This window comes from Lactuca serriola, chromosome 9, assembly GCF_051521515.1.
Source record: "Lactuca serriola cultivar US96UC23 chromosome 9, Lser_US96UC23_V15, whole genome shotgun sequence".
NCBI classification, from domain to species: Eukaryota; Viridiplantae; Streptophyta; class Magnoliopsida; order Asterales; family Asteraceae; genus Lactuca; species Lactuca serriola.
The window spans coordinates 132,486,241-132,558,329 of record NC_136416.1 but is presented as its reverse complement, the minus strand read 5'-3'; the positions used below and the strand labels follow the sequence as shown (position 1 = coordinate 132,558,329).

Genomic DNA, 72,089 nt, shown 5'->3' with positions numbered 1-72,089 from the left:
TACTACACTTTTAACTGTTTTACTCAGTATACTACTTCAAAATGATTTCTCAAAACGTACTTATATACTATATCTTTCCTTTCAAACTCTGTTATAACTACGTTTCAAACAAAGATTTTCATGTACTTCAGGCTGTGTTTCAAACAAAGGATTTATTATACTTTAAATTGTTCTTATCAAGCAAATTGCTTTTAAATCGTTTTATAAACGGACATCAAGTCATCAATCCTAATTTATTAAACGTTTCAAAGGTTTTACAAAACTTCTTTTATACTTTTATATTGTCAAATGTATGCCTTTATATGTATAGTTATATAAGTAATGTTTAAAGGACTTAGGACTGCTAGCTCGCTTTAATTTCTTTTCCTTGTTTGGATGTGGCCTTAGGGTATTGGTTATTTGTCTGAATGTCGTCTAAATATTATTTATATTATATTTTATATATATATATATATATATATATATATATATATATATATATATATATAGACATCAAAGTTCTGTCAGTCAATTCAGTACCTTTGGGTAGCAAAGGCATACTTTTGGTTATACACGTACATTACTAGTAACTATAATAGGTATAGTTAGGAGATACTACTTACTATTCCTAGTACAAGGAATCACACAAGAGTCAGTTCATTCATGAGTCGATACTAATACATATTATGAAGAGATACTAATACATACTATATGAAGAGATACTATTACATACTATATGAAGAGATACTATTACATACTATAGGAAGAGATACTATTACATACGATAGGAAGAGATACTATTACATACTATATGAATAGATACTTCTACATACGATTCGGGACATACCATTCTACACCCGGCTGTTAGCTACAATGGGAAAATGCACATCGATGGATGTCTACGGTTGTTCGGTTCGACAAGTTGCCACGCCGTGTTTATCCTAGTACAAAAGGATACGATTTCAATAATTATATTATTTTCCTTATTACCTTTATTTTGTGACACATTCACATAATCGATGAGGTAGATTAGATTTTAATAATAATAGTTGTACAAGGGATTCATTTTTGTAGAGGTTCAAACCTTCAAAACAGTCGAGTCTTGGTAGAAGACTACATTTTATACTAGTAGGAAATATAGGATTTTCTAGGGTTTCATACTTATACAAACTCATTCTTCAAACATTTACAAGTCTTTTCTTTAAGTTTTACTAATCAATGAGACTAAAATACTGCCCATTCCTAACCACTTTCGAAAAGGTTCGCTCATGCTGGAGGGAATTCACCAGCTTAAATGCTGATCTACGCTTTCAAAATAACTTGTATTCTCAGGTCACCAGTAGACAGGTACGATAACCAGGTTTTAAGAAGACGGAGCAGTCAAGACTCGTCTTATATTTTGATTACTTATTTTCATGTCTTATTCTATGAAAGAACACACTTGTATTACAATTATACTATTAATGCAATGGATGATGTTGTTGCTTGTTTACTACTTTACACTGTTGTGATACTTTACATGACGTCCTCCACCCCAGAACATTTCCGCCGTTCTTGGTTTTGGGGTGTGACAGATTGGTATCGGAGCATTGTTTATAGATAATTGAGTATATCAACCCATAAAAGATATACATACTATAAGTACAATGGGATTAAAAATACTAGACCAAGAGTTTATACTTTTAAATAATAAAATATTTAACTAAGTATACATACTTGCATTCATACTAAAATCAGTGTCACACTGACAAAAACAAAAGTATTACGATTGTTGAATATCACAAGTAAGCTCGGGGATGTATGGTCAGTCCTGGGAATGGCATAGCCTGATCAACTATGCTGGTCCGAGGAGTGATTAGCATATGCCCAAGAATGGTTGTGATGTGGCAACAAGTCTAAAAACTTACCAACATTACTACAATGAAGACATTAGGAGTATCATGTGTTACTATAATTACTTAGTTTAGAACTAAAAAGATCTTCATTTAGAGATCAATAGTTGCTAAGTGGATACACTAAGGTTATATGTAACTAGGATGACATAGACTTAGAATCAGTGAATTTTTGCTTTACCCCTGTTCCTTGTGAATTTGGAATTAAGGTCACTTATTCGAAGGCCTATCCTGTTTTGATTACATATAACTGGTATGCATTTTACAAATAGTGATGTAACTAATGAAGATTATCTTATAATCATCTAGTTAGTTCGTCTAATAATTATTTCCTTACCCCAATTCTCGCGTAGATAACATGACTGGACTCCATCCCCACGGTGACCTGTACCTTCCGAACGAAGGCAATGCTGGATGGTTCTGAGAAGAACCAGAGGACGATCATCCGATCCCTTTGGATGATCACCATACTGAAGACTTTTCGGATGGTGCTAACTTCGAGCCTGAGGTTGAGAACCTACCCCCAGTAGGCCCCATTCGAAATCCTAACCCTCATCCGGCTTTTCATGGCCTGACGCCTCCTTGGGTAGAATTTTTGGAGACATGGAGCGAAGAGTAAGATCAACCTATGTCGTTTAATGGAGACCGAAGCTTCTACAACATAAGCGAAGGAGGCTCGGCAGACAGAGTTCTGCCAATCCTGGTCCGTAGAGTTTCCTGAAACAAAATTCAGGGCAGGACGGCTCTCCAGCGTATCGCATAGGTTGATGCCAATGCAGGAATGCATACCATCCGCACCAATCGCCTTGAAAATGCTCGTGAGAGATCTGAGAGAGACCATGATGCCCTGCTGCAAGTACTAGATGAAACACGAGCCGAAGTCACATAGCTCCAAGTACGCCAGAGGGTGTACGAAAGACACATGCTTGATATGGAATGTCAACTGGCTGAACTAAGGGTTCACCAGAGGGATGACCATCACCAGTAGGAGATGCTTTACTTTCCTTCCTTGTTTTAAGGAATCGTTTTCCTGTCTATGTCCTATGTAACTACCTTGTACTATAAGTACTTTTAGTTAGGCCTTTATGTTGTCAGAACTTTTCTACTCCAGATATGATGTAAGACCTACTACAAGGTCAACTTTTCCCAAACTTATTACATCACAAATATCAATGATATTGACAGTCGGCAAATTTATGTATCACTCTTTGATTCAAATACGTTCATCATACTATCGTTGGAGTCTATCCGAAACTCACTCTAGTCAAGTTATTGGGCTATGGTAATTTAACTCAGGGATCACTTCCCATTTCTTGTCGAAAGATGGATAGCAATCGTCTTTTAACCATTCTATGAACTTACTTCTACCCTTTACTACGACTACATCATTGGGATGTAGGTCAAACCCTTAAGAACTTACTTCTACTCCTTTCATGAATGATCGTAATACATCTAGGTTCAACCATAATCGCTCACGAACTCATTTTCTTATCGTGTATCAGAATCATGCCGTAAAAGAAAAGTAAACAACCCATCAACAAAACACCAACTCTTCAGATAGATGCAGCTACCTTTCAAGTTGTAGTCTCAGCTGTCGTGACAGCTGTCATGACTCACCTAAACGCTAACAATGCAAATGTTAGCGAGATGGTTATCAATAATTCCAATCAAAGTATCAACCAAGTACATCAACAAGTATCAAACTAGCACGACACCTCGAACCTCAAACCCAAGGGTAATAAACGAAAGTTCTGGGATAGATTTAAAGGCAAGTCACCCCAAGAGACGAACAAGAGACAACAACCTGTGGCAGCCTTTGTGGCCACGACATCTGTAACTCCTACTACCATCCCAACTAGTATCTCGGTTATCCCTAACCCATCCAGACAGTATCTTGGAAACCTACCGAAGTGCAATAGGTGCAGCTTCCATCATCTAGGTAGTTTTCGTCTGTTACACTGCAATAACTACAACAAGGACGGACACACTACCCGCTTCTGCAGGACAAGGATCCAACACATTACTTCAACCACCAATGTCAAAATTTCTCGGGTATGCCATTTATGTGGCGTAATGGGACACTTCAAAAGGGATTGCCCAACAGAGAAGAGTGACGAGGGAACAGGAGGAGTTTGACCCCAGAACAACAAAAGGCAACAAAGGACCCTACTATAATATAGGTACACTTCCAATCGGCATTATTTAAGGATACTTTCAAACTGTTAAACACTAGTGCAACTAGAGTCTTATCTTTTTCGAGATTCAGCCAGTCAAGGGTCCCTCATGCTGTGTATACTTGCTTTTTGTAGTATACCTTATTCGCAGCAGTAGTCTTGTAGTTAATCTAAAGTACTTAAACTCTATTAAAAGTTGCATTGTTGTGTTTTATCTATAACGTCTTTATGATCTAGTCTAATGCCTTTATTTCCAAGTGAGTCCGATACTATCAGATAACTTGAGTCAATTCGATCCTCACAATACCAGTTTCATGCACACATCTCTTTCTCCGTAATCGCCTTTCTAGCAAAACCGTCATTCCAAATCTCCGAGATACTCATGTGTGGGATATCTATATTTCATAACCTTCCTGAAGAAAACTCAGCAAACCTCCCCAGAATACCACTCGTACAGTACGTCAAGTTCAATCCAAAGACCCTTACGGTTGATCTATCGATGAAGCATGTATAGACAAGGGTAGTATATAATCAACGTTCTACGGGTTTAGAATTGATAATTCCACTTTAACTTCTTTTCCTTGCTTGGATGTGAGCTTAAAGAAGAATCATTTATTCGACTACCTTTTCAATCTTAATTATATACGACTCGTATACACGAGACTGTGATCGATAAACCATGTAGGACTTCTAATATGAACTTCAGGACGGAGACTGCTCAAGACTACGAGTGATCGTACCGACATGCGAACAAACTTAGAATCCAATCAAATGTTACCCCTATAACTAAATCGACCTATAGTCTAGCCCCTACAGAGATGCAAGAACTGTCTGGTCAACTTAACGAATAGCTCAACAATGGATTAATAAGACCGAGTTTCTCACCCTGGAGAACTCCAGTCTGGTTCGTCAAGAAGAAAGACGGAATAGTTAGTATGCGCATCGACTAATGGAGACCTCGACAATATTACCATTAGAAAGCATTACCCTCTGCCTCGCATAGATGAATTGGTTGACCAACCGCAAGGAACTATTTACCTTTCAGAGATGGACCTGAGATCCGAATATCACCAGTTACGAGTGTTAGAGGAGGATGTCCCGAGGACAGCCTTCCAAACTCCATACCGATGCTACGAACACGTAGTGATACCTCTCGGATAAGACAAATGCACCCGTAGTGTTCAAGAACTTAATGTATAGGGTATGCCGCCCTTACTTGGATCAGTTTGTCGTTGTCCTTATAAATGACCTACTTATCTACTCTTGTAGTAAGAAAGAGCATAGAAGCATCCACGACTCAGCTTACCCCGCGAACTCAGTAACGTACATTCTACCTTCCACGTCTCGAACTTGAAAAAGTGTCAGTCCGACGAGACTCTTGTAATCCAACTCGACGAGATCGAGATCAACGAGAGCCTCGCCTTTGTGGAAGAACCGTAGTGACCATGGACCGAGAGGTCAAGCAGACGAAGCAAAGCCGCATCCCATTAGTGAAGGTTCGCTGGAACCCCAAGCGAGGACCTTAACTCACTTCGGAGTATGAATATTAATCGAAACTGAATTATCCTCATCTCTTTACTTGATTATTTGTGCCTACTCCTTTACCTGAACTCTAATTTCAGGAAAAAAATCTCTCTAACGGGGGGATGATGTGACAACCCAAAAATTTCTATCCTATACAGTCAAACACTTCATTGAAAGTCAAACTCATTCCTACTATCATTTAGCACAATTTAGAGTCTGTATGAGCGTTCTGAGCCTTATACGCATAAGGGATAAGTGTTGGGGTTTATCTGTTGAGGCTATAGTACAAAGGTCAGGCCTAAAACACCATGACCATGAGTTCACGGCCACCACACTGGAGTTTACGGCCGTAAACTCCATGTGGGGCGTAAACTCACCTGATATGAGCAAGTCTTGGCCATTTATCTCATTCTTTCCATTTCTTGGCTGATTTTACTTCAAAACCTCTCAACTATCATCCCGATCTTCTCCATAGATCTTCAAAACTAGTAAGTATTCTTCCTTAATTAGTTGATACACCTCTTAATCTAGCATTCTCTCATGATTTCATCCATGAAAATCATGTTTTCATAGATCTTCAAGAAACACCAAGAACACACACTAGTGTTCTTGGCCAAAACCGACCATTTAAAGCTCCTATATCGTAATTACTCTTGTTCTAACTTGTTATGTACTATATTAACCATGTTTAGGTCTTAGAAACATCAAGATTTGAGGGTTGGATGAGAGTTTACGGCCAAGGATCTCCCAAGGCCGTAAACTCCCTTTTATGGTGCAAAGTTGCCCTAATTTCCTTCCTTATGCTTAGAACTTGGATTAGAACCCTCCACCAATGAACTAGGTACATTAAAGTTCGAGTTGGCACATAATACCATGAGCTTACGGTCACAAACTCATGGAGGAATGGTCCCTATGCCGTAAACTCATGGTAAGGTCAATTCTTGGACCTTAAACTCATATAGACCCTTGTTTAACCTTGGAACACTTAAACACTTGTGACTCCATACCTTTAAGCCTCTAAATATGACCCTTTAGAGAGTTTACGTCCAGGAGTAAACACCCATGGGCCGTAAACTCCATTGAGTGTGGTCCTTGGGCCATAGACTCAATAGCAATGCCCTACACTCCTTAGATGCAACCCTAATGTATTCCAAGCACTTGAATCAAAGTGTTATATATGTTTTAGGGTGTCTGTAATTGATTAATTAGTTGTTAATTGACTAATTGGATACATATATATGTCAATATATGTTAATTAGGATCTGTGTGTGTGCTCATGTCTTCACTTAACACCTAGCACTTGTCTGACACTTCCATACGTCCACTCACTACAGGTGAGTTCATACCCCTTAATTAACCTTTTAAATGTTTTAAATGCTTTTATGGGGGGAATACAAGTTGAATCATACTAGTTATTGTATCAATCACATGTGATTAATAACTAGCATACAAATGGATTTACTACACTTTTAGCTGTTTTACTCAGTATACTACTTCAAAATGATTTCTCAAAACGTACTTACATACTATATCTTTCCTTTCAAACTCTGTTATAACTACGTTTCAAACAAAGGTTTTCATGTACTTCAAGTAGTGTTTCAAACAAATGATTTCTTATACTTTAAATTGTTCTTATCAAAGAAACTGCTTTTAAATCATTTTATAAACGGCCATCAAGTCATCAATCCTTATTTATTAAACTTTTAAATGGTTTAACAAAACTTCTTTTATACTTTTATATTGTCAAATGCATGCCTTTGTATGTATAGTTATATAAGTAATGTTTAAAGAACTTACGACTGCTAGCTCGCTTTAATTCCTTTTCCTTGTTTGGATGTGGCCTTAGGGTATCGGTTATTTGTCCGAATGTCATCTAAATATATATATATATATATATATATATATATATATATATATATGTAGGGCTGAAGTTTTATTTAATGTTGCGTCTTTTGGGCTCGTTTGTATTAGCCTTGTATTCTCCGGTTTGGGCCTGTCCAACCGAGAGCCTTTTATGTATAGTATTTAAGTTAATGCTTGCATGCATATTAGGTTAAGATTCTAGAGAGATTATCAAAATAGCGATTGATCAAGAGTAAAATATTTTTCTGTAATCGTTCTTGTAATCTTCTAATCCTTTACAGTTGATGTTCTTAATCGAGCTCTTCTAAGGATTTTATTTAATCATTCGACACGTTTGATTCAAGCTGTTTGTTCTTATTATTGCGTTTTTACTGTTTCATATTCATATACTTGTTCAAGATCTAATCGATCTTCATAGATTAAAAGTTGTTTTAATCCCATCATTTGGTATCAGAGCAGGAGGCTGTGTAATCGATACACATCTTTTCTGTGAAAAAGATTTTCATTAGGGTTTTTCCACAATCATCGATATTTATTGAGCCGTCATCTTAATTGACGTATCTTAGTATTTATTGTTTTGCCCTAATCTGCTTTATTACAAGTCTGATCTTTGAACAGGTTTTTACGATCATAATGGACGCGACGCAATCAAACCCTATTAATATATCCAACAGCATCGGTTCGACGACAAAGATTCCAATCTTATACACCCATGACTATGAAGTATGGGCGCATCATTTTGAAGATTACGTGATTGGATCGGAGGACAATGGTTATCTCATCTGGGAAGCCATCATCAATGGACCGTTTTCACATTCTGCAACATCCAGAATCATTAAGACGCAAAAAGAGTACAACGATCTGCTTAAGGACGTGACGGATATTGCGCAAGATGAAAAAGACAAATTCTAGTGCAATATTAAGGCGCTAAGGTTGATCAGATTCGCCCTTCAGTCCGACACATTCAGACTGGTCAGCTCATGCACTACGGCGAAGGAAGTGTGGGATAGACTTCGCGAACTGTATTCCACAGACGAAGATCTTGAACATTCTATCCAAACCTTGCTTCTATCTGAATTTGGAGAATTCAAGCAAGGGGCCGAAGAAACAGTGACCCAGACGTTTGATCGCTTCAATCATCTTCTCAGCAAGATGATCAAACACGACATTGAAAGGAAGCTCATCGAACAAAAGGTTACTTTCTTGAACGGACTGAGATCTGAATGGAGAGCAGTTGTTTCCACAGTCAAAGCCCATGAACAGTTTAAATCATACTCTTTGGCGAAACTGGTGGGTATTCTAAAGTTGCAAGAGAAGATTGTGGTTCAAGAGAAGAATGTTGTCTCTAGTCTGGGTTCGTTGGCCCTCCTATCTAAAAGTAAAGCTGTGATGGAGGATGAAGAGCTCAACTTGGAAGAATATGACCTCACAACTGAGGATTATGCCATGATGGTATCCAATCCTAAGAGGTTCATAAAGAAGAGATTCCCCAGCAACAAAAACCGAAACTGGCAGGGGAGTTACAGCTCGGAAAAAGCGAACAATGAACCGAAAGCTGAGGAGCCCAAGAAGGAACCGAAAGCAGATGGCGATTCCGGAGTAAGCTGTTTCTATTGTGGTGGCAAGAACCACTATGCTAAGGACCGTGTTCTTAAGAAGATGGCTGAAAAGGACGATGGAAATGATGAGGAAGTTGTGCTGCAGAAGAGATTGGATGAGTTGAGAAAGAAGAAGTCTACCGCTAATCCTTCTATTAATGCTCTTATTGTGCAGGGTTCGGTTAATGATGATGAGTTCGGTAGCACAAAAGTTTGGTCTACTGACTCAGAAGACGAAGAAGTGAGGAAGCCTACTCATGGAAAGGCTTATGTGGCTAAGGAGGAAAGCAGTGGTGGAAAATGCTTCATGGTGACTGACGTATCTCAAATGAGGGGATACAATACCGATGGAGGAAGCAATGGACCGAAGGTGCAGGAGGATATGTGCTTTACGGCCAAACCACTCAGCCAGCAGTTCAATGAGCTCGATGAACTGATAAAGAAGGTACAATCTGTTTTTATTTCATCTAAAGTACCACCATCCTCATACGAGAAAGAACTAAAAAATATAAATACAAGAAGTCGGAGATATAACAAGTCCTTAGCAGAGCTCGATGAAGAACTCTTGCTGTAAAGGATACTTCTCTGTAAAAACCTTAGTAGAGCTCGATGAAAAACTTTTGTAAAAAAGCTACCTTCATAATTTTCCCACAAGCTTTATCAAAAATCTTCAACTTTGAAAAGTCACAAATCCAATTTCGAATGGCCATACCAAATTCTCCCCCGATTTATAATCAAAAACATGATTATAAAGCCTTCAAAAGGTCATGAGAATGATCTTGAATGGATAAAAATTTACTATGCTCCCCCGCGATAAAAAGATATAAAAAAATCCGAAAAAATCGTGAAAACTTGACGTTAAAAAAAAACGACTTTCCGAACCGCCAAGACTTGATGGAATCTTTATTTTTCTGTTCACAAAAAAAAATATGAGCGTTGAAAAACCAAAACTGTTCACCGGCCCTCAATGTAGTAATTTTTCTGAATATTGGGCCGAAACTGTCACTTTCTGAAAGACAGGGGCTGGAATGGTAATTCAGCATCAACAAACCCTTTTATATGTAACAAAATCTGCAAATGGTCCAAAACTGCCAAGGCATGAAAAGTATAGGGACCAGATCGTTAAATTCTTGAAGTGGCAGGGACTGTAGGGTTTCAAAGCACTCCATGGATGATGGCAATGGGCCCCTTTGATGAATTCTAGGTTAAAAGCCCAAGACTTGTCTTTTCCCTATAAATAGTCATGTATTATTCATTATTAGGGTTAAGAGTGAGGCAAAATGTAGCCGCCACGTGAGGTTTCTTGTAGAGTTAGATTCTTATTTCTTAAGTGTAATTCGTTCCTCACAATTCAATAAATCGATTGATCATTCGACATAATCTTCATTATTTGTGTTTGTTCTTATTTTCCGCATCTTGTTCATCAAATCACAATTAGGGTTTTAATCCCAACAAGTGGTATCAGAGCGGGTCTTTGAAAATCTATTGATTTTTGAAGTATCGGTTCTTGATTTGGTGATTTTCTACATATATTGAAGATTATTGGTGTTTTGGCGGTATGAAATCAATATTTTGTTCAAGCTACTGCTCATGGAAATTCATGCTGTTCATCACTGTTCATCTGATTTTTTTTATTCGTTCTTCTGTTCATCTTAGATCTGGTGATTGCTTAATCCAAAAATCAGTTGATTTCAATCATTTGTTTTGACCCATTTGGATCCATTCGTGTTTTATCTTGATCTGGCCCAATCCCTTGGCCGATTCACTGTTCATGATCCATTCGCTTAGTGTCGATCCAAGTTTCTTTGGCTTTAATATTGCATCCGAGTCTCCAATTGCATCTTCATTCAGTGTTCAATTTGATTCTCCCTTGCCTGTCAAAATTAACAAATCGATGATTGACCGATGCTATCGTTTGTAAGCGTTTGAATATCGATTGGCTTAATCGACCCATCTGGAAAAGACGCATCTTGAATTCGTTATTCCTTTATTCTTTATTCATCGTTTTTTTTTGGTTCTTACTGATTGACTCGATTTCATTTGTTTCTTCAAATTACTAATGATTCATAGATGAAATCGATCTGTGGTGTATTGACTTGGTGTTGGTTGAATGCAATTTTTGTAGTCATATGATACACTGCGTTGAATCTCAATTTGAATTGTCAAACAGAAAAGTCAAAATTGAGTTAAATGGTCGAGGGTAGTTGGTGCGATGCTATGAAGATAGTCGGAACATAGGCTGTCGGAGCGCTGGTATCTTAATTGGTTGTTCTTGATGGTCAAAATTGAAAAGGTCAAAATTGGAATTATTGATCTGTGAAGGGTGTAATCGCATTTGAAGTACAGGTATCGGAAGCGCATCTTTCATCTGTCATTGGAATCGGATTCATGGTTAAAATTGTGAGCTTTCCTACGAATGTTTGTTGTTCGCGACTCACAGCGAACTTGTGTTCAAATTCGTTTCAACAACCTATGAATGAAATCGGGACTCAATCGGGAAGAACTTAAGTCAAATGAAAGTCAAAATTAAACTATTGGATCTTGAGTTCGCTTTTGTATCATGGGACTTGGTATGTACCTGGAACGAACTTGAGTTCGGTTGGTAGCACTTGGAACGAAAGGGGGGAGATTCGCGTTAGCAGCTCATGGAACGAACCTCGATCTTGGGTTCGCGTGTTTATGCTGGGACTGAAATAGGAGATGAACCGAAAGCGAACCTGTGATTCGGTTTGGCTAAGGTTTCGCTCCTTATTCTAATTGGGATGCTCGGTTTTGCTTTTGAAACTGGGTTCGGTTGTTAATGGTTGGAGCGAACGAAAGATGAACCGAAAGCGAAAGGAGTTTCGCCTGATGAAGCTTGATTTGGAATAAGAAACGAACCGAACGTTCGGTTATGTTCGCGTGAATAGATGGCGATCTTGAAACGAACCTTGGTTCGATTGGTTGTGCTTGAAACGAAAGTGTGATCTGCGTGTTTTAAATTTTGGGGTCGAGCATCTCTTCCAGTCGTGTTCTTTAAATTGGGGAAGATGACTTAATGTTTCATACTTGGTCCCTGTTGGGATTAAAACCCTAATTGTGATTTGATGAACAAGATGCGGAAAATAAGAACAAACACAAATAATGAAGATTATGTCGAATGATCAATCGATTTATTGAATTGTGAGGAACGAATTACACTTAAGAAATAAGAATCTAACTCTACAAGAAACCTCACATGGCGGCTACATTTTGCCTCACTCTTAACCCTAATAATGAATAATACATGACTATTTATAGGGAAAAGACAAGTCTTGGGCTTTTAACCTAGAATTCATCAAAGGGGCCCATTGCCATCATCCATGGAGTGCTTTGAAACCCTACAATCTCCCCCTCAAAGTATGGAATGGATGACAATGCTTTAACTTCCAAAACAAGCATCTAGCAAATAAAAAGATCTGCAACGAGGAATATATGAAGCAATCCACGAATCTTGATTCTTCAATGGTCTTCAAACACGGGCTCTAGGATATATAAATCAAGCACTGAAGTAATGTCTTTAAACTTCATTTTCGAATGTAATCCCAAAGAATCTTCATGAAAACCAAACCCGCCATAAAACCCATCTCAGAACAAAGAAACTGAATCACTTCTTGTCTTTGAAGAGCTCCCCCTCCAAGTCACAACGATCTTCAAATAAGCTAATGATATAAGCCATCAAAAAATATCATGTAACAACCCAAACTTTAAGATTTGTAACGCCACTTGATCGAGAAAATACAAGAAGTCGGAGATATAACAAGTCCTTAGCAGAGCTGGATGAAGAACTCTTGCTGTAAAGGATACTTCTCTGTAAAAACCTTAGTAGAGCTCGATGAAACACCACCTGTCACCGAAACCCCTCCAGTAACTGAACCTCCTCAAACCGAAACACAACAACCACCCGAAACTAACCCCCCACCCACTCAACCTGAACCAACCAAACCCATAACACCCCCAGCTTCACCACCACCTCAATCTCCAGAAGACGCCTCCGATGGCGGTGATCAATACCTTGGTGGAGATCACATGAATTTTGATTCGGTCTACTATAGTCCGTTTCAAGTTCAGAGTGATGAGGAGGATGATGCTCCAGTGACACGGAAGCATCTTCACGAGCTTAACGAGAAGGTTGATCAACTTCTCGCCTCCTCTTCCAACCAGCAGTCATCTTTGTCTGAAGCTGCCCTTCAGAAGATCGTTGACGCCTTCTCCAGGGCTCAACATGATTCTGTCGCCTCAGCAACTGCTGCCATAGACGCCTCCACCCGAGCCTGTGAGGCTGCGACCGCAAAAGTCGATAAACTATTCACCGACGCATCTGTCCTGCTTCAGTCCTTGCAGGAGAGCGCCGAAGCCACTAAGACATCTATGGAACCAGTTGTTCAACAATTGGCCAAGTTTGTCTCAACGGAGCTGTCTTCGTTCGCTACTCTCAGACAACATCTCAGCGACGACAACTCGGCACTCCGTGCCTCCATCGATGCCCGCCTGGCAAAGCTACAAGAGGATCTTGCAGCAGAAAATTCACTGATGGACGTCTTGGCAAGTAAGACTACCGCCCTTAAGGTCAAGAGCACGCAACTTTCCAACTCTCAAGACCAACTGGAAGCTCTTCGATCCGAACGGGAGGTAATCAAATCATGTGTTTCGGATGTCCACACAACATTATCAAACATCCTGGAAGCACATGATCCCATCCTGAACCATTCGGTGAGGCGTACCCTCGCTGAAAAGCTCTCCCCAGCCATGGACCTTTTAAGCAAAATTGAAGGCCTACCGAGTTTCGTGTCCATTCCGAAACAAGGGGGAGATGAGAAGAAAGGATCGAAACCACCTCCTTCCTCCAAAGCGACTCACACAACCGAACCACCCCCAACTGGTCATGCCTCGGGTTCGGGTGTGAAGAACAAGGGCAAAAATATAGCTGAGGGAGGAGATGAAGATGAAGATGAAGACAGGGAGACTATTGCGGACATGTTAAAAAGAAAGAACAGTCGCAATGCTGAAGACGATGCCAGTCGTGTGGCGCGTGAGGCTGAAGAAGCCGAACGAAAGCAAAAAGAAGCCGAACGAAAGCAAAAAGAAGCCCACGATCTCCTTGAGAGCCGAAAGTTGCTCTTCCCTGCCTGGACCAGGGATCGCATGATAAAAGAGGCCATAGAGACTCCAAGCATACTATGGCTCGAGCCGGTGATATCATTTGACTGCAACAACTCTATCGATTCGCAGTTTGATATGCCGCTGACTCGAAAGGCGTTCATCTTCCACGCCTTCTCTAACATTTTTGAAGTCCCGCATCCGAACGATGAGCTTGACAGGGAGCTTATTGACTTCTACCTGGAGGCCGCTCGCCCTCAATACCTTACATGGAGCGCCCAGAAGATTGTTAATGTTCGGGTGCTGAAGCCTTTTGCCGTGGGGAGATTCACGAATGTAAAGTTCAAGCTTATTCGTGGATCTGCAAGAACTGCTCACATCATCACCCTGGCGGATCTACCGAATCTGAATCCTCATGACTGGATAGTCCTGTACAATATCCTGCTGACAAATGAATCTGAATATGGTCCCATTATAGACCATGTCAAAAGGATGTTGGCCTGCTACATCATGGAGGTTGCCCAAATGGATCAGGAGGTCGCCACTGTTTTCAAAAAGAAACCGAAAGTAGCACCAGTGGGATCGGCCAGTGATCTAAACACAATGCAAATGGGTAAGATAGATCCAAGGCGAAACTCAGTGATGTTCAACAGAGCCGAAGGACAGAAGTGTCTCTTCGCTTTAGCTGACAAGCACCTTTACACCACAGCTTGCTTGGAACACGTCTTGTCAATCATCAAGCGGTGTAAGGACAATTCGGCTGATGACATCAAGTACTTCAATGATATGATCAATTGGTACATCCGGTTTAGACAGACCATTCTCTCCATAACTAAGTGTCTGTTTAGTACCGTGAAGAAGAAGGTACCAGCTTCAGCTGCCGGCCCAAGTAAGAAGTGAAGGTCTCGCTCCAAATTGACGCAAAGGGGGAGATTGTAGGGCTGAAGTTTTATTTAATTTTGCGTCTTTTGGGCTCGTTTGTATTAGCCTTGTATTCTCCGGTTTGGGCCTGTCCAACCGAGAGCCTTTTATGTATAGTATTTAAGTTAATGCTTGCATGCATATTAGGTTAAGATTCTAGAGAGATTATCAAAATAGCGATTGATCAAGATAAAATATTTTTTTGTAATCGTTCTTGTAATCTTCTAATCCTTTACAGTTGATGTTCTTAATCGAGCTCTTCTAAGGATTTTATTTAATCATTCGACACGTTTGATTCAAGCTGTTTGTTCTTATTATTGCGTTTTTACTGTTTCATATTCATATACTTGTTCAAGATCTAATCGATCTTCATAGATTAAAAGTTGTTTTAATCCCATCAATATATATATATATATATATATATAGACATAAAAGTTATGTCAGTCAATTCAGTACCTTTGGGTAGCAAAGGCATACTTTCGATTATACACGTACATTACTAGTAACTATAATAGGTATAGTTAGGGGATACTACTTACTATTCCTAGTACAAGGAAATACACAAGAGTCAGTTCATTCATGAGTCGATACTAATACATACTATGAAGAGATACTAATACATACTATATGAAGAGATATTATTACATACTATATGAAGAGATACTATTACATACTATAGGAAGAGATACTATTACATACGATAGGAAGAGATACTATTATATACCATATGAAGAGATACTATTACACACTATATGAATAGATACGTCTACATACGATTCAGGACTTACCATTCTACACCCGGCTGTTAGCAACAATGGGAAAATGCACATCGACGGATGTCTACGGTTGTTCGGTTCGGCAAGTTGCCACGCCGTGTTTATCCTAGTACAAAAGGATACGATTTCAATAATTATATTATGTTCCTTATTACTTTTATTTTGTGACACATTCACATAATTGATGAGGTAGATTAGATTTTAATAATAATAGTTGTACAAGGGAAAAACTTTCATTTTTGCAGAGGTTCAAACCTTCAAAACAGTCGAGTCTTGGTAGAAGACTACATTTTATACTAGTAGGAAATATGGGATTTTCTAGGGCTTCATACGTATACAAACTCATTCTTCAAACAATTACAATTCTTTTCTTTACAGTTTTACTAATCAATGAGACTAAAATACTTATGAATTCACCAGCTTAAATGCTGATCTACGCTTTCAAAATAACTTGTATTCTCAAGTCACCAGTAGACAGGTACGATGACCAGGTTTTGAGAAGACGGAGCAGTCAAGACTCGTCTTATATTTTGATTACTTATTTTCATGTCTTATTCTATGATAGAACACACTTGTATTACAATTATACTATTAATGCAATGGATGATGTTGTTGCTTGTTTACTACTTTACACTGTTGTGATACTTTACATGATGTCCTCCTCCCCAGAACGTTTCCACCGTTCTTGGTTTTGGGGTGTGACATTCCATAACTTGTCCTCAAGTTATGGAACTTGAAGAGTTTTTTTATTAAAACTACTTAAACACATAAGTTATGGAATTAATTAGTTTTGAATATTTTCAAAACTTGCCCTCCAGTTTTGGAATTTGAAAAGTTTTCTCTTCTGAATACTTTAATTCCAAGTTAAGCCCTTAGAATTTTAAAATTTAAAATTCAACCCTTATGCTTCATAATGTTATAAGTTAATAATATATATATATATATATATATATATATATATATATATATATATATATATATATATGTATAAGAGCAAGTCAGTCTTACCATTAATAGGCCTCAGTCACGAAGTCGGTCTATAAGGGGGGTATAAGGTTACTGCCTATAAAATGGCAGTTTAATGGGTGTCCACTCTCACCCACCGCTTCCTTGACTGGTGGAGAATCGTTAGCCGAACGGGTAGGACAAGGACTATAATTCTCCCGTCATTAAAAGTATTAATGATAAATACTAAGTAACTAAACTCTTATAAATTCTCAATCTTGGTTACTTAGGAAAATGTGAATTTGGTGCTAATCCATGAAATTACACTTTGCACTTTGCTTAAGTCGTTAGTGGAGCATGTGTGGTTAACCGGCACACTAACCTGGATTTAACAAGGTAGGCAAAGGGTAACTTCATTTTTATCATAGTATCGGTGGAGCGCGTGTGGTTAACCAGCACATGAATTGAGGGGTAAATATTAAGGGTACCAAGTATATTTGCATGGTTATTCACACCTTGTTTTGTGATCCTCGGCATCCCAGTCACAAAACCTGAAGGGCACACTCGAGATTTAAACATGCCATTGAAAAGTTCAATGAATCTCAAAAGATCTAGGAGTTTCAAATCCAATTAAAACCTAATATTACATTTCGTTTATCTTGGTGGAAATTGGTGAATCGTCATTCACCTACCTTCAAATATTTTATAGCTTGGATTACGCCATCCCTCTTCTAAGTTATAAAATAGTTTGTTGGGTCCTAGCCTTAACATTTTATATTGGGTGTCATATTAAGGACTTTAGATCAACTATCTTGAATCTCCCAAAAGATGTCTAAGTTCAGACATCTATGGTCTTTCCAAATCTCTTGGAACTTCACCTCCTCCAATTATTCTCCCTAACCCACAAGTTCAAGGTCACTCAATCCCTATTGGCAAGCAAAGGTCTATGTGTGATCACATCTTGGAGATGTAGTCACATACTGACAAGCCGGGAGAGTTGGGTGTCAAAGTCTAGAGGAAGTTGATGATCAATCACTTTCTATGTCACATAGTGAGTTCCTTTGGGACACCTATGAAATAGACTATGACAATACCCTTAATGATCTTCTATATTTGCTTGGTGCTGCTAAATCAACAATGATTTGGAACACTGGTAAAGCAAATGTGATTGGAAGATCGACTTCCCAAACATTATGGACATTGACAATGGTGACACTGGAAATCCAGAAAAAGCATTCTCTTCCCAATGGAAAGGGATCAGCTATAGTCAACTCGGTTGACCAAATGGTAAAGAGAAAAGCTAAGTCTGTGATAGTCCCATGTACCATTACCAAAGGGTCCATTTGTTAAAATTGCCAAAGGAAGGGGCACTGTTTGCGAAGGTGCCAAATTTACCTAAGGATGTTAAAGTCAATAAGTTTGACTCTACTTCAGGTAAAGTCCATTGGCTAACTCTGTTAAGCTCCTATTTGGAGATTCTTATTACATAATGTGACTGAGTCACATGGTGATGTTATAAGAATCAAAGAAAAGAGAGAAAGCTTAAAGGAAGTATATGTTGCTTCTGATCACGAAGATGGACTTCGATCACATCAGAATTTTGAAGCTGTTACTTAGGAGTTATGACACATTGCTTAGGAATATATAACAACAAGGTTTTCATATGGATTGTAAGGATAAGTTTTTCTGCAAAGTTTTTAAAATAAAAGGAAATTTTTAATTTTATTTATTTTAAGTTTTTCTGAAAAAAAAAATTGTTGTTTATATGATTCCATTGCTAGTAATATAGGAAAATGGTTTTGATTCTTTCATTTTTGGTAGTGTCGAAATTTACCAAATAAGGAAAATTTCTCATCACCCAAGTTTCAATTGGACCGAAACTTGGAATCATGCAAGTTTTATAGTATGATGAATGAGAACTTTCAAGCATTGAAAAATTAAGACTAATTACTTGTTCACATGGATGTGTGAGTCAAGTAAAGGACTAAAGGATTGAGTACACATTCTTGTGCACTGATCAAGCCCACCACAAATAATTGTTAGGACTATTCGTTATGATTTACTACAGTTTAGTAACTATGGTTATACTTACAGGCTTAAGTGTGATTCTGATACATTGGAAAATTTTCGATGTATGGCAGAACGAACGAGAAGAATCAAATTAGGTAGAAGGATAAAAGTTTCTCAAATCTGAAAAGATGGGAGAGCACTTTAGTATCATGTTTTAAGACCATCTTAATGATTTTGAGACCTTATCACAATTCATCCTCTAAGTGCATTCTGATAGTTAAGAAGAGGAGTTATGAATTGTTAAAGTGGTTAAATCAAGAAGATGATTCATACTTCGTTCCAAAAACAATTCTTAGAGTTATACTCTAAGATTGTAACTTAAGTGACATGTCGTAAAGAAGGTTTAAAACACTTGTCAAATGTAAGAGTAAAAGTCTTCTACTCTTGTACATTGGAAATTGGTAACTTGTGATGTTTTGGATAAAACAAAGAGCAACTAAGGCCAATTGTGTGAAGTGTTTGTCTTGATTAGAATCCACAATATCTCTTGAATATTTGACAAGAGAGTCTTATATGTCAAGCGGACAGTGGGAGTCTTAAAGGTCTTGAAAGTTTCAAGAACTAATCAAGAATAAAACCTGAAGTTCTTCACTAGCACACGACTTGAGGTTTATAACCTATCATGTTGACATATTTTGTGCCCATTCCAATTAAATATGGCTTTTCATATGATTTCTTAGAGTTCTCAATTGGTTGCACAGCAACTTGGAAGCAATGGCAGGCCCTTGAGCTGCCAGGTGGCAAGAATTTAAGATTGCACAACTTCAATCCATATGAGTTAGGATTTGTCACTAACCTAGTCTTGTGATTATGGTTTGACAAACTCACATGGATAAGAACACATACACCATAAAATCTAAGTGTCATAAGGTTTCTCTCCGATTCATGAAAATGACGGTGAGGAAACACTTTCACAAAGTAGATTTTAGCTAGATAGCAATTGTGATATTTGCATTCTCAAATTCGTTAGTGGAGCGTGTGTGGTTAACCGACACACTAACATGGACTTGTGAGAAGTGGCAAAGGTCTAAACAATCAAGACTATGATTACGGCATCCCTTTTCATTGTTCTTAAAATTGTTTAGACACACCTGTGAGCTATCTAAGATAAGGTGTATGATATTCATAAAGTTTTATCAAAGCAATCTAGTATCAGAAATCTGAACTTTGGTAAGAAAGTCAATAAAGTATGACAATTATGAATACATGTCAAAGCTAGTGGTAGCATAAGTGTTATGCTAATAATTTTCATGTTAGTGGGAGCATGATAATTATGATAAGTATTGCGAGTTAGCAATGTTAATTATAGAAAACAAAAGGTTTCAATTGAGAAAAAGTTGTTTTGCTATAATTAAGGGAGAGAAAATTATACTTCATCTCAAATCTAAAGGCTTAGATTGAGGTTTTAATCGTATTTAGTCAATGATATATATATATATATATATATATGAATTTAATGTTGGAATGGCTCAACATAAGGAAATTCTATATATGGGTCTATTATTTGCGTTCTAAAATTCGATTATGATTACGGCATCCCTTTTCGTAATCTGAAATTATGAGAACTTGGCAAATAGAAATATTGTAGCAAAAGGACTAGTCTAGTATCATGTCTTTATGTGAGACATCATGAATCGTGTCCCATATGTTTCGGATATAGGATCGATTGCATGTGCTATAATATTCATCCTTTCTAAAATTTTCCAAATGCATGGGGCATTAAGAAGGGAAAAGGTCTAGAATTGGATATGACTAAAAGGATTAAGCAATTGTCGAGGACAATCTAAGATTTACCAAGGAATTGTTGCTCAAGGACAGTTGGAAGTATAGTGTTAATTTTTGGAGGACCATATTGTCATATTCAGAAAAGAGGAAACTCTTGTTCAGAAGTGATAGTCAAAAGGGGAATATGGAAATGATCCCATAGGTGGAAGCTGTTCAATAAATCTGCGTAAGATTAGGAAACTTAATGCAAGAAGGATGTTTCCAAGGAGTTGATCTCCTTTAGAATGCTCTGTAATATTTGTTGACAAGTCTTTGTGACTTTGTGCATAATTATTATAAGAGGATCAATGCATATAAGTTTAAAATCTAACTGATTTCGGTAAATGATACGAATTTGGAATTCTTACATTTTCGATAAGGATTTGGGAGTGTGAAAAGAGAATCATTGAATTTATGTTCAATCGATCTAGTTCACAAAGTAAAGATCATAGACAAACTTAGTATGCATACTTGGTGTATGGAAACTTAGTATGCATACTTGGTGTATGGCATGACTATTATTTAGAAGAACATAGTGTACATGCTTGGAGAATGGGACAACTAGTGTTTTTAATTCAAGTAAAAAGTTGATAAAACCGAAACAATGAATAATGAGTAATCAATATGGTGATAAATAAAAAGTGTTCTATTTTTATTCAAATGTTTTGATACCATACTAGATTCAATTATTCTTGTGTTTCATTTTGCATGTTTTGACTTACAGAATAACTAGGTCGTTCTTCCTGAATGGCTAAGTTATTCAAACCATCTACAGTCGTCATAAATCGGAAATCATGAAACAACAAATGGACAGAGAGAATGATTATAATCCATGTCTCAGTCCATATGATATCTAGAATGGAGGAATATATGATCCCTTATCTAATGGACAAGTCATTGACAAAGGTCAGAGATCATCGCCAAGGTCAGAGTTCGATAGAAGCTTTTGAGAGCTACGATTGCCAGTCGATTCTTGAAGTCATACTTGCAACAATAGTTTTAGACTTATCCAAGTGGGAGACTGTTGGATTAATGTCTAAGTCCATAACTATAATTGGTAAGACTTGACCCGACCCGGCATGGTCCATTTGGGTTGCATGGCATCATGCATTTGGATAGACTAAAATGAGAGAAATAACACTTAAGGTTTGTTAATATATTATAAGTTCTGATATATTAATAAGATTATTTAATTAGTATTGATCAAGAATTAATCTAGAATTAATTAAGTGATCAAAAGAAGACTAATTAAATATATGGGTTGATTGTGTAAATCATCCATACTTGTATAGTGGGCTAAGACTCCATGGATTATCAAGTTGGGCTAAAACCCATAGGATACTCCATGGTGTATTTGAACCCATGGATCCAAGGAAATGGAAAGCCATGACAATTAGGGTTTACCCTAATTATGACACTATATAAAGATCTTATTGTTGACAAAATTGGCACTGGAGAATATGTGAAAGGGCTAGCCGATTTTCATGAAGTGTGGATTTCTCTCTATTCTATTCCAAGTGTATTTGGTGTTGTGTGAACCATTTGAGGTGTCACACTTGGGGCACCAGGCACTCAAGCTTAATGAAGACATTCTACATCAATGAGGTATGTAATTCTAACTTGATATATTCATATGAATCAATGTTATTATGCTAGTTAGGATGAATACCTTGGAAAGTTCATATTTGCATGTATAATATAGAAAATATAGATCCAAGGTATTTAGGGTTGCATGTACACTTAGGAGTGTTAGAATGCTCAAAACCCAACAGTTGACACCCCACACCTTTGATGTTTGCTACAGCTAGACCGGTCAGTCTAAGGTGACAAATGTCTTAAACAAAACCGACACTTGAAGAACGTTAGAGCAGGCACTCTGTCATATTAGTATGGTTATAACGACTCACTAAGAATATAACAGTATGTGTTTAGAAAATTACTCAAGTTACACCTTTCGATTTTAGACAACGATTGTTTTAAGTAATATAAACAAAGCTTTTATCACACCAGTCTTAGGGTTTCAGACCACCATCTTATACATCGGAAAATATAGGATTTTATGAAGAAAACAATTTTATACGATTTCGAAAAACGATAAACTAAAACACACATGCAACTATACCTGATTAGAAGCAAAACTTACAACCATCTGATAAGAAAATATGGGATTTTTTGGTTACCAACTACCATAGATTTTTTTATACAAAATGCTTATGAACTCACCAACATATTTTATGTTGGCGCTTTTCAAACGACTTGTATTCTCAGGAAATCAATAGGCAAGTCAGTGACGTGGGAATTCAAGATTATTTTGTCGTAATTTGGAATTTGTTTAATGTTGCCTCTTTTGTGTATTTTCAAGAATATGAACAATATGTAAAAACAATGTAAGTTTGTGATATTGATATATGATGTTTGGATTTGTTATGTTTCATTTATATTCAATTGTTATGATACTGCACAATGAAGTCAACCGCCTCTGGATGTTTCCGTCGTTCTGGTCTGGGGGTGTGACATTAAATGTCGTCCATCTTAAGCAAAAAAAGTTCACATATTTTGAGTCACTGACTCCAAAGTTACAATTTAAGTTCTTGAAGTATTGAGCTCTTGCTACAGTTGGATGACATAATTCTATACAAATCATATAAAAAAATTGTTAGAATAACTAATTATTTTCAGATCTATAAGATATTTATTTTTTCCTTTCATGAAAAGATAATAACTTTTACGATCCTACAACCCTAAGTATGAAAAACAATTTGGATCGTATATGGATTGTATTCGGGGTAGGATCACAGGTAAGATTGTAGGATCGGGATCCGATCCTACGATCCTACCTTCCCTTAAGTTTTTTTTAATGGAAAAATTAATTTACCACTTTATGTCTTTTAAATGGAAATATTTTTCATGTTTTAAAATAATTAGTTAAAATTATGTTTTATTCGGTGGGATATTAGGATCTCGATCCCAATCTTGCAAACCCAAAAACAATTATACCTAAGATTCCGATGTTGACAACCTTGTATTAAAGTAAAATATAGTTTTTGAACGAAAACTGAATCTTCGAAATATTTTTCATGTTTTAAAATAATTATTTAAAATTTTGTTCTATTTTGTGGGATCTGAGGATCCCGATCCCGATCTTTACAACCTTGTATTAAAATACAATATTATCTTACATTTCATTTTAACGATCTACTCTTATATATATATATATATATATATATATATATATATATATATAGAGAGAGAGAGAGAGAGAGAGGTTCAAATGTTCCTGACAATTATTGTGTGCATGTATGCACCAATGAGAATTCATGAAATAATTAAATAATTAAATAAATAAATAAGGGTATAATGGTAATCTTAGTATATTTAATTATGGTAAATGAATAATTCAATTGATATATCCTAAAATAAGGGAATAAACACTACAAGATCTGCATCCCTTTATTGACTATTAAATGGTGGTTATCCTAAAATGGGGATCCTGGATTTTGATAATGTTTTGAAAACTTTGTTGACTATTAAATGGTGGTTATTTAAAATGACATGTGTTTTATGAAATTAAAAATGAAAATTTTGTTTGAAAATATACGGTGTTACAAGTTGGTATCAGAGTCTTGGTTTGAGGGATTCGGATACACCTTCGGGTATGTCTGGACTCAAACTGAGGATTTGAGAAAAGTTTTCAAAAGGAACGATTTTTCTAAAAATGAGTAACAGAATTTTAAGAGAAAGAGGAAACGAGCACTGTGTACAATCAGCCAGCGCCCGAGCGGTGATTTCCTAAAATACCCTTACGTTGTGTGTTATGAATGATATGTGATATGTTATGCATGCTAGAGATTAGGCTAGGTACTTCATATTTTAGGGCTAGAGTGGCTTGATTTGTGATGCCTTAGCCTAGGAGTTACTGTTATCTATGATTTGATTTTGAGTATGTGCGGAGTATGAGTATCCAATAGGAATCCTTTTTAGAGAGGGATCTGAGTAAAGGAGTAATCTAGGAGGGATACCTAGATAAGCAGTTGAGGAGCCTACTGAGAAGATAGTCGGATACCCGCAAGGGGTGGAGTTGCTTGAGCTCGGTGATATCTTTTGAGTAGGAGTGTAGCAAGCGGAGTTGTAACCTAGAGTGGTGATACGTGTTGATAGATATTATTCGATGCCCGAATGCTGCTTGCTTCGTGCTTTGTGGAACTCTCAATGATGGGAGTCAACTACTAAGTGAATATGACGATATTCAGGAGGTAGACGGCTGGCATCATTAGGAGTTCTTTAGCAGCTAATGGCAGAGAAGTGTAAGCATCGAGAAAGAGCCTAGGGGTGACCGTGGTCATATGAGTGTGCTGACAAGGTAGAGCTTTTCACTAGGAAGTGAACACATGTAATAGGATGGACGAACGATAAAGTTGAGCAGCTACTTAGGAAATCTGGGATGGTCCGTGTGGAAAGTATGGGTAGATGTGGCAGGTAGTATGGGCCCGTACTACTGAAAGTAGAGGACCCATACTTGATGCAGGGAATATTCTGGAGATTTTAAGTAGCAGATTAAGAGGTGAAGTTATGCTTCAAGTACCATGACTGGTAGCAGATTGAGAAGTGATGTCATGGTTCGAGTACCATGATTGGTAGCAGATTAAGAGGTGAAGTCATGGTTCGAGTACCATGATTGGTAGTAGATTGAGAGGTGAAGTCATGGTTCGAGTACCATGATTGGTAGTAGATTGAGAAGTGATGTCATGGTTCGAGTACCATGATTGGTAGCAGGTTGAGAAGTGATTTCATGGTTCGAGTACCATGATTGGCAGCAGGTTGATAAGTGATGTCACGGTTCGAGTACCATGCTTTGTAGCGGATTAAGAAGAGATGACATGGTTCGAGCACCATGATTTATATCAGACCGAGAGGTGGCCACATGGTTCGAGTACCATGACCGTGGTCGGTGGTTAGTTTTACTGGTTCTACCAGTTATTCCGTTATGTTTGGTTATACTGAGATCAGATATGAAAGGGTATGGGGCCAAAGGGCCAATTTGAATGAATTTCGATGGACCATACCTTGAAAGGGAAATCGAGTTAGTTCCCGAGGAATTTTTGGTGAGATGTCATTTGGAGTCGCAAGATTCAAGGATAAGTAGAGGTGGTGTTTTTCTGAGGATTGCGGTCTGAGCTGAGTAGTCGGCCGATAGCAGAGATGCCACTTTCTGGGACTAGAGTTGTGCTATTTTCTGTGAGAAGCAGGAGGGATATTGAGCTTCTGGTTTCAGAGTTGGAGGTAGACGCGGTGGGGTAGCAAGGGGTTGTGACCTTTTCACCAGAGTATTTAGGCAGTATGTTTGCTGCGAGGTATTCTTATCCCATGAGAGAGTCATTAGTGGGACTAAAATGAATAAGAACAAAGAGGTGCTTTATTGAGGGTGATGTATTATTATTATTATTATTACTATTTTTTTTTTTGGCAGTTCCCGGTGGCTAAGAGGAGTATATCGGGGCGGTGGCCCCCGTGATCTACGTTGGGTATCGACAATGAGAGTGAGGTGTATTGCTTTTATGAGTATTTCCAATTTGGGAAAACGGGTCGAAGAGTTAGAGTCGAGGTGTGTAATTGTACATCATTTCCGGACCGAGAGTTATATCTAATTCGAAGCAGTGGGGTACCCGACGGTGTGTCGGTTTGAGGCTTCGAGATGAATAGAGGCAGTCACGCTGGGAGGATTCTGAGATTTTAGGTCAAAGTTGGGATATGTGGAGTTTCTTGGTTTCCATTGGGAAGGTCATTAAAGCGATTACGTGACACATTCCAAGAGTCAAGTGTGATATACCTGGTGAAACAGTCTATGGAATAGATTGTTGGTATACCAATTGGTGATGGTTCGAACCCTGAGTGGGGGAGAACTGGGTATTCTATTAAGAGGATCAGCAATCTGTTAAAGTGCGGTTATAGGATTGGTTATGAAGATTTGCGGTGCGGACACATGAAACCTGGGTATTTGGTGAAAGATGTGAGGTTCGATGCAAGATGATGTATGTGTATGTGCTTACGAAAGGGTGAGTGAATCCACGGCGGTTGGTCGTTGGTCAGAGAATTTGTTATGGCTAGGGATTTTTCGGGTTTGCAAATATTGAGTTCGAGGAGATTGGGTCGATGAGTTCAGGGTGCAATAGCTGAGATTTGCGGGTATAGGTATAGATCGTGATCTATACTTCAGGAAGGGCAGCTGTGGATTTGTCAACCAATTTCAGAGTCGAAATGAGTAGTTTCGCTTGGGTGGTGATCAGTAGAGGATGCAGCTTCGGAATTTAGTCAAGGTGTTTTCAGTCAGTGATTTTTCCTCCGTGTTTCAATGTGTGAGATGGGAATATTTCGAGGTTCCGAGTGCTTGAGTGGAAGAGGGTATCAGGGTACTATGGGGAGCCGAAGTACTCACTAGTCAACAAGAGAGTGTCGTGATACTGCGGGGAGCCGCAGTATTCATTGGTTAGCGAGAGAGTGTGGTGATATTGTGGGGAGCCGTAGTATCTACCAGCCAGGGAGATGATGTGGCGATACTGCGGGGAGCCGTAGTATTTGCCAAGCAGTGAGGGAGCATTGTGAAACTGCAGAGAGCCATAGCTTTCACTAGTCAGTGAGAGAGCGTTGTGGAACTGCGGGGAGCCGTAGTTTTCACTAGCCAGAGCATGACGCAGAGGAGTTCCTAGGCTTAGGTAGCCTTATGAGTGAGTCTGTGGGAATTTGGTAGACAGAACATGGGCGAGACTGGGGTCTCCCTAATGGTCGGGAGTCATTGTATTCTGAGTTAAGGTGTGGTTATCGCATTCAGAAGGAATTGGATGTAGTGATGTACGCGAAAGTTGTGAGTCATGGGGTATGAGTTGAGAGCTTCATTGGGACGAGTGATTCCAATTTCACGTCGAGCCAGAATCTTGAGTTTGATTTGGCTCTAGTGGTGTAATGTGAAGGCAAGATGAGATTCCGAGCTTAGAGGTGGGTTCCTTTTGAGGGGTATTGTGTGTCATCTAATGTTTTAGACCTATGTGGGTCAGTTCGTTTGTATGGGACGGAATGCGAGATGTATGAAGCTAATGAGTAGTAGACAATAGGGGTCGAGGGTGAGACGATTTCAGTTGGAATTGTAGTATTCGCTTGGGGTAAAGCGAACTTTGTGACTTGTGTGTCAAGATGGGCCGAGATAGTTATTGTGAGAACGAAGCGGGTAAGTCATTTTATTATGTGTGCAGTGGGTAGCCCTTAAAGGTCCAACTGTCGGGTCGGGAGTTGACCTGGTGTTCAGTGTCGGATGGAACATTTGAGAGGAACTGGGACTTATGATTCAGGGTGCCAGAGGATCGTTCCGAGCCGGCTTGACCGCTTTCTTGTGTCTGAGGATAGAGTTTTGAGGATCATTCGTTCAGAAGAGTTATGATAGTTGTTCAGGTAGTGGGTCCTTAGTGGGATTTGACCTTTCCATCCATTTTGAGTTGCGACCGGGCTCGATTAGAGAATCAGAATTGGTAGAGTATTCTTAGAGTATGTTATTCGATGAGCGATTAACATGATGATATTGCGAGGGTGGTCTGGCAGGGAGACAGGCCAGTAGAGTTTTCAAGTTCTGGAGAGGCAGATCGAGTACCGCAGCGGCAGAAGGGTCTGTCCTTCTTCGGATTCAGAAGTTCCTGTTGGGTTTAGGTGTTTTTGGAAGAGATTGTTGTATGATATGGGGTTCTCTCGATGGTGCTTCCTGAATCATTGGGTTCAACCTATGTGATGATAAGGAGCGATTTCGAGGGCGAAATCTATTTCAAGTGGGGGAGAATTGCAACACCTTGTTCTGGATTATTTTGTGATTTAAGGCCCGTGGGCTGTGACACCGTAAAATTTTGAGCAATTTTTCACCTTAAAAAAACATAAAGTATCATTCACATTCATATTTTCTTTTAAATCATTGTATCAACATCATCTCAATATAAAATCCCAAGATCAAAACATATGAACTCCAGTGTGCGTGTGTACGAGTCATGCCGGCGCCTTCCCGCGATCATCGCTAGTACCTGAAACACCACACATAACACTGTAAGCATAATTGCTTAGTGAGTTCCCCAAAAATACCACATAAACACATATCAGCCACTCAAGGTTGTAACTCTGTTGACCCTCTGGTCGTATATCTCTGTGGGACCCTCTTGGTCCCATAACTCTGTGGACCCACTGGTCCTAACTCTATAAACTCTAAATCATGCATATCAAATATCACAATAAATCACAACACATAATAACATCCAAATACACTGGCATATGACTCTAAAATACTCTGTCACATAACTCTGTTACCATACTAGGTAAAGTATAGTGAGAAGACTCACCTCAGATGTCTCGGTAAATCTCTGACTCGGTAGAATTGTGATCTAGTCCTCCGCCTAATCACATAAAGTAAATATTCTCATAAATATAACTATACTCAACCTCCTCTTAGCATCCTCAGAAGGTTAAAAGACCATTTTACCCCTCTCTTGGCTTAAACGCCACATTGTTGACCAAACCCTAAAAGTCAACAAAAGTCAACGGTCAAACTTTGACCCGACTCGTCGAGTGCACTTGGGCGACTCGTCGAGTCTACATGTGTCCACTAACTCTTTATTCTCACTTGGCACGTCCAGTTCCTCCCCCTGCTCGACGAGTCACACCTGGCATGAATCGTGGGGCCACCCCGACTCAACTCGCCGAGTCTCAAGAACAACTCGGCGAGTTCCGCCTTGAACTCCAGTCCTCTAATCGCCCTCTGACTCACTGAGTTATTTCCCTAACTCAGCAAGTCTACTCACTAAGCGATTTACGGGAAACCCTAACCCTACTCGCCGAGTCTGATCTTTGGACTCGGCGAGTTCATGCCAAGTACAAACTCCATAGACCTCCTGAGGTCGGATCTGTTCCTTTAATCCATAGATCTGACCTTCCCAAGCAAGATAATCACGTAAAGTTCAGACCTTGACACTCATATAACATCTAGATGGTCTCACTTGGTGATTTAGCCCCAAAAATAACATCCTAAGTTCATGGCTCCCAAAATAACTCATAAAGTTCCAAGGGTTAAGGTCTCTGGACCTCTTTGAGTCCAGATCCAAAGCATAAACTCGGGAAGGGACCAATTGCTCCACATATCCATCCTCTAAAGGGGGTTAGAAAACCCTAACTCTAAGAATCAACACCAAATCTGAAGAAGGTCCGAATAAATACCTCAAGATGAAGTCTCTGAACTCCGAAATCACCAGAATCGCACCTCCTTCAGCCTCCTCTTGCCTTGGTCACCTCCTTCTTGCAATTACACCAATAAAATGATCAAAAATGGCCTCTCCTTCCTCACAAACGCCCTAGATCTCTTAGGGTTTCTCTCTGGGGTTTGGTAGCCACAAATGATGGCCCTAAGGGCCTTTAAATAGGTCCCAAACCCAGGAAATTAGGGTTTCATTAAACAGCATGGACTCGTCGAGTCCACTCATGAACTCGCCGAGTCCAGCTGTGAACTCGGATAAGAATCAGCGACCATACTCGGCGAGTCTAAACACCAACTCGCCGAGTCCCCTCTCAACCTCCAAAAATAAAGGAATAAAATATTATACCTGGGAATCCAGATGTTACAATTCTCCCCCACTAGAATTAGACTTCGCCCTCGAAGTCTTACTCTGCAAACAACTCTGGATGCTGCTCCCGCATCTCACGCTCTGGCTCCCAAGTCAACTCTGACCTCTTCCGATGCTGCCACTGGACCTGCACCAGATGCACCTCCTTGTTCCTCAAAACCTTGATCTTCCAATCCCTAATTGCCACCGGCCTCTCAATATAGTTCAGGCTCGCATCCACCTGAATATCTTCTAATGGCACCACTGCCGACTCGTCAGCTATACACTTTCTCAGCTGCGACACGTGGAAAGTATCATGAATCTGACCTAACTCTACAGGTAACTCCAAACGGTAGGCTACCCTGCCCACCCTTGCGATCACCCTGAAAGGACCAATATATCGGGGCCCCAACTTGGCCCTCTTCCTGAATCAAATCACTCATTTCCAAGGAGAGACCTTCAGGAGCACAAAGTCGCCGACCTGAAACTCGAGCTCGGACCGGCGTCTGTCCGCATAACTCTTCTGACAACTCCGAGCGGTCAACAACCTCTATCTGACCTGCTGAATCTGCTCTGTCGTCTGAAGCACGATCTCAGTACTACCCATCAGACGCTGCTCTACCTCTCCCCAGCAAATGGGGGTCCGACACCTCCTCCCATACAACAGCTCAAAAGGTGGCATACCAATGCTCGAATGATGGCTATTGTTGTAGGAAAAATCTGCCAAGGGCAAGTACGTATCCCAACTCCCGCCGAAATCCAACACACATGCCCGAAGCATGTCCTCGATCGTCTGAATCGTCCGCTCACTTTGCCCGTCAGTTTGTGGGTGGTATGCGGTACTAAAATGCAGTCTCGTACCCAATTCCTCATGAAACTTCTTCTAGAATCTAGAAGTGAAACGTACATCTCGATCTGAGACAATCGAGATCGGCACTCCATGCCACGATACCACTTCTCTCACGTACATCTCTGCCAACCTCTCCGTGGAAGAGCTCGCACTGATAGCAAGGAAATAAGCGCTCTTTGTCAACCTGTCCACAATTACCCAAATTGCATCGACACCTTTCGTAGTCCTTGGCAATTTGGTGATGAAAACCATGGTAATTTGTTCCCATTTCCACTCGGGAATCTCTAACGGCTGCAGCTTACCATGTGGACGCTGGTGCTCGGCCTTAACCCTGCGACAAGTCAAGCATCTCTCTACAAACCATGCGACATCCCTCTTTATATAGGGCCCCGGGATGGATCGAGAACTTCGATCGATGAGTCTCTTCCATCAAAATGGTACGCGTCCCGCCCACAGACGGTACCCATATCTGACCCTGAAATGTCATAAGCCCGGGCTATGGGTAACGAATTCCGATATCAGCCCGACAACTCGCTCTCTCTTCTGGCTTTCTGGCCTCGCGGCCTCAGCCGGGGCCCCACGAATAGCGTCCAACACCGGAGTTATCACTGTCAATCTCAAATAAACATCTCGCATCGAGGCGCCCTCCGCCCTATGGCTCAGTGCATCGGCTGCAACATTAGCCTTGCCAGGGTGATACAGGATCTCACAATCGTAATCCTTCACCACATCCAACCATCTCCTCTGGCGCATATTCAGGTTGGGCTGATCCATTAAACACTTCAGGCTCTTGTGGTCCGTGTATATGGTACACCGAACCCCATACAGATAGTGACGCCAGATCTTAAGGGCGAACACCACCGCCCCCAACTCCAGATCGTGGGTGGGGTACCTCATCTCATGAGGCTTCAGCTGCCTCGATGCGTATGCTATCACATGACCCCTCTGCATAAGCACCGCTCCCAGCCCAAATATCGACGCGTCACAATACATTACGAAGTCCTCCATCCCTTCCGGAAGGGCTAACACCGGAGCTTCGTATAATCTCTGGCGAAGTGTCTCGAAGGAGGTCTGCTGCTTTGGACCCCATGAAAAAGCAACACCCTTCCGGATCAACTTGGTGAGTAGCACGGCGATCTTGGAGAAATCCCTGATAAATCTTCGATAATAACCAGCCAACCCTAGAAAGCTCCTGATCTCAGTAGGTGACCTCGGCACCTCCCAACTCATCACTGCCTCAATCTTGGCCGGGTCGACCAATATCCCTTTCTGGTTAACGAGGTGCCCTAGGAACTGAACCTCTCGCAACCAAAAATTCACACTTGGAGAATTTGGCATAAAGCCTCTCCGATCTCAGGACTCCGAGTATCTCCCTCAAATGCTCCTCATGCTGCTCTCTGGTTCTCGAATACACCAATATGTCGTCGATGATCACGATCACCGAGTGATCCAACATCGGTCTACACACTCTGTTCATGAGATTCATGAACACCGCCGGTGCATTGGTGAGTCCAAAAGGCATCACCATGAACTCGTAATGCCCATAACGAGTCCTGAATGTTGTCTTCAGGATGTTCTCATCTCACACCCTCACCTGATGATATCCAGACCTCAAATCGATCGTGGAGAACCAAGATACTCCCTGCAACTGATCGAATAGATCGTCAATCCTCGGCAACGAGTAACGGTTCTTGACCGTTAGCTTGTTCAACTCCCGGTAGTCAATGCACATCCGGTGTGAACCATCATTCTTCTTGACAAAAAGGATAGTCGCTCCCCAAGGTGAGCTGCTCGGCCGAATAAACCCTTTCCCCAACAGCTCCTGAAGCTGCGAGGACAACTCCTGCATCTCTGGAGGCGCAAGGCGATAGGGCGCCTTGGCGATAGGCGCAACCCCCGGAACCAAATTGATATTGAACTCGACCTGCCTCTCGGGAGGCACACCTGGCAACTCTTCTGGAAATACATCCGGAAACTCGCGCACTATCGGAACCTCATCAACTGACCTCGATCTCTCTGAATCAACCCTCGCATCCATCACATATGCTACAAATCCCCTACAGCCCTGCTGTAGACTCTGTCTCGCTCTGGCAGCCGAACAAAATGCTGACCCAACACGTGTACCCTCGCCGTACACCGTAAGAACTCCCCCACTAGGGTCTCGTATAGTCACCAACTGTCTCTCGCAGTCGATGACCGCTCCAACTTTGCTCAACCAGTCCATGCCCACGATGACACAGACATCTCTCATCGCAATGGGAACCAAATCAATCGGGAACTCAACGCCAAAAATCTCGAGTACACATCCTCGGATCACCTCGGCGGCATACACCGTCCTCTCGTCGGCTATGGAAGCTCTCAGAGGTCGACTCAACGCCTCTCGGCTCATAATACTAATGTGCTGACTGAAAGTCAAAGATACAAAAGACCGACTCGCACCCGAGTCAAATAACACCAAGGCAGGTACAGAATTCACAAGAAAAGTACCTACGCATAACACAAAATAAATACAATATCCCAACATCAAAATAAATACTAGAAAGGATACATACCATCCACGGCGTCGGGCGCAGCGCGGACCTCCTCCGCAGTCAACTGAAAGGCTCTCCCTCATGCGTTCGGTACCTCGGCCTTCACTGGCCAGCTCTCAGTAGCTCTGATAGCAATAGAGGCAGATCCATGAGGTGCTCCCTGGGCTGTCCCTCGTAACTGTGGACACTCTGCCTTGCGGTGTCCGGTCTGGTTGAAGTGAAAACATACTGCAAACCCCTTGGGGAAATCCTTGGCCATATGGCCCTCCTTGCCACTTTTGTAGCAAGACCCTGCTCTGCACACCCCATCGTGGCTCTTGCCGCACTTGCCACAAGTGCGGCCCTTCTGACTCCCAGATCTCGAATCAGCGGGCTTGGCCCGCTTGGCTGCCGGATGAGACTGCGCTGGTGGCCGATCCCTCCCCTGAGACTCAGCCCTCCTCCCTACCTGAAGCTCAGCAAATGTCCGGTACGTTGAGTTCGCCACGAACTCCCGTATATCCCTCCTCAAAATGCTCAGATATCGGCTCATACGTGCCTGCTCGGAGAACACGTGCTCTGGGCAGAACATCACCCTCTCATGGAACACCCGAGTAATTGTTGTAACAGACTCAGTACCCTACCTGAGGGTCAGAAACTCCTCTGCCAATCGTTCCCTCTCCACCTGGGGAACGTACTCGTCTCGAAACATAGTAGTGAACCTCTCTCAGTTCACTGCAGCAAGCTCAGCAGGCGTGTAGTGTGCCGTCACAAACTTCCACCAGTCCTTCGCTCCCAAGCGAAGCTGGTTCAGTGCGAACCGAACTCTCAAATGCTTAGGAGATGAGCAAGTAAAGAAACACCCCTCAATGTCTGAAATCCACCTCATCGCTGCAATCGGGTCCTGGGTCCCATCAAACTCCGGTGGTTTTGTGTTGCTGAACTCCTGGAACAGCAACGCATCACCACCCTGCGGTCTAGCCGCAGCTACAGCTGCAGTGGCCGCAGCAACAGCAGCATCAGAAAGAGCAGTGTAGCTCTCGTCAAATGTCTCTATCAGGGTGGTCTTGATAGACCCAAACATCTCTGGAATCTCAGCGCAGATGGCAGCAACCACCTCATCATGAATCATCTGGCGGAGCTCCTCGTCGCTCACACCCCCTCCACTGGTCCCTGGTCTGTGGCGCGTCCCCACCATGATACCTCTCTAAAATACAACACAAGATATCAAAGACTCGCTCGAGCGTACACACACTCAATACCCCCAATCCTACTTGGTTTCTGGTACCCTAAGGATTCTTACTTGGGTTGCGCACTGACCTGGTGCCTTTGGTAGTACGGGCCCAATACTACCGACCACACCGACTCATCACTCATTCCAAGTCCTCCTCCCAGAGTCCCAAATTTCCAAGCACTCTACTCTCTTAATTCATGTGCTACTCACTACCAGATATCTCATAAGCACCTCGCTGCTATCTAAACACTCTCAAAACATTTCTAGCAGCAAAACCCCTAGACTAAGGCATCATATATCAGGCCACTCTAGTCCTAATAAGAATACCTACTCTACTCTAGCATGCGTATCATAATTCATCATATAGCATAACATAACATATCTGATAGCACTTATTGTACGGGTATTTTGGGAAATCACCGTTTGGGCGTTGGCTGATCGTACACACGGCTCTGCTCTGTTTGTCTCAAAACTCTTTTTACTCTTTTCAAAAATTTTACTTTATCATCAAAATTTTCCTTAAATCCTCAGTTTGAGTTCATATACGCCCGAAGATGCATCTGAATCCCTCAAACCAAGGCTTTGATACCAACTTGTAACACCATAAAAATTTGAACAATTTTTCACCTTAAAAAAACATAAAGTATCATTCACATTCATATTTTTTTTAAATCATTGTATCAACATCATCTCAATATAAAATCCCAAGATCAAAACATATGAACTCCAGTGTGCGTGTGTACGAGTCATGCCGGCGCCTTCCCACGATCATCGCTAGTACCTGAAACACCACACATAACATTGTAAGCATAATTGCTTAGTAAGTTCCCCAAAAATACCACATAAACACATATCAGCCACTCAAGGCTGTAACTCTGTTGACCATCTGGTCGTATATCTCCGTGGACCCTCTTGGTCCCATAACTCTGTGGACCCACTGGTCCTAACTCTATAAACTCTAAATCATGCATATCACATATCACAATAAATCACAACACATAATAACATCCAAATACACTGGCATATGACTCTAAAATACTCTGTCACATAACTCTGTTACCATACTAGGTAAAGTATAGTGAGAAGACTCACCTCAGATGTCTCGGTAAATCTCTGACTCGGTAGAAATGTGATCTAGTCCTCCGCCTAATCACATAAAGTAAATACTCTCATAAATATAACTATACTCAACCTCCTCTTAGCATCCTCAGAAGGGTAAAAGACCATTTTACCCCTCTCTTAGCTTAAAGGTCACATTGTTGACCAAACCCTAAAAGTCAACAAAAGTCAACGGTCAAACTTTGACCCGACTCATCGAGCGCACTTGGGCGACTCGGCGAGTCTACACGTGTCCACTAACTCTTTAGTCTCGCTTGGCACGTCGAGTTCCTCCCTCTGCTCGATGAGTCGCGCCTGGCATGAATCGCGGGGCCACCCCGACTCAACCTGCCGAGTCTCAAGAACAACTCGGCGAGTTCCGCCTTGAACTCCAGTCCACTAATCGCCCTCTGACTCACTGAGTTATTTCCCCAACTCGGCAAGTCTACTCACTGAGCGATTTACGGGAAACCCTAACCCTACTCACCGAGTCTGATCTTTGGACTCGATGAGTTCATGCCATGCACAAACTCCATGTACCTCGTGAGGTCAGATCTGTTCCTTTAATCCATAGATCTGACCTTCCCAAGCAAGATAATCACGTAAAGTTCAGACCTTGACACTCATATAACATCTAGATGGTCTCACTTGGTGATTTAGCCCCAAAAATAACATCATAAGTTCATGGCTCCCAAAATAACTCATAAAGTTCCAAGGGTTAAGGTCTCTGGACCTCTTTGAGTCCAAATCCAAAGCATAAACTCGGGAAGGGACCAAATTGCTCCACATATCCATCCTCTAAAGGGGTTAGAAAACCCTAACTCTAAGAATCAACACCAAATCTGAAGAAGGTCCGAATAAATACCTCAAGATGAAGTCTCTGAACTCTGAAATCACCGGAATCGCACCTCCTTCAGCCTCCTCTTGCCTTGGTCACCTCCTTCTTGCAATAACACCAACAAAATGATCAAAAATGGCCTCTCCTTCCTTACAAACGCTCTAGATCTCTTAGGGTTTCTCTCTGGGGTTTGGTAGCCGCAAATGACGGCCCTAAGGGCCTTTAAATAGGTCCCAAACCCAGGAAATTAGGGTTTCATTAAACAGCGTGGACTCGCCGAGTCCACTCATGAACTCGCCGAGTCCAGCTGTGAACTCGGATAAGAATCCGCGACCATACTCGTCGAGTCTAAACACCAACTCGTCGAGTCCCCTCTCAACCTCCAAAAATAAAGGAATAAAATATTATATCTGGGAATCCGGATGTTACATGGGCCTTAATCCGAGTATGAGAAGGTTTTGAGGTGTTGAAAGAGAAAGGTTATGCCCTTTTGGGATGTGGGTGAAGTAGGTTGTGTGATAAAAGAGTTCAGTTTGTGCTTTAGAGCCCAAATGTATTGTTAAGGCGTGGGTTCAGGCTTTTCATGAATTTTGGATCTGAGTTCGAGTGGAATTCAGGAGGAATAAAGTTGATAGAAGTGTAGGGCTTCTCGTTAGCTTTCCGTGGATATAAGGATCGTCGGAAACGGACTTATAACGAAGAAGTTATGGTCTTCATAAGTTTTGTGGTTTCAGACTTAGCCGATTACGCTGGGCGTAATTTAGCGTACGATGGGCGTAATTTGGAGTACGTTGGGGGTACTGACCAGGGAAGGTCGCAAACGTTCTTCAAAGTACGCTGGGCGTACCATATGAACGTTGGGCGTACGCGAAACAGACATGAACGCTATTTTAGGGTCTTGGACCCTATTTAAGGTCCTTATCTCATAACCTAACCCTAATACCTTCAGCCTCCATCCCCCTAAACCCTATAAATCGACCCTAAGCCTCCATTTGAGTGATTCTTGAGCATTTTGGTGATTTAGTGAGTTTTTGGTGCATATTGTGGAAGAAGGAGTTTCTTGAGGAAGCATTGCTTGGCTTGGAGCTTGTGGATCCAAGCCCTAATCATGTTGATCTAGCTCCAGAAATCATAAAGTTTGAATCTTGGTGGTTTTCTCATATGGATCTAGTAGGGTGATGACTTATTATGTTTGGCCTTTGAAGAAGAAGGAGCTTTGAAAGAGAATAGCTTGAGCATCTAGCTTTTGGATCTAGGATTTACTCTTGTTGGTACATCTTCCAGAGGTATCAAGTTTGAAACTTGCTTATTGTTGTACTAGTTTTGTTTTGGGTCCATTTTTGGGGTTTTTGGTCCCAAAGATTGAAGCTTTATGATTTGTTAAGCTCCATAGCCTAATATATGTCCCTTTTAAGTGTTTCTAGTGGAAAGGATTCATAAAAATGAGTCCTTGGATGTTGGAATCAAACCATGCATGAGATATGAGAATTTTGGGTAGTAAAGAGAGAGTTTTTGTGTTTGGGACTTGATCAGCCATGCAAAGGCTTAAAGTCACGAGCTTTATTGAGTGTGAGCCTTTATGGAATCCAGATCTAAGAGTATAGCTATGGTCTTAACTGATTAAGACCAAAAGAGTTGAAAAAGTAAATCTAGGCGTAGGCTGAGCGTAAATCTAGTACGCCCTGCATACTAGGTTGGTGTCCCCGATCAGGATTCGTGTACGATGGAGTACGTTGAGCGTACCAAGGGAGGTACGCCCCGCGTAACCCTACTATGGACTTTTTGGGCTAAGTCTTATTGGGCCTTAAGTGTTGGGCCTGGCGTTTGGGCTTGTTATGCTCGAGATTTGGACCAGAGGAATATGTATATGTGCCTTGGGCCCTTGAGTTGGGCTTGCCTCTTGGACTTGAGAGTTGGGCCTCGGTAGAGTCCATTTATTATTGGGCCTTGGTGGGCCCAATGGGTTTTGGGTTTTTTATGGACTAGTTAGTGGACTACCTTTAGACCTAGATAACGAAGGTTGGGACTTAGATCCTAATTTGAGATCATTGTAGATATGGCTCGGAAGTAGAGGCTGGTGCGCAACGGCGACATTTGTAGGAGCCGTTCATCATTCGAGGTGAGTCTTCTCACTATACTTTACCTTGAGTGGTAGATATGTATGACCGGAAGGTCTTATGTGCTTACATTGAGTATTATATTATTCTGTTGTATGTGATATGCTATGCATTATGTCTTTGTGATTTATGCTATGCAGAGTTTATAGACCGGACCGAAGGGCCCAACGATTTATGAGGCCGGAAGGCTTAAGCAGACCGGACCGGAGGGTCCAACGAGCTTTGGACCAGAGGGTCCACAGAGTTAGGACCAGAGGGCCCACAGAGTTAGGACCGGAGGGTCCACAGAGTTATAGCCTCGAGTGGCTAATATGTGTTATATGTGGTATTTTGGGGAACTCGCTAAGTTTCGTGTTTACCGTGTTATGTGTTATGTGTTTCAGGTTCTTATCAGGATCGCGGGAAGGCGGCGGCTCTATTGTACACACCAGAGAAAAGAGTCACGAATGGGGATCCTGGATTTTGATAATGTTTTGAAAACTTTGTTGACTATTAAATGGTGGTTATTTAAAATGACGTGTTTTATGAAATTAAAAATGAAAATTTTGTTTGAAAATTTACGGGGTTACATTTTTTCTAACTCTTTAAATAATTACAGTTGAAACAACTACTAGATAAGTCATGACATGGGAACTCAGTAGTAGCAAGAAGTATGTTCATAAAAATTTCAAGGTTTGGGATTTGCAATGCAAGGTACATTTTTCATTCATTTCCATTTTTCCTTAAAAGACTAGGATAACCCTACTTTTTTGTTGTCCAAAATTTCCATCAGAATAGGGACATACTTTTGGAAATGAACATGATTAAAACCGAAGTACTTTGACTTTTCAGTCGAAGTTGAGTCGACAAATTGTTTTTTTTAGTTCATTGATATCACCTAATGTGGCTTGCTTATTGTTATTAAATTATGACATAATAACAAAAGAAAGGAGAGATTGGGGTTTTTACTGCAACAAAAACAACCATCTGCTCATTTTGCCAAAAGTTATGCATCTGCTTCTCTAGAAAAAGGAAAGAGAAAGTTTGTATATCTTGGTGACTTCATTATCCAAGATATATGAGCTGCAATATGTGCATCTTCATGGGTAGATAACTATTTTAGTGCTAACTCATTTTTTTTATTGTTTATCCGATAAACTTTATGATTAATTGCTCGGGGGGAGGAGTTAAGCATTTAAGGGACATGGTTTGAAATTCTTTAATGGTTTCTTTTTTTGTCTTTTTTTTTGGATCTAAATGTCTGATATGCTATTATATGAGCTTCATTTACGGTGTTATTATGTTCTAGAACCAACTGATTCAGATATTAAGGTCCACCTTTGTTCTTACTTTCAAGCTTTATATAATGACGAATAAGACATTGTTATTGACGATTTCAAGGTTTACACTATTAGTAATACTTGCCATACATTTTGGTCTTTCTATATTTCTGATATTTAACTTGCAAATTCCAACAATCCTTTGATCGTTTGACTTTAATACCGAATTCAATGTATGTTTTCTTATGTACAAAGTGAAATTTGTTGAACTGTAAAACAATTAACACGAAATTTTCTTAATAATTTTTTTTATTCAGATCAGGTGCTTTGAATGCAAAAACAAAGGAAGAGAACAAAAGTGTAATGTATTTTTTTTTCTACTTTTTGTAGGTTATATCAAGTAATTTGGCTGGAGAAAATCGGTTTGGGCATGTAAAGATTGGGAAGGTATATCCAATTACCTCCAATGTATTTTTTTTCTACTTTTTGTAGGTTATATCAAGTAATTTGGCTGGAGAAAATCGGTTTGGGCATGCAAAGATTGGGAAGGTATATCCAATTACCTACGTAATCATTGGTTCCAACTTTCAACTTTTCTAGAGAGGGATTACTAACACACGGCAACAGAATTGACTTTTCCCGTATTCCAACCGAAAATTTTGATAGATAGATGTTCTTTTACTTCCACACAATGTGGGCTCTTTGTACAAAACAATCTTCACAATGACAGATTATAGATTTAAGATAACCATTTTACTTTTTTTAGCAAGATATATTTTAAAAGTCGAAAATGCCCTTGAAGTATGTAAATACCATCTATATTAAGGCTCCAAACCTTTTGTATGATTGCAGTCTGAAATATTCCTGTTTTGATTATCATCTATGTGTTTCACATATTTTGCTAATGTACAAACCTATTTACATGGGGGGGTGTGCAAACCACGATTCTTGAAACAATAGGGACTATAGCAAAATATTGCACCTCAGAGATTATAATAGAAAAAACAATTTACATGAAAACAGAAATATTACACCAATATCGCCGGAGAAGAAAAAAGAAACAAAAATTGACATGATTTATGGATATTCAGATTGTTATCACTAGCCAACCAATCAGCTAGTAGGTCACAATTATGCAGCACGGGAAACACTATATGATAGTAGAAGGATTTAAATCTGTATATACTAACTGATTGCTTACATTAAATTAAAGTAAACACAACTCGTGGATCCCTTCCTAAACCAAATGTTCCTAGTTCCTACAATCAGCCTAAACCCCAAAGAGATGATGTTAAGTTTCCTTTCAAGATGAGATATTTCACCCAAGCAATAGCAAATAGCAAATAGCATGCAGTAAAAAGATAATATCTGAATTTAGAGTTGTTCTGAAATCGTGTATAGTAACATTACTGAAACAAAATTCTAGAGTACGTAATAAAAAAAAATATGCAGCAAAAGCATATGTATGCCTATTTTACCTCCCTAAGCTTTGTTATATTTCTAGACTATCATATTATAAAAGAAAAAACAAAACAGGCATAGGTGAAAATCACATGAAATCAGGATCCTGCTTGCTATGTTGAGGTACGTTATATAAAATAAGACCCAACACAAGGATCACACTTCCAAATAGAAAGAAAGGACTCAATGTTACGCCTTCAGGTAGGTATGGCAACGGAAGGGAAAGTATGTAAATGGTTGTCGGCACTGAAAAATAACCAAATAAACTCCATCAGGTTAGGTTCAGTTCTACAAATAGAATATGCATTTTATTTTCAAAAAGATAATCATTATCATTAATGCCAATATACTTTTTGTTCCGTTGAAAGTCAAACGTAGTACAACTTGTTCTATATGTCCAGGGAAGTGAAGATTTTGGCACATGTTATATTAATTTGTTATCTTTTTTATTATTTAAATGTCTAGTTTATCCCTAACGAAAGTAGCTAAAAGTTAGGTCTTGGGGTTGCTAGCCAGCCCTAGGTTTTTAGTATTTATATTTCCTCATTTTCCATTTTTTTAATCAAGCAAAATAAATGAAGTCATTTTCTCATTCTTCTCTCTGTCTCAAGGTAACATTGTGTTACCCTAAGTAGGGATGGCAAAGAACCCCATACCCGATGGGGAACCCGAAACCCGCACCCGTTTTGACTGGGGAATCCTCGAGTTGACCGGGGACGGGAAATCCCCGAATAAAAAAGTGGGAATGGGAATGGGGATGGGGATACCCCTAATCCCCGACCCTGGACCGTCCCCGATATATATATATATATATATATATATATATATATATATATATATATATATATATATATATATATACATTACAATTTACAATACATAAAATTTAATCCAAGCAACATAACTCATTAGCAATTAGTTGGTTGAATTTTTCTTTTTCTTTTATATAATTTAAACTCGTGTATAATTTTTTTTCTATCTGGTTTATCTATTTTACCTCAAATATCACTGTGATAATTTTTTTTACTTTATTTTTCATGTATTTATTTAAATTTGGTAATTATTTTATATTTTTTATGCAAATCTATGAATATTTTTATATTTTTGCAAATTCTTTAAACTTATGCTAGTAAAATTGAAATTTAGAGTTTCTTTATGTAAAAGTTTTTATATTAAAAGAGTAAAAGAAATCCCCGATTCCCAGCTAGGATCCCTAGTCCCCGTTGGGGGTGGGGATAGGGGTTTATTTATATTCCTCGATGGGGACGGGGATGGGGATGGGGATTGCTATAAGAATTCGGGGATGGGGATGCGGATTCCATGTATTCCCCGCCCCCGTTGCCATCTCTAACCCTAAGTGCAAAATTCTAAATGGTATCGAAGCAGATTCGATTATGTCCTAACCAGTAAGTACTTTTTCTTGATTCTTTCTTCTTTATTATCATCATGACTGGAATATGATTCAGAGAAATTCTTGCTGCCCTAATCAGCTAACGAAACATAGGAGAATCCACCTCACACCCAGCGAAATCCCAAATTACAACATTCTTCCCACCGGCTATAAACTGAGTAGCCAAAACTAGAATCTTTTGTCACACTCTATCTTGATTTTCATAGGAAGAAAAGGAAAAGAAGAATACCTGTTTCCTTCCAACTCAAAACCCTCAGCAGGATCTGCACCTCCTCAAAAGAAGATGAGTCGACCTTGGTGTGATCATTGCAAACGTCCCAGGAACACTAATGAAACTTGTTGGAAGATTCATGGCATGCCTGCCAGCTAGAAACCTACCTAGTTCACGTACTAATATATATAGTAATTAGTGGAACTTTTGAAACCATTAACCAAGGAAATCGGTAAGTATTTCAAAGTAACCTTTGAAAACAAAGGGATAGCCAAAGTTGCATTACACAACAAGGTAGTGGTTTCTCATCTTCATTTGAAACGAGTACATCAGCAGCAAAACCTTGGGTGGTTGATTATGGTACCACCAATCACATGACTGTCATGGAGATCGAAGCTCTTTCACTGAACTCCAGTGTCTAAAGGTAGAACCATTAGAGTTGCAAAGGGATGAGACAAAAATTTTGTTGGTATTGGTACAATTGTCATATAGGAAGATTGTTTGTAACCATGCACGAATATATCCACACTGGTTTTCCTAATGAAAGACAAGTCTGAAGTTTAGATCAATTTTTCAGCAATTTCATAAAATTGTCCAAAATCAATTTGCAACCAGAACTCGGGTCCTCAAATCTGATAACGCAAAAGAATACTTTGACTCTCAGTTGGGAAGCTACTTAAATCAACATGGAATTGTTCACATTACCACTTGTGTCAATACCCCGCAACAAAATGACCAAATGCCCTCGATCACCTTTTTTTCAAGTTTTGTCCCAAATCATTTCTATGGAGAAGCAATTTTAACTATTGCGTACCAAATTCCCTCTCGAGTTATTGGGTTCAAAACCCCATACCAAAATCTGCAGTCCTTCCCTCACATTCGAACTCTGTCAAAAGTCCCACTCAAAATCTTTGGTTGCACTTCATTTGTTCATAACCATCAGCCCAATCATAACAAAATGGACCCTAGATCGATCAAGTGTGTTCTTCTAGGATATTCCCCAAACCAGTGTGGATATAAATGTTATTCCCCATCCACCAGAAAATGTTCACTTAATGGATGTCACCTATTAAACCAATGTTTAACAATAGTTTATAGTTAAGGGATTAGTTTTGTAATATGTTTCCTATATATATCTTGTACTCTGTTATTCAACGTAATGAGAAAAAGATTAACCTTAATCAATTAAGGTTTTATATGGTATCAGAGCGTCAATAGCCGACCCTAACCCTAAGTTTTGACACAGCTCTAACTCCGTCCGGCATTCTACAATCAAAACCAAGTCTGTCTTTTATCTCTCAATCAGCATGACGTCATTTACTGTAGCAGAAAAATCTGCTCAATCAGCCCATCGTTGGGCCTTTCTTCTCAATTGGCGAGCCCGTTCGTCCAAAAGATTTAGTTCTAACCATTCTTGCAGGTTTATCCAGTCGCAATGAGTTCTACAGCCTTGTTACCACACTCACAGCTCGCGGGACTGAAATATATGTTGATGATCTCCAAGCTCTTCTTGCAGACCATGAGTTTGTTCATGGCTGATCCAAAACAGGAACACCAAATATATCCCAGGCATATAATGTGCAAGTCGATCAATCTATAGGTTCTAGCCGAACTTCAAGCCAAAGTGTGAACAACTCACTAAATTACATGCAACTTGCAGCTCAAGCCCAAGCTCTTGGCTTAAGTCTCATTCCGACAAATGTAACACCCCAAGCCTTCTTTGGTAATCGGCAGTCATCTTCCAGTGGGTATCGTAGTGGCAATCGTGGCGGTCGTGGAAGAAACAACAATCGTAATACTCATGGAGGCAGATCACGTGGTCCTGATTTTAGTTAGGCAACCACTCAGAGCACCGTGTATGGCCATTGTCAGCAATGCGGGATTCACAGCACAATGCCCTAATCACAAGGGGAATGTTAATACTCAGCCGACTGCTCACTTTAGCACAAACCGGTCACAAGCATCTTCATCCAGTACTCCAAATTGGTATCCAGACACGGGAGCAAACAGTCATGTGATGGCCGATCTTTCTGGTATGGACTTCTCCGAAGCATATCATGGTCCTGATGCTCTTCATGTTGGCAATGGTAAAGGTCTTCCTATTTTACACGTTGGATCCTCTGATATTCACACACCTCACAAAACTTTTCGACTCTCAGATATTTTACATGTTCCATCCATTTCTAAAAATCTTCTTTATGTACAAAAATTTTGCACTGATAATGATGTCTTTTTTGAATTTCACTCCCGTTTCTTTGTTGTGAAGGATCAGAATACGCGCACCGTTCTTCTCACAGGCCCAAGCCATAATGGTCTCTACTCTCTTACCATTCCTCAACTCCAGTCTATCAAACAGGTTGTCTTCTCTGTTGAGCGCGCCTCAACTGATGTTTGGCATCAACGCCTGGGCCATCCTCATCCACGATTACTACAATCTATGTTGAACCTTTTTCGCTTCCTGTTTCTAATAAAACTTTACATAATATGTGTTCGGCTTGTCAATTGGGCAAGTCTTCCAAGTTGTCTTTACCTATTTCTTCTTTTAAAAGTACAAGAGTTTTGGACTTGATTTATAGTGATGTTTGGGGGCCTGCCCCGTGTTTGTCATCTGGCGGTCATCGCTACTTTGTTCTATTTGTGGATGATTATTCTCGCTTTATGTGGTTTTATCCTATGTCTCGTAAATCTGATGTGTTTTGAATTATTTAAACATTTTGTTACCAGGGTTGAACGTCAATTCAATACAACACTCTTAAAACTATTCAAACTGATTTTTTTTTTTTTTTTGGGGGGGGGGGGGGGGGGGGGGGGGTACACACTTTTTGTTCTACCATGGACATTGTTCACCGCATCTCATGCCCTCATACTCACGAACAAAATGGTTTTGTCGAACGTCGAAGTCGACATATTGTTGAAACCGGGCTCTCTCTTTTAGCTCAAGGAAATGTTCCCCATCACTTTTGGCATTATGCCTTTGACACTGCCACCTTTCTGATTAATCGGATGCCATCTCGTGTCTCTCAATCAATTTCTCCATATGAGCATATTTTTCACAAACAACCAGATTACTTATTTCTTAAGGTTTTTGGATGTCAATGTTTTCCGTATCATCGTCCATACAATGCTCATAAACTTGAATTTCGCTCTACCCCGTGTGTCTTCTTAGGTTATAGCCCGACTCATCATGGCTATCGGTGTCTTGACATTCAAACCAATCGTATTTATGTAGCCCGTCATGTTTGATTTAATGAGCTTGTCTTCCCATTTTTACCCAATTCCATGCCCACGCCATTCTACTCTAAACCTGATCCTCCATCATCTATGACCCAACCAGTTGAGAATCCTTTACCTCCCGAACCCCACACAGTTTTTCCAATTCCATAAATTCCTACATCTGATGACGACTCTCCTATTTCCCTCGGTGAGTCCACAACTACCATGTCTCCATCCACTACTCCCGCTACTGAGATAGCTACTCATCCGAGCACAAGTTCCATACCAGAAGCTACTCCGCCGAGTCCGTCCCCCCCTCCTGTCACTCGCACTCATTCCATGTCTCTCCCACCAAATCCCAAACCTCGTGTTCCTTTTGATCCTTCTACATCCCATGTCACTCGGTCTAAATCAGCGGAAACAGAGCCTTCCTCTTTTACTGTTGCTAACAAATTTGTTGAGTGGCGCAAGGCTATGGCTGAGGAGTACTCTGCACTGGTTCGGAATGACACGTGGAATCTTCCCTTTTTCAGACAATTATAACATTGTTGGGTGCAAATGGGTGTACAAAATTAAGCGAAAGGCGGACGAAACCATCGAACGTCATAAAGCTCATTTAGTTGTCAAAGGATTCCATCAACAACCAGGTATTGACTTTGAAGAAACTTTCAGTCCCGTCGTCAAATCTACCACAATTCGGGCGGTTCTCTCACTTGTTGTCTCTCAAGGGTGGTCACTCCGTCAGCTCGATGTTCAAAATGCCTTTCTCCATGGGCATCTTAATGAGACTATCTACATGTCTCAACCACCGAGATTTGTAGATCCTGCTCATCCACATCATTTGTGTCGGCTCAAGCGATATATCTATGGTTTAAAACAGGCTCCTCGTGCTTGGTTTCACCGGCTCTCTAGCGCTCTGGTTAATCATGGCTTTACCGGCTTTAAAACTGACTCATCATTGTTCATCTACTCTCGGAGTTCTATTGTTCTTTACGTCCTCGTCTACGTTGATGATAATTGTGACAGGGAACAATGCATCCCAAATTGATCGCCTAGTCTCCACTCTTGGATCTGAATTCGCCTTAAAAGATTTGGGTGGCTTACATCATTTTCTTGGGATTGAAGTTATCTCGAGTGGATCAGACATTACCTTGTCCCAACAACAATACGTTCTTGACTTATTGCGTCGGGCGGGTCTCTCCGATGCCAAACCAGCGCCTTCCCCTATGTCATCGACAATGCAACTCACCCGGGAATCTGGTACACCATTTGACGATCCAACGAAGTACCGTCAAATTGTTGGTGCCCTGCAATATGCTACCCTTTCTCGCCCAGACATTGCTTATGCTGTCAACAAAGTTTGCCAATTTAAGCATGCACCGACAGATCATCATTGGTCAGCAATCAAACGTATTCTTCGGTATCTTCGGGGCTCTTGGACTTCTTATTCGACGCAATTCCACATTGGCCCTTCATGCCTTTTCCGACTCTACAATTAATGTCTTCTTCGACGCTGATTGGGCTGGGTGTCCGAATGATCGAAGATCAACAGGAGGCTTTGCTATATTTCTTGGCACAGATCTCATTTCCTGGTGTTCATGAAAGCAAAGAACGGTCTCCCGCTCCTCCACCGAGGCGGAATATAAAGCCATGGCCGACACTGCGGCTGAACTTACTTGGCTTCAGGCTCTGCTCAGAGAACTAGGTGTTAGTACTCAAGCATCTCCAACACTTTGGTGTAATAATCTTGGTGCTACCTACCTCTCTGCCAATCCAGTGTTTCACGCTCGCACAAAACACATTGAAATCGATTTTCACTTTGTTAGGGAAAAGGTCTCTAGAGGTGAGCTACAGGTTCGGTTTATTTCCACTAATGATCAAGTGGCCGATGTCTTCATCAAGCCACTATCAACACCCAGGTTTCAATTTCTTCGGTCCAAGCTTCAGGTCGTGTCCCGCCCTTAGCTTGTGGGGGCATATTAAACCAATGTTTAACAATAGTTTATAGTTAAGGGGTTAGTTTTGTAATATGTTTCCTATATATATCTTGTACTCTGCTATTCAACGTAATGAGAAAAAGATTAACCTTAATCAATTAAGGTTTTATATCACCTTCTTTGAAGAACCCTACTATTCAGAAAACTCTGTGGAATATCAATTTTTGGTGTTATCCGAATCAAAACCCTTCCAAGTCAAGCCATGACACATAGATACATTCTTCAACACCTATGCCTGTTTTCCAATCCGTCAGAAAAAGATAAGAACAAAGATGCTCAAAATGACTACATTGTCTATACGAGACGCCGGAAGCAACCTATGGTAGTAGAGTAAGTCACGACTAATGCACACAATCATGAATGATGAATCATCCCAGATTTACAAGGTAATATCCAAATCTCAAACCTCTGGTTTGTATGTTCATCCTGATGATTTCAACTTGAATGTTCCAATTGCTTTATAATTACACAAGGGGAAAGGGAGGAGTTGTACTGCACACCCAATAAGTAACTTTGTTTCATATGATAAACTATCACCAAAATACAAGGTGTTTCCGTGCAAAAGGCTATACACGAGCAAACTTATGGAATTGATTATATAGAGACTTTTGCACATGTAGCTAAATTAAATTTCATTCGATTTTTACTCTCGCTTACTGCAAATCTTGATTAGCCATTGTATTAACTCCATGTAAAGAAGTCATTCTTAAATGGAGAATTAGAAGAGGAAGTCTACATGAGGTTTAGAATCACAAGAAAATAAAGGAGTGGTGTGTAAGCTATGGAAGTCCATGTATGTGCTAAAACAATCACCACGAGCTTGGTTTGAAGTTTGAACGACCGACTCAAGTGATTAAGAGTTATAGATTTATTCAGGGGCAAGCAAATCACACGATGTTTGCGATAGATAGACAGATAGGTTGCAATCATGATTGTCTTTGTCGACGCCATCATTAAAACCGCTAATTACAAACACATCGATGAGCTGAAACTGGTCTTGGGAAGGGAGTTCAAAATCAAAGATCAGGGCCAAATTAAATATTTTCTGACAATGGCTCTCACACAACAAAAATACACCTTAGACCTTTTGCTAGTTAGGGTGTAAGCAAGCTCGCATACCAATGGAGCCTGGAAAAATATCCCGAACAGAAAATAGAGAAGAGTTGGCGGACAAAGGTAGATATTGGAAATTGGTTGGAAAATTGATCTACCTTGCACATACGAGACCAGACATTTCGTGCTCCAACAACACAACATATGGAAGCAGTTTTCTAGATACTCTGTTACTTAAAAAAGAATCCAGGATCTGGATTGTTCTTCAAAAAGACTACTGAGTGGGAAGTTAAAGTGTATACCAATGCTGATCAACTATTGGATATTGTACCTTTTGTATAGGTAAATCTTGTCACCTAGCGAAGCAAGAAGAAATCAGTCATAGCTAGAGGCCAAATACCATGCAATGTGTCGAGGAATCAGTGAGGGAATTTGACTCGGAAGGATACTTAAGGAACTTAAGATTCCAAACAGCACAAAAATGACCCTTTTTGCAACAATAATGTTGTCATTGAGATAGCTAAAAACTCGGTACATCATCATAGAACCAAACACGTGGAGCTCCATCGTCACTTCATCAAAGAAAAGCTTGGAACTGGTATACACTTATGTTCCTTCCAACTTCCAGATTGTTGACATTCTTACCAAGGGCCTTCCCAAGAATAAATTTGATAGTATGAAGAGCAAGCTGGATATGATTGATATTCATACCTACCTTTAGGGGAAGTGAAGATTGTATGTAACACACGTTATTTTAATTTGTTCTCTTTTTTATTATTTAAATGTCTAGTTTAAATAATAAAAAAGAAAGTAGCTAAAAATTAGGTCTTGAGGTTGCTAGCCGGCCCTAGGTTTTTTAGTATTTATATTTCCTCCTGTTTTGTTTTTTTTAATCAAGTAAAATAAATCAATTCGTTTTCTCTTTCTTCTTTCTATCTCACGGTAACATTCAGAATTCTAAGGGAAGAAACCTATTTCTTCTGTTTGAGAGAGAGAGAGAGAGAGAGAGAGAGAGAGAGAGAGAGACCTGATAGCACAATTGCTAGTGAAGAAACGACAGCAGAAGAAATTTTGACGAGGTTGAGAACCGATATGTTGAAAGCAATATTGTTGAGTATGTAGAGTAATGGTAACAGTGGTGAACCCTCGCAACCTGAAACCAACAATCATGTAAATAAATGATGTTTAAAGCTTATTTGAGAAAATGAAAGGAAAAAAGAGAAGAGGGTGAATCTGTTAACAGATTGGGGATAGCCTCACTCCTTAGTTTGTCCATTAAGTGATTCATTGTTACTCTTAACGTTACTTTTACTATAAGTCTTAGGTGGTGTTTTGTTTTAACTTAATGAACTCAATATATATACATACACACACACTTAATGAATAAATAAAGACTAAACATGGAAAGTGTAAGGGGGAGGGACGTGACACTTTCCACAATTGCCCTAGTCTTCGTATGATCAAATCACAGATTTGTCATACCTAATGATATCGCTATTATCTCTCCAACTTTCATCCCTCATCCTCCCAAAATCATGTGTGTTTTGAATGTATTCTTATCCATTCAGGACTTGATAGTAAAAAAGCCAGGGCCTTAGTGTTGCTTCATAGCATACTTTCTACAGTAAGATCCCTTTTGCATTTATTTGCACAAATTTTAAGAATATCACCTGATGAACTAGCGCCGATGTTGAGAAAGCAACCAGCTCCAGTCTTTATGTATGAAGGAAGCTCGTGAAGTGGTATGCCTTTCAGATTTGATAACAAGGGAAGAAACAAAAGCACAAAAAGAGCCTACAAATAAATCATCATCAGCAAAAATAATTTGATATGTTCCCCACCCCCCCCCCCCCCCCATCAGACTATGTGTAGTCTGTTACATGGGACTACTGGACAAGCTTTATAGAGTTATTCTCGATGTTTTTTCACAGACAGGAAATTGAAAGTGAGTCCCTGTCCCACCTTCTTTCACTTTTTTGGTGGGACAAAAAAAAATGTTATATTTGTCCCATTGACCTAAATGCAGTAGAACCTGTTCACTCTTGTCCAGAGTAATAAACAACACAAACAAACAGGGCCTCAATGCCCTACAACATACATAAATTAATTAATGACTGATTCATTATAAAATCAGCTTTCAATGTACTCGATACAAGAAATACAAAGATATGAATTGTCATTAATATTGGGTTATTAACTTTTTAGTAAGCTTCTTTTTGCAAAGAAAAGGCTCTTGGGAAAATGCAAAAAGAACATTACACTTGATTGGCATAAATGAGTGATTTCTAGACAAAGACTCTTAGGGGCATTTGGTTTGCAAAATGTTTTTGAAAGGATGGATTCTGTCAAATGAAGATATTATAATCTGCCACGTGTTTGGTTGGTAAGAACTGGTATGGAATCCAATTCCATTTCGTTGGCGTTTTAGGTTTAATTTGTAAATAGTTTAAAAGAATTATACCATTAGACAACCAAAATACCCTTTATTGGTTTTTTTTGCAATTTCGTTCTTGTTTTATAAAAAACATTTCTGAAGATGACATAGAGAGACTCTTATTCTTGTCTTTATACTTTGAAAATACATACAAGAACCAGCCATTCGTGCAACTCTGGTGTGTGTTATTTTTGGCTTTCACACCAAGAACAATGGTTAGTTTGTATCAAGATTCGAGAAGCCTTTGAATGAAGGGTAATAAAGCTGGTTAATTTTAGTATATTTAGATAAGTGAACGCGTACGGAAATATACAGAATGCTGATATGGTTGATTTGTGTTTGTAAGGCGGTATTTAATTTTAAGTAAGTACCTGGAACCCTGAACCAAATGAATTAACAACAAATATATCGAGCAACTTCCCCTGTAGAAATCAAAATGGAATGTGAAATTCATAATAAGCAAACAAGCAATAATAATATGTTTCTTCAAACAAGGGGAAACAATTGTACCTTTAGACGGGTAACAGCATCAATAAAAACGTACTCCTGCCCATTGCCCAAACAACAATCTAAAGTTAATTACCATTTTCATATATATATATATATATATATATATATATATATATATATATATATATATATATATATATACACCTTACCTTAATAATGGTTGCACCAGCCTGGAATGCACTTGATACTACCATCATTATTGGCCACAGCATCCCAACTCCCGATAGCATTTGACCACTTTCTGATCCGCTATTGTCAAAGTCATATGCTATTTTTAGTTGACAAAATTGCAAAAATGGTCCCTATGGTATGCAAATGTTTCGGGTTTTAGTCCAAAGAGTGACTTTTTTGGTTTCGTAGTCCTTTTGGAGTGGTTTGTATGTGAAAATGGTCCCTCCGAAAATTGAAATGACTATAATACCCTTGGGGTATTTATTTTTCATTTTTCTTTCATTATTCTTAAATTTTAATATTTATTTATTTATTTTAACAATTAAAAAAATAAAAAAGACCCCACCTCTCTCTCTCTCTCTCTCTCTCTCTCTCTCTCTCTCTCTCTCTCTCTCTCTCCCTCTTCCTTCCCTCCCTCCCTCCCTCCTAGAGGTGGCAATCGTGTCGTGTCGTGTCGGGTTCGTGTCGTGTCGTGTCGAAACACTAAACGGGTTGAAAGTGATTGACCCTAACCCGACCCATTTAATTAACGTGTCGTGTCGAATCAACCCGTTTATTTTCGTGTCGGGTTTCGGGTTAGGGCTATACCTCGAAATATGTCATGTCATGTGAGGTTAAAAGATTGAGCATGTTGAAAGAGTAGGAGTTAGGTAGGCAGAAAGGAAAAGCTAATAGTTTGGAGGTAGAATAGATAAAGTCATAGCAAGTTCAGATGACAAAATTAAAAGAGTGAGAGTTGGGGAGGCGGATGGCAAAGGTCATGAGGATGCGAGAGTGGTGAAAGAGACTGGATAGTTTGGAAGAGACTGAAAAAATTGAAATGAAGTCTTGATCTAGATGGCTAAGTCATTTCAACATGAAAAAACAATTCAATTTGAAGGCTTTCTTTTACTTATGGTTTTGATTTTGTATCTTTTTAGTTTATTTAAGTAATTCAAAATACTTGCATATAAATAAACGGATCATTTTCGAGTCATATTCGAGTTGAAATTCTCAACCCTAACCTTACCCATTTAATTTTCGTGTCGTGTCGTGTCAACCCGTTTATTTAAATGGGTTGAAATATCTTACCCAAACCCGTTTATTTCGTGTCGGGTTCGTGTCGGGTTTCGTGTCGTGTCAATTTTTGCCACCTCTACTCCCTCCCTCCCTCCCTCCCTCTCTCTCTCTCTCTCTCTGCAAATACAAACTCAAGAACACATATTCATATTCATGAACACATACACACTTCAACTACCGTCCGTCACTACCACCGTGTCCTTCACTTTCTTTTTCTATAAATTGATTTTTTTGTTAACCTCCACCATCTCCTTCTCCACACACACGAAATCAAATCTGATGAAGGATTTTCAGATGAACACCTTCAAGAAAAAAAAATCAGATCGAGTGCGTGGGTCTCCGATCTCCTCCTCGGATGACAAGCTCCTCCTGTTAAAGCAAGTCCTAACGCCGTCGACGCCTGGTAGGTCTTCTCTTTTAGCGAAGACAAGCTCAAGGAGATGATGATTTTCAGATCTGAGGACCTCGTTTTCAGATCCGAGTATCTCGTTTGCAGATTTGGTAGCGGTGACGAGCTTAAGGTTTTTTCTTCTCCGGTGGTGGTGGCAATGACGGTGATGGAGCTGAAGATCTGGTTCGTCTTCTCCGGTATTTTTATGAAGATGGTGGCAATAATCAGAATCTTTGCCTGAGAAAAGGGGTAAGGGAGACCGAGATCAAGATCAAAGTTCCGGTAAGCTTGATAATCAGAATCTTTTCCTGATTGTCTTCACATCAAACTCACTTACACACACATACTTGAGTCGCAGGATTTGGTTGTACCCTATGAGTTTGAGAAATTTGGTTTTAATTGTTGATGCAGAATCGATTTTCCTGGTGGGTTCATCCCAGTGACATGATTTTGAAGTGTATGAGTTAATCTATGTTGTATGAATCGAGTGTTTGAGAAGGGAGAAATCAGATTTATGATGCTAGGAACGATTATTTTCAAAAAAGAAATCAGATGCTTGTTGTTGATGGATATGATTGATTCTAGACATCTTTTTAGTTTTTGGTTTGATTGTTTCTTGAAGATCGGAAGATAAAAGGGGTGAATACTTCTTGATTTTTAATTTCTTGTTTTGTGAAAAGGACGAGAGAGAGAGAGAGAGAGAGAGAGAGAGAGAGAGCCCTTTCATTTTTTAATTATTAAAATAAATAAATAATTATTAAAACTTTAAAAAAATGATTTTAGAAATAGAAAACAAATACCCAAGGGTATTAAAGTCATTTCAGTTTACCGAGAGACCAAATCCACAACCAAACTAGCTCAAAAGGACCACGAAACCAAAAAAGTCGGGGTTTGGACTAAAACCCCAAAAAAATGCATACCACAGGGACCATTTTTGCAATTTTGTCTTTTTAGTTTTCAAACCACAGACATATATATGCACATAAAAGTCCAAAGACATCGTGTGTGTGTGTGTTACTCAGGACATGACATGACTGATGGCCCTATACTGTGTGTTTGGGACCGAGACTCGGTTTAAAAGATGTGAATACCCTCTCCTCATCATCAAAAATAACCCTAGAGATCAGCTTGTCCGGTTTTGTCTAGTCTTCTTCTGGTTTCCATGTAACAAATGTAGCCTAATAAATTAAGTTTCAAAGTTGAAGATGGATAAAGGGCATGGAATAATGACGCAACAATTCTGAACATGCTAAATAATCAATTCCAGCATATCAAAATACAGTGGAAATATGCTGTGCAATCATTCCATTGTTTTGATGATTACCTTTAACTTGTGAACAAACAGATAAAAACCACCAAAAAATTGTTGGTTCTAGAAATAAAAAATTATGATACCTTGCAATAGCTGTAACCACTCCAGCAGCAACAAGTAGACATCCTGCAATTTTATTCCATGAGTACCTTCTTCCTAAAAGTAGAGCAGAAAAACCCAGCTGCCACAACAAAAACGTCTGCAACAACACAAGCTTAGGCCTTGTTACGTTATATTTCTCATCAAGTGTTATCTGGATAAATGATGTTTACAAAATATTCGAGAATATGACAGCACACTGTCACTAGGTAGGGCAAATGGAAGGAAAAAATAAATTTGTAAAAAGTTGGGACTTAATGGAGGAAAGCCTTATTCCACATCCACTGCATTAAGTCAAAAAGAAACATTCAAATATAGCTTAGCGGATTGGATTGGATTAAGTCGCGTTTGTCCCCTTTCAGTCTGCTAATTCAAAAAGAAATAGAACATCTAAGAGATACTATGCACACATCTTATTCCCGATGTGAATGGTTACACAAATAAAACTTAACTTGCCAAGAATCTAAAAGTTGTCTTAGACCATATACTGCATTGCATGGCTTATTAGATAGTAAAACTAAAAATATGAGGGACTCTTTAATCATGTACATGAATCACAAGTAGTGAAACCATTTGATACCGATACACTGCCGCCACCCACCACCACCAATCATTTTTTCAACAAGACTTTAAAAAACAAACAATTTTTTTTATGAAGACTAAAGACATGATGGACATTTTACCTCTTCAAAAACAAAGTAACAACACCACCTTAGTGTCATCAAGCATTTCAGGAAATTTAGATTTACTGATATGAGTACCAAAAAGGATTTAGGCTATCTCAAATACTAGTTAGGAGGTACAAAGTGCACGCTTGTATAATCTTGTTTGAACCGGACACGGACCAAGGAGTCACAGCCCCTGAAGGTTAATGTTTAAAGTAGTGTCACTGTCAACCACCGCTTACTGCTATTATTGATGTTTATCCATTTGGATGGAAACATTGGTATATATACATAATCTGAAATCTGAACAAACAAGCCTTACACGAATTTAGTGATTTACTTCACGTTACGTTCTGTGTGTATGCCTGTGCCGGCTAAACTCGAAGTTGTATTTGAAGGTGACACCCAAACATTAAAATGTCAAAATACTACTTATGAAGAGTGTCTAACACGATCCAATTTGATATCCAGGTTCTGATCATCACTACACAAATTCCCCAACAAGCAACTCATCTTTTTATTATAATAAAATTCCATTAAGCCTGGACAACAGACAAAGGGGAACTGGAAGGAAAAAAAAGCCTCCTTTTTCCTGAGTTTCTCTTTAAGAATTCTACCATATACATAACATAATTAGCTGATAGGTCATAGGTAATATGTCTAGTCCACATTAAGTCAAAAAAAGACAGCACAGCACAAGATTTCTTCAGAAACTGACAGACAGTACCTGATTCAATATTGGTATAGCTGGTCCAGGGAGCATGGCTGTAAAAGATACATTCAGATTTCAGTTAACCAAACAAATACTTTCGTTTCCCACAGTATCCTTAACGAGACAGTCAGATTTGGTTGATGGACAACATTTAGTCCATTTAACTATCCATCAGTATCTAATATCTGTATGGCTGGTTTTTTACAACCATTTCAAGGAAATCAGTATTTCCCCAACCAAGTCCTAACTTTTTACTAGACCAAATGCATATTTACTATCAAATACTTTGCAAGGGTAACACTTTTTAGCCAAAGAAGAAACCAATAATAATACCTGCAGCGTACATCCCAGCAACAACTCCTAGGGCTTCTAGCATACCAATTACCGCAAACCGCCATTTTGGAAGGATCATCATCTCGTCTGTTACAATTCCGGCACGATGCCTTATATACAGTATAGAAAAATAAATCGCCACATACCTACATTAAACAGAAGATAACATTTGCAACCAGATTGACTGATGTTAGGAATCCTTCTGTAACAAAGAAAAAAAAAATACCCGAAAGTGTTGACTTGAGCTAAAAAGAAAGGGTACTCCTTCATAGGCACGAGAGCAAGTTTATAGAGCACGCGATTCCCAATAGCTAACACTAGGGTAACTGCAGACCAAAAAATAATTCTACCGTTTGAATTTGATGGAACTTGTGATTGTGAACTCTTGACCGAAGATCGAACCACAAATTTAGAGTCTGATTGGTGTCGAGTTGGAACCATCTTTCTGTAACTGAAGTCGGATCCATATGCATTGCCATTGACCCAGCGTAAGCGCATTGGAGAATAAAGATGAAAAGATGATAACGATGATGGCTTTCTAGGGTTTTGGAGAAGATAATTTGGGATGTCAAGTTTTGATGCATTGTTGAGCTTCAAAGTGATATTAGGGTTGAATAAAATCACCATTGATTTGAAGTGCAGAGGAAGAAGATTCACCTACTTCGTTGTTTTATAGATTCTGTTTGCTATATTTCTATCCAGAGAAATTCACGCTTGTTTTCAACGTGAATGAAAACGTGTAATGCTTCTGCCAGTAACACGTGGCCGCAGAGTGTGATATTTTTAAGTACATCGTTCATGGGAAAATGATTTAGGATGGTAAGTACGTTTTATCAGTGTTTACATATTGATAATTAGTTGTGTAACCCGTATATTATACGGGTTTATTAAAACAAAATGTTATAAATGATTAAAGAATAAGTTTATTTGAATTTGAAAAAAAATGAAATTTACCGAAATAAAATATATTTAATAATTATAGTATTGATTATCATATCTAATACAATGAATACTTTACATATATAATAATAGAAGTATTAATTAATGGAATTATAATTTTTGATTAATAAAAAAATAAAAATCCACATAATGACATGTGGAATTTAAATAATTTAAATATCTTACATAATGACATGTGGCAAGAGTGTATTAGAAGATGACATGTGGCAAAATCATTTTCATTTATTAGGGAGGATTTCTTATTTTTTTTTATATAATAAAGCAACTAACTTGTTTTAACTGTTTAAATTACATTAATATTACCGGCTAATACTTGTTTTAACCGGTAACTCAAAAGGAAAATGACTTAGGATAGTAACTACCTCTTATCCGTGTTCACATATTGGCAACTTCTTATTTTTTGTACATAAGAAAAGCAACAAACTTGTTTTAACTGTGTAACATCCCAAAAATCATGACCAAAAATTTCGTTTTTAATTTAATACTAAAACCATAATTGTCAAACCATTAATTTAATACTCCGGCATCGGGCCCCGCCCGACATCAGGCCTCGCCTGGCATCGAGCTCCGCTCGGTATACAGATCTGTCTCTCTTAGGCCCCACCTGTCACCAGGCCCCGTCCGCTAAACACATACAATCATATAACATGCTAACACATAAACAAACATACTCTACTGTATCACTATCCTAAGAAACATACTCTGCTAATAATGAGATATGGAACTTCGTCCGTACCCAGCTAGTCCAGCCAGGGCTTCAGCAGTGCAAGGTGACTCTCCTCATTGTGTGAATGGGTCTAAGGCCACAATGCCAACCCATGTAGTCTATGAGTAGGAAGACCCGGGGGTTAGCCCTAGGCATTGTATGCTAGTATGTTATTCCAGACCAAGGTCTGATGTCGGGCAGGTGCCCGAGGAATGTTTGCATGTTAGATTATACTTATTGACTATGTGATACTTGTATGTGCCTGGTAGAGAGGTGACTCATCACTAGCTGAGTACAGACGATGTTCCGTATCTCATTATTAGCAGAGTATGTTTCTTAGGACAGTGATACAGTAGAGTATGTTTGTTTATGTGTTAGCATGTTATATGATTGTATGTGTTTAGCGTGCGGGGCCCGGTGACAGGTGGGGCCTAAGAGAGACAAATATGTATACCGAGCAGGACTCGATGCCAGGCGGGGCCTGATGTCGGGCGGGGCCCGATGCCGGAGTATTATATTAATGGTTTGACAATTATGGTTTTAGTATTAAATTAAAAACGAAATTTGTTGTCATGATTTTTGGGATGTTACACAGTTAAAACAAGTTTGTTGCTTTTCTTATGTACAAAAAATAAGAAATTGCCAATATGTGAACACGGATAAGAGGTAGTTACCCTCCTAAGTCATTTTCCCTTTGAGTTACCGGTTAAAATAGGTATTAGCCAGTAATATTTGTGTAATTTACACAGTTAAAACAAGTTAGTTGTTTTATTATGTATAAAAAAGAAGAAGTTGCCAATATGTGAATACCGATAAGAGGTAGTTACCCTTTTAAGTCATTTTCCCATCATTCATTCGGAATACCTTTCCGGTTTTGGGTAGTTCCATTTGGAATTTTTTTTATTTTTTTATTGTAAGGTTAAAGGTAGTGCTACGTTTCGAATCTATATTTATATATACTTATAAAGAATTATTTTTCTTTTTCACCTCATTTATTTAAAACTCTCATGGTTTTTTAATTTCTTTACAATAATATTATAAATAAGTTAAATAATGTTCTATAAACAAGAAATTATAATTTATTACAATGTCTTCATCCAATATCGATGGTGAGAGTAAACAAGAGAACATTTCTTTTTCTATAAATAGGAAAGGTTGTGAAATGTTTCAAATAGACCAAACCATGAGAACTTCTTTATGTCTACCTTTGTAGGATTTTGAGGGTATTATTTTGTGAGATTGTCTATATTGACAAGAGTCTAAAACCATGATATAGGAAATGGATATCATTGCTAAACAGCACATCAAACGGTGAGCTTAACTTTTCTAAACTAACCATCTACAGGAAAATCATTAAAATTTTGTTTTTGCAGCCTTTTTTCTCCTTCGCATACAAATGGTGATGTTTTTCCTTTGTGAGAAATTCTAGCATCTTAAATGCTTAGATTTTATTTGCGTAACAAATGCTTTGAATTCCATCACAAAGTTTATTTTTCAATTTTAATATGTTGGCTTTTTTAAGTGAAAATTCACTCGATTGTTAACACTTAGCATACAACAAAGATGGATTGTTTCAGCTTCTTTGAACATAATGGACCAACCATAAAATATTACTTTCAGTTTCACTTTTAATTAAGAAAAACATTGTGGTTAGAAATTTTGATATCCCATTGATAAATTTAATGACAATTGTTTTAAGTCCTTACAAAAGTTATTACTCCCATGAGTTTTTGTCGTGACTATATTAAAACCACAATACCTAAATTAACCATATATTATATCTTATGTTTGACCAAATTAAGTCTTAAGTTGAACTGTTATCCATAATATTTATTTTCTTATTTTTTACAAAATATTGATATAACTAATAATAAAATTTAATATCACTCAATGAAAATTAACACTTTCTTAGCTCATTTAATGATAAAAAACAAAGTAAAATTTTTTAACTACCTCAAAATCTTATTAATATTGTTGTTATCTTTCTGATTTTTTGAATCCTATTGAATTTAAATAATCAAACTAAAATGACTGCTTTATTCTGATTCTTCAATTTTATACATTTTATTTAAATTATATGTTTCTAACATATTGATTATGATATTTTTGATGGGGTTTACATGCACTAACACGGATAAATCATTATACACTTAAGGGTACATGCAACCTATTAGATCTAACCATAACACTATTAAAGTAACATTCTTTTGAACAACAATAACCCTATAACCCTTAGTTATTTTCGAAATTAATAAACAAGTTAGGGATTACATACCTTTTTGATTGTTATAGTAAACAATCTAACATATCCTACTTGAAATACTCTTGGAAGCAAGCACCAGAAATCTTGTGTCTCTGATGCTTCACACTCAAACCCTAATAACCAAGGAGACTTGAAGAGAGAGGAGATGATAAGGTAATTTTCGACTATCCTTCTAAAGGAATGATTGGTCGAAAATATGAAGACAATATGTCCTATTTATAGTTGATAAGAAAACCTTAGATAACCTTTACTTGATTAGAATAATAATATCTTAAATCAGGTAATTATCTGGTTTCCTAGTTTTCTCCAAGGGATATTCTAGAACCCTAAAGTTCCTTCCAAACCATCCACCTCTTGCGAAAGGTTCTTGAATGCCTTTTCTTCAACTATTGAACAATTATAGCTTAGGTCCTTGCATTTTTAATTAATCCAATTAATCCCAAAACTAATTCTAATTAGTTTATGGTTAATTCTTAATTAAAAGATACGAGGGCGGCCCAAAAGGACTTTGTCAATAGTTTAAGTATATACCAATTTAATTATTGGCTTAGACATCTACTCCAACAATTTTCACTTTGATTCTTTTTGGGTGGTAATTACAAGTAGACTTTTACATCGATAACAATATATTTTGTGGTATGTTTCATCAACATCATCTGATTCTTTTTACACACTCTTTCTCTTTATCTTTCTTTATTAAAGTTATTGTCTCTTTTCTTTTCTTTTCTTAAATTTAATATATCACATTATGTTCCTAGCATTTCTCCATACACAGAATGGATATATGTGTTGGATTAGGTGTCTAAGCCCATAACTATAATTGGTATATAATTGACCCGAGAGTAGCATGGTCCATTTCGGGTTGCATATCACTAGAACGATTTGATAGGATGGATACTTGAGTAAGAGGTTACTTATGATTTATTAATATATTATAAGTTCTAATATATTAATATGAAATCATATTATTTAATTAGTTTTGATCAAGAATTAATTTGGAAGTAATTATGTTATCAAAAGAGACTAATTAAATATATGGGGATTGATTTGGTAAATCAGTGATTCTTATAGTATGGGCCAATTGTTATTTAGGATAGGTTAAACCTATATGGTAGTCCATGTATAGTCCATAGTGGTTTAACTCATGGAGCCTAAGTAATATGAAAGGTCATAGGCATTAGGGTTTACATGGATGTAATCCTAGACTTTGCCACACTATAAAAGGACTCCCTTAGCACCCAAAATCGAACACCAGAGTTCTTGGAGTTCATTAGAACCGATGTTGGAGCTAGCAACATCTCTCTCAAGTTATCCTTTGTCCTAGGTGTGTTGTGAACTGTTTGAGGCATCACACTTGGGGTGCTAAGTTCTTAAAGATCGAATACAACAGGTTCCACAAGCTACATAAAGAGGTAAACTCCTAACTAGTATTTTATATCGTTTATGTCAATTGTATGCTAGTTGTAGGCTTAATGCTTTGGAAACAATATTGCATGTATAATTAGAGAAAACATAGATCCAAAGCATTTAGGGTTGTATGTGTTGGATTAGTGTCTAAGTCCATAACTATTTTGGTATGTACTTGACCCGATGGTGCATGGTCCTTTTGGGTTGCCTTCACCAAAGCAACTTGACTGGAGAAATAAATAGAGAGAGAGGTTATTATGATTTATTAATGTGTTATAAGAATAATATATTAAAGGAGAAATCATATTTGTTTAATTAATATTGGTCAATAATTAATTAAGAATTAATTTTGTGATCAAGTGTAATTAATTAAACTAGAGGGGCTGACAAAATAAGGTAAGGATTATCTTATATATAGGGTGAACGAATTTGAGGTGATAATGCCTTAGAATTCGACTAGGATAAGGGTTTCTAAGAGTTATCTTATGGTTGCTTGGTAGACAAGCAACTAGATAAGGATAAAGACTAAAACCCTAATCTTTACACCTATATAAACCCCCTAAGGCCTTAGAATTCGTGTACTTGATCCCTAGAGGTCCTAAGGACGAAATCTTATACCTCTCCTCTCTCCTTATACCTTCTCCATTTGCTCTTGGTGTTTGTAAGCCATTAGAGGAGTGACACTTGTGACTCTAAGCCTTCCAAAGTCAATTCAAGGAGGAATTGGGATTGTTATTACTACATGACAATCAAGGTAATATATTAAACCTAATTATATGTTAATATTGATTTCCATATGCTAGAATTAGGGTTTATAGTCTTGGATTCAAAGCATGTACAATAGAGAAACCTAGATCCAAGCATTAGGGTTTGTATGAGCACATAGGATGTCTTATAACCAAAACCCATCAGTGATATCAGAGCCTAGCTTGGTTTCAATTGTATTGATGCATTAGATATTTGGAAAATTCGTTTTTTTGGGTTTCTGGAGGCTGGACTCGCCGAGTCCATAGCTGAACTCGCCGAGTCCAAGGTAACTCGACGAGTCCAAGCCTGACTCGACGAGTCAACTCGTCAGATGAGGATAGTCTCGGGATTTCTTGTTGTTTTTGCATTGGGATAGTTACCTTATCATGTTAGATCAATATTAATCCGATATATGATATATTTGACTATAATTTGATCTAATAGAAGATATTTATCAATTAATAAGATAATTGTTTCCTTATATGATAATTGTTTAATTATTTTGACTTAATTGGTAAATTGTTTTGCAAGAAATCATTAAATAAATCAAATATGGATAATTATGTAATTAAATGTTAATTTAAATTATTTGTTATTTGATCCTTATGTTATGAAAAGTTTCATATTTTCCCCTTAGGTTTTATAGTTTAAATTTGAACCCAAAAGTTTTGTTATTTTTGAAATTTAAATAGTTGAAACCCAAATGTTTTGAAAAAGGTTTCAAAACTTGCCCTCAAGTTTTGGAATTTAAATTTTGATTAAATGGTTTAATTTTGATGTATATTTAAATTCTAAACCCTAATGTGTTGAAATGTTTCAAAACTTGCCCTCAAGTTTTGGAATTTAAAAGTTGATTAAAAGTTTAATAAGGAATGTTAAATTCTAAAACTAGTATAGTTTTGAAAAAGTTCAAATCACACCCTTATGGTTTTATTAATTAAGGTGTATAATTAATAGAGATTTAATAAATCCATAAAAGTCTAGGTTTACAATTTAATTGAATTAAAAGTATAATTGTTAAATTGAACCACCTAATATTTTAAAAGTGTAAAATACACCCTATACTATATATATAACATTAAAAGTCTAACATTATATATATATATATATATATATATGTATGAGTAAAAGTCAGTCTTACCGTTAGTAGGCCTCATTCACGAAGCTGGTCTATAAGGGGTGTTTAAGGAAATTGCCTATAAAATGACGATTGAATGGGTATCCACTCTTACCCACCGCACTCTTGACTAGTGGAGGGTCGTTAGCCGAACGGGTAGGATAGGACAAAACCTTCCATTATAAGTATAATGAATTATTAAAGTAACTAAATGTTTTCATAAAATTCTCAATCTTAGTTACTTAGGCAAAAGTGAATTGATGCAATTCCATGAAATTACACTTTGTGCCCTTGCGAAGACGTTAGTGGAGCGTGTGTGGTTTACCGGCACATCGAATAGGTGACTGTAACATGTGAGTGCACCATGTAAGTTTGCATGGTTATTCACACCCGCTTTGTGATCCTCGGCATCCCAGTCACAAACAAGAGGGGCATATCGAGATTTAAACATGCCATTGAAATGTTCAATGAATCTCAAAGGATCTAGGAGTTTTCATAGATTTAAAACTTAAATTTCTTTTTCGTTTTTCATGGTGGAAATTAGTGAATCGTCATTCACTTACCTTCAAATATTCTGCAACTAGATTACGACATCCCTTTTCTAGGTTGTAGCGTATTGTGTTGGGTCCTAGCCTTGGAATTTCATTTGGGTGATCTACCAAGGACTCAATCTATCAACTAACTTGAATTTCGTTTTCTCCCGTTTTGTAGATGTGAAAGTTCGACAACTATGGTCTTCCCGAATTCCGTGGAACAAGCATTCCACATGAAGATGATATTCCACGATTCGATCGAGGAACAAGAAATCATGCTTCACTTCCTCCTCCTCCTCCAATTATTCTCCCTAACCCACAAGATTGTAAAATTGAAAGGTTCAATATCACTCAAGCCCTTTTGGCAAGTAAACATAAAGAAGGAAAGTCGGTGTGTACACACGTCCTAGGGATGAAGTCACACATTGATAGGTTAAGAATGTTGGGATCTATTGTATATGAGGAAATGGCTGTTGATTGGGTTCTTCAGTCACTTCCTAACTCATATAGTGAGTTCGTAAGAGAGTACTATATGATGAACCGCGACGTGACCCTTATAGATCTCACCTATATGCTTATTGCTGCTGAATCAACAATGGTTTGGCGAAATTGAAAAGCAAAGTTGATTGGTAAATCTGCCTTCAAGACCTCTATGGATATAGACAATGGCAACGAAAGACATGCTATGATCGAATAGTTTGATCATAAGAGAAAGGCAATGTCTAAAGTAGTTCCATGTCATAAAAAGGTCAATTTGCTTTTATTGCCAAGAGAAGGGGCATTGGAAACGAAGCTACCCTATTTACCTAAGAGATCTAAAAGATGGGAGAGTCGAAACGTATGGCTCTGCTTTAGGTAAAATCCATTGACTAACTCTTTTAAGCTTCTATTCTAGATTCTTAATACATAATGTGATAAGATTACAATTGATGTTTGGTAGGATCGAAGAAAAGAAAGGAAGCTTAAGGGAAGAAGTGAGCAGAATCTAACCGTGTAGGAATGGATTTCGATCGCATTTCTCGAAGATTAGATTCTTGAGCTAATACTTAGAGTTAGAATTAGATTGCTAAGAAAGATGTATTAGCATAAGTTTTTCAATGAGTTGCATTGTAAGGACAAATTTTTTCCGCAGTAAAATAAATTTTGATTTTAAATTTTATTTATTTATCCTTACAATGGCGTGTATGAAAAATTGATGTTAAAATGTTTCTATTATTAGCAGTAATGGATTTGGTTCTTATGGAAAGTCGAGAATTTACCAAATAGGGAGAGTTTCTCATCGCCCAAGCTTCAATTGGACAGAAATTTGGAATCATGCAACTTGGTTGCACGATGAATGAGAAATTTCATATTTGATAATTAGACTAACTCATTGACAAAGTGTCAAGTGAAGGACTAGGAGATCGAGTACACAAAGTTGTGTGTTGATCAAAGTCCACCATAAGAGTAACAAAATATTCGTCATGATTTACTAAAGGTTTAGCAAATATGATTATACTTATAAAATTAAGTATAATTCTGAATTGATTGAAAAAGTTTAAATCAATAGTAGAACGAATAACAAGAATCAAGTAGGCAGAAAGATAAAAGTTTCTCCATTCTAAGAAGAAGGGAGAGTACCTTTTATGCTTTATGATAGGTCTTAATGATTAAGAACCATATCTCAATTGACCCTCTAAGTGAGTCTTAGTACAATTGTATGTCTAAGAAGAGGAATCAAGAATTGAAGAAATGGTTAAATCAAAAAGTCAATCATACTTCGTTCCAAATCAAGTCTTAGAGTTAAGATTATGACATTGAGTGAAAAGTATTAAGAAGGTTTATAACATTCATTAATTGTGGAAAGTTGTGATGTCTTGGATAAGACAAAGAACAACTAAGACCAAAATTGTGAAGTGTTTTGTTTTGATAAAAACTACACTAACTCTTGAATATTTGTTTGTCAAGAAATGTTTTGACAAGAGAATCATATATGTCAAGGAGTCAGTGGGAGTCTTTATAGTCTTGAAAAGTTTCAAGAACAAATCAAATAAACCTTATCGATCATCACTAGCACACGAGTTGAGGTTTACAACCTATCGTGATGACATTATTTTGTTTCTGTGCCAATCCAATCGAGTTAATTATGCATGTGAGTTCTATGAGTTCTCATTTTGAACACATAAAAGGCAAAGCACCTTAATCAATGAAAGGTACATTGATAGGAAAAGGTGAGTTGCTTAACTACTTGGAAGACATGGTGGGCAGCTATGCTACCATAAGGCAAGAAATCAAGATTAAGAAAGTTCGGTCCATATGAGTTTGAATTTGTCGTAAACTTTAGTTTTAACAAATTCACATGGATAGGAACACATAGACCGCTCAAATATAAGTGTCATAAGATTTCCTCCTTCATAAAAGTGATTGTGAGGAAATGCTTTCACTAAGAAAGATTTTAAGAAGATAGTGATTGTAAAATTGCATTCTCAAATTCGATTATGGTTACGGCATCCCTTTCCATAATTTGAATTGTGAGGCTTGGTAATTGTTTAAACACACATATGAACTATCGAAGGCAAAGGTGTATAAGTTCAAGAAGCCTTGATAAAAGATTATCAAAGCACTAAGTATTAGAAACATGAACTTATGAAATTCAATTAGCATTGTTTTCTGAAAGTTAAGATGTTTATGAATACATGTCGAAGCTAGTGGGAACATAAGTGTTATGTTTTATAATAATCATCAAGATAGTGGGAGCATAAAAGTTATGATTGTATGATTATTAAGGAAAGTATTGCAAGGTTAGCAATATTAATTATAGAAAACAAGAGTCATACTTTGCAAAGTCGCAATAGTTGAAGAATTGTTTTGCTATAATTAAGGGAGAGAATATTATGCTTCATTTCAAATCTAAAGGCTTAGGTTGTGGAATGTTAATAAAATTTAGTTAAAGGTACAGAGTGTGTTCTTAAAATTTCGATTATGATTACGGCATCCCTCTTTACAATTCGAATTTTGAGAACATAGCAAATAAAACATTATGCGTCGTGTCCCATACGCTTCGGGTATAGGATCAATTGCAAATGCTTTAATGTTTGACCATTCTAAAATTTTCCAAATGTTGAACGCATTTAAAGGGAAAAGGGACTAGAATTGGTTTTGACTAAAATAATTAAACAACTATCAAAGGACAATCCAAAGTTCGACGAGGATTGGTCGCTTGTGAGTAGTTGGAAGCATGGTATTGGATGGACCATATCGACATTATTATGAATAGAAAAGATTATATTAAGAATGAGTTGTCATATGGAAAATATGAAAATGTGTCCATATTGGATGGACCATATCGACATCATTACGAATAGAATGAGATTCTATTAAGAATAAGTTGTCATATGGAAAATATGGTAATGTATCCATATTGGGAATTGAATATTAAAAATCTATGACTAGATTAGAAACTTTTATGCAAAAGGATGTTCAAAGGAATGTACTTTGAGTGAGAGACATCATATCTAAAGAATTGTCTTGTAACAATCTCCGATAGAAGACTTTGTAATATCATTGGCAATAGTCTTTGTGACTTTGGTGCATTGGCATTACGAAAGGGAAAGTTGCATAAAATGTTAGAATCTAGCATATTCTATAAGTGGCAAGAATTTGATATTCTTAAACTTATGAAAAATGGATTTGGAGTTGTGAAATGAGAATGATTGGAAATGTGTTCAATGTGATCTATTTCACAAAGTAAGAACCATAGGTAAACATTGTGTGCATACTAGGAGCATGGGACAAGTGTAATAATTCAAGTACGAAGTTGATTACCCGAAACGACAAATAATGAGTAATCAATATGGTGATAAATAAAAGGTGTTTTATTTATACTCAAAGGTTTGAGGCCATATGGGATTAGTATTATTCTTGTGTTTCACATTTGCATGTTTTGACTTCCAGATTAATTGAGTTTATTAAGAATAATCGAATTATTCAAACGGGCCACAGTCGTTCATATGTTGGAAGTAGGTATGAATGAAGACTGTCGTGAATTGGTGTGTGGATTGTCTAGAAGAGTATTAGACATAAGCAAATGTGACAACCCGAAATTTCCATTTGTACGAACATCATCTATTCAATAGAAGCTAGTCCAGTTTCAGTGATTTTCATACTTTTCCGAACAAGTTTGTGTACATTAGGGTTTATGTTTAAGGAGATATCAGGAGAGTGGATGCTCCTGGTTTTGTGAAATTTGAGCATTCCAAGTTTCATAATGTTACAGTCCAATATCAGGAATAAAAATATTTTCTGCCAAAATATTCCAGGACTATAAATAGTTTTCTGAATTAAATTAATTCATTATTCACAATTCCAAATAGAGAAAAGCCATTTTCTCTCTGACGGATCTTCGGGTTTTCATCCCAGATTGTGAGTCTACTTTACTAAATGTGTTTCAATACTTGTTAGATGCTTTATAACATCAATTACATGTTTAGATTGCAAGATCCGGGAGTTTACCGCCCAAGAACGTTCTTGGGGAGTAAACTTCAAAATGGAGCTTTAAGGCTACCTAGACCCATTTTCTTGTTAAGCAACTTATTAAGGACTTAGTATATGATCATAAGAGACTAGAAAGCATCCAAAATCAACAAGTAATAGGAGTTTATGGCCAAGGACTTTTTCTTGGGCCGTAAACCCCTTTTCAAGGGCATTTAGTGCCCTAAACTACCCCTAAAGCTTAAGGACTTTAACCCTCAAATGCTTGTAACCATTTTAGACATCAAAACACTTCAAAATCTAAAGTTTATAGGAGTTTATGGCCAAGAACATCTCTTGGGCCGTAAACCCCTTTTCCAAGGGTTAAATGCACCACAAACACCCCTAAGGCTTTAAGACAATTACCCTTGAACACCTAGGACTTGAATGGGGAGTAAAAGACATCAAGAACATCCCTTAAAGGGAGTTTACGGCCAAGGAACATCTCTTGGGCTGTAAACTCCAAGTGAAGGCACAAATGTGTGCCTCTTGTCCCCATTAGCCTTAGATGAAATCATGGAAGCTATCCTAGATGTGCAAGTGCCTCAAATGAATTAAAAGCCATCACCCCATAGGAGTTTACGGCCGTAAACTCTAGGGTATATGGACATTAGGCCGTAAACTCCCCTATGGAGCATTCTAGGGCCTTAAACTACTTCATGTATTATTCTAACAAAGCTAGGAGTGTTCTAGGATCAAGATAACACCTTAAAACACCCAAAACCACCAAGTGAGGAGTTCACGGCCATAAACCCATGAGTTTACGGCCGTAAACTCCAAAGGGTGGGGTTTGTTGGGTGGTGAACTCTTATACAAGCCATTTGATGCTTCAAACCCTTTTGCCTTGTCCCGTAGCAATTTAGATGCAACCATTAGGACCTTTAACACTTATGAAAAGTGTTTACATGTTCCTAAGTGTCTTAACTTATTTGTTAAGTTATTATTTGGCTAATTAGTTATATATATGCTTATTATATGATAAATAGGCTCGTGCGTGTAAACAAGTCTCCGTTTGCCACCTATCACGGTATCCGACACTACAATTCGTACAACTCACCACAAGTGAGTTCATACCCCTTTAATCAACCTTTGAAATGATTTTAAATGTTTTAAATACTTTATGGGGGGATACAAGTCAAATACTTATAGTTATTGCTTCAATCACATGTGATTGCATTTAATCACATGTGATTAATAACTAGGAAACCAATGATTTTTACCACTGTTCAAACTGTTTATCAAACTGCTTTACTTTGAAATGTTTTACGAACTCTTTTACTATCCAAAATTATTTACAAAATGTGATTTCAAACAAATGTTTCTTATACTTAAACTGTTTTTATCAACTTATGCCTTCAAATTGTTTTATAGATTGACATCAAGTCGATCTTCTTTTGAAATTATATTTATCTTTCAAATGTCTTTTCAAAACTTATTTAGGCCTTTATATTATCAATTGCATGCCCATATATGTATAGATATATAAATAATGTTTAAAGGGCTTAGGAAGGCCATCCGCCCTATTTCCTTTTTCTCGATTTGGATGTGGTCTGGTGGGATTTCGGGTGACCATCCGAAGGTCGTTTCCATATTACTTATATATCATATATACATGTATAGACATAAAAGTACTTCCATATTCATACTTATCAGTACATCAATAGTTAGTTACCATCGGGGTAACACAGGAACATATACAGTTATACTAGAAACAAGTACATATACGACTATACTAGAAACATGAGCATATACAGCTATACTAGAACCATGTACATATACAATTATACTAGAACATGAACATATACAGCTATACTAGAAACATGTACATATACAATTATACTAGAAACATGAACATATACAACTATACTAGAAACATGTACATATACAACTATACTAGAAACAGGAACATAAACATCTATACTAGAACGAGAAACATTACATATACAAGAATACGTTAACAATTGTGATCCACTGTGTCGGAGCATGCCTTAAATGTCATGGCCCGAGTTGTAGCCAGAATTCTCTTGGAGGGAGAGCATGAGTTTGCGTATAGATCTATACTGGATTGACTATCCTACACCTTGCTGCTAACTACAGCCGGACTTGCAGGTCTGCGGGTGCCAAACGTCATTTCTTTATTACGACCATTCATTATGTCGTTGTTACCAGTCGATAGCATGGTGCAATTTATCACATTATACCTTAATATAAATCTGGTTTAAGGTAGTTAGTACAACAGTAGTTCTTATTATACAAAGCTACAGTACTACAATAATTTACCCATTACATATTTTAGTGATAATCTCACTTAAGCATTAATGTACAAACTATATTTTATTAAATGATAGTTATACTTGGGTAATTACACACTTTTACATCAAACGAGTATACAAGACAGTTAAGCCTTGGTAGAAGGTTACTTTTATAGAAAATATAGGATTTTCTGAGAGATTCAAACTTTTACAAACACTTTCAAACATTTACTTACATTTTTACAAACTTATACATTGAGACAGGTTCAAACGTTTTTGACAACAAACATTGACACTAAAATACTTATGAACTCACCAGCTTAATGCTGATAAACTCTTTCAAAATAACTTGTATTCTCAGGTCATTAGTAGACAGGTACCGATGCCAGCTTTTGAGAAGATGGAGCATATTC

The 72,089-nt window shown here is 38.3% G+C and overlaps 1 protein-coding gene across 4 annotated transcripts; it reads right to left on the bottom strand.

The window, feature by feature from the left end:
• Window positions 1-28,505: 28,505 nt before the first annotated feature.
• On the bottom strand, window positions 28,506-57,895 carry CLT2 (CRT (chloroquine-resistance transporter)-like transporter 2). 4 transcript variants are annotated; one of them, XM_079019342.1, is made up of 11 exons: window positions 57,409-57,895; window positions 57,183-57,328; window positions 56,865-56,902; window positions 55,457-55,572; window positions 52,590-52,689; window positions 52,441-52,476; window positions 52,302-52,352; window positions 51,167-51,290; window positions 50,524-50,649; window positions 36,802-36,876; window positions 35,967-35,984 (listed from the first exon to the last, which is right to left on the bottom strand). In XM_079019342.1, the coding sequence occupies exons 1-10, from the start codon at window positions 57,807-57,809 to the stop codon at window positions 36,830-36,832; spliced, it is 1,185 nt and encodes a 394-aa protein (XP_078875468.1). In that variant the 5' UTR covers window positions 57,810-57,895; the 3' UTR covers window positions 35,967-35,984; window positions 36,802-36,829. The 4 variants fall into 4 exon arrangements, with proteins under 4 accessions (XP_078875471.1, XP_078875469.1, XP_078875468.1 ...); XM_079019345.1 differs by lacking the exons at window positions 35,967-35,984; window positions 36,802-36,876 and adding an exon at window positions 28,506-28,678 and having other exon boundaries at window positions 57,409-57,894; XM_079019343.1 differs by lacking the exons at window positions 35,967-35,984; window positions 36,802-36,876 and adding an exon at window positions 35,488-35,619 and having other exon boundaries at window positions 57,409-57,894.
• Between the last annotated feature and the right edge of the window lie 14,194 nt (window positions 57,896-72,089).

Coding starts and splice junctions, on each gene's coding strand:
- CLT2 (XM_079019341.1), bottom strand. CDS start 57,809: ATGGTGATTTTATTCAACCCTAATATCACTTTGAAGCTCAACAATGCA. Junction 52,690..55,456: donor GTGGTTACAGCTATTGCAAG/GTATCATAATTT, acceptor CTTTGACAATAG/CGGATCAGAAAGTGGTCAAA. Junction 51,291..52,301: donor CATTTGGTTCAGGGTTCCAG/GTACTTACTTAA, acceptor ATTTATTTGTAG/GCTCTTTTTGTGCTTTTGTT.